General features: G+C 37.1%; 1 protein-coding gene across 3 annotated transcripts; it reads left to right on the top strand.

Moving 5' to 3' along the window:
* The first annotated feature begins 23,737 nt into the window (after positions 1-23,737).
* LOC120082485 (nodulin homeobox) lies at positions 23,738-45,626 on the top strand. Of its 3 annotated transcripts, XM_039037670.1 has the most exons (17): positions 23,738-24,243; positions 24,826-24,883; positions 25,068-25,193; positions 25,284-25,442; positions 30,116-30,199; positions 30,271-30,399; positions 30,763-30,975; positions 33,607-33,738; positions 33,879-33,974; positions 34,329-34,490; positions 34,768-35,059; positions 35,150-35,263; positions 35,366-35,435; positions 36,538-36,601; positions 43,897-44,445; positions 44,545-44,579; positions 44,671-45,626. In XM_039037670.1, exons 2-17 carry the CDS (start codon positions 24,842-24,844, stop codon positions 45,200-45,202), a joined length of 2,799 nt encoding a protein of 932 aa, XP_038893598.1. In that variant the 5' UTR covers positions 23,738-24,243; positions 24,826-24,841; the 3' UTR covers positions 45,203-45,626. The 3 variants fall into 3 exon arrangements, with proteins under 3 accessions (XP_038893598.1, XP_038893599.1, XP_038893601.1); XM_039037671.1 differs by lacking the exon at positions 30,116-30,199; XM_039037673.1 differs by lacking the exons at positions 23,738-24,243; positions 24,826-24,883; positions 25,068-25,193; positions 25,284-25,442; positions 30,116-30,199 and having other exon boundaries at positions 30,272-30,399; positions 30,752-30,975.
* Positions 45,627-63,598: the final 17,972 nt, after the last annotated feature.

The raw sequence follows: 63,598 nt of genomic DNA, 5'->3' as shown, positions 1-63,598 counted from the left end.
AATTAAGTTGTTTCCATCTATGATCAATCAGGAGAGAGAAGTCGCCTTTCACCATGGATGCTCTATAAATACCAAGTGCATTCTTCAGAAAAAGAGGGTTTTCCGTTTTTACAACCAGTTGCTTCTGTTCAATTAATTTCCTTTGCCATTGAAGATGGAGCAAAAGAAGAGTAGTGGCGGCCGGGATCGCTCAGGGCAACTTGAGAGAGAACCTTGGGGCGTAAGAGCAGAGAGCGGCCAACTCTCGCAGAGGCGAGAATAGCTCACCTCCAAAGTTTTATTGAAATCTGCAACACTTTTATGTTCCCAAACATCTCTGTTGAAGAAGTTTGACTAACGTTGTTCCCATTTTCTCTCTATGATCAGGCTAGGAAATGGGCATATTCGCTCGAACCAGGAGAGATTACTTCTTGGGAGCAAGTAGTGGAGAAATTTATGAAGAAGTATTTTCCACCTACCGAGAATGCAAGACGAAGGAAGCTTATTACAAATTTTGAACAAGATATGGACAAATCGCTCAACGATGCTTGGGCAAGGTTTAAAAGGTTGGTCCAGGATTATCCACATAATGGGTTACCAGATTGCCTTCAAATGGAGATTTTCTATCATGGTTTAAATCCCGCTTCGCAGACCGCTGCCAATGCGGTGGCAGCTGATGGTCTACTTGACAAAACTTATGATGAGGCAAAGAATATCCTGGATCGCATCTCCAAGAACCATGAAGACTGGAGGGAGAGTGACCAGAGATTGAGACTTAAAGATTCTGACGCAAACAACGGGGCTATTGTTTCATTGCAAAACCAAATGACCGCAATGATGAATTTCATTCAAGGAATGGCGATAAGTAGCCGACCACCACAAGGTGGGCAAATCAATGCAATTAGTTAGGACACCACAAGGTGTGCGACTTGCGGTGATGGGTATTTGATGGAAGATTACCCGCAAAATCCACAATCTGTCTACTTTGTGAAAAATAATCCCTTTTCAAACACCTACAACCCCAGGTGGAGAAACCACCTCAATTTTGCTTGGAAGAATCAACAACAAAATTTCCAACCTATGGTACAAAAAGAAGGGCCACAAGGATTCTTTCAACGTAACAACGGTCAACCGAGCAGTCAAGCAAGTAGCTCACAACAACTACCGCAATCCTCTTCTTTGAAGAGCCTATTGAAGCAATATATAGAGAAAAACGAGACCTTGCTTCAAAGTCAGGCCATGTCCATCCACAATCTCGAATTGCAAATGGGCCAGATTGCGAGTGGGTTGAAAAGTCGACCGCAAAGGGCATTGCCAAGTTCAACCGAACTTCCATGCAACTCGAGGGNATTGCGAGTGGGTTGAAAAGTCGACCGCAAAGGGCATTGCCAAGTTCAACCGAACTTCCATGCAACTCGAGGGGATTAGGTAAGGAGCAATGCCAGGTTGAGACATTGCGCAGTGGAAAGACTATGGAGAGAGAAAAGAAAGAGCATAGTAGAACAACTTCCATCGCAACTAAGCCTGAGATTGCGGTAACGCAAGAAGAAGAAAGAGAAAATGAAGCAGTAGAACCTGAGGTTGCATCGACCTCAAAGCCTAATGAAACGGGAACCGTGAAAGTCCAGTTACCACCCTTCCCACGGAGATTAAGGAAGAAGAAAAACGAAGAGGTACAGTACCAACGCTTCTTATCTATGTTAAAACAATTACATGTTAACATTCCTTTCAGTGAAGTGATTGAGGAAATGCTTGCCTATGCCAAGTTTTTTAAGGACATGGTTACTAAGAAGAGCTTGGAAATTTGCCATAGTGGCATTAACGCAAGGTTGCAAATCAATCATTCCACCAAAGATGAACGATCCTGGGAGCTTCACTATTCCGTGCTCCATAGGAGGACTCTATATTGGGCAAGCTCTGTGTGACTTGGGGGCCAGCATAAATTTGATGCCACTATCAATTTTTAGACAATTAAATGTGGGGCAACTTGTGCCCACATCAGTGACTCTCTAATTGGCTGTCAGATCTCTGGTTCATCCAGAAGGTAAGGTGAATGATGTGTTGATCATGTTTGATAAATTTATTTTACCAGCTGACTTCATCATTTTAGACTATGAGGCCGACAAAGATGTGCACATCATTTTGGGGCGACCTTTTCTATCAACGGATCGTGCTCAAATTGATGTGCACAAAGGAGAAATCACTTTGAGTATAAACGGATAGAAGCTCAAATTTAATATAATTCGTGCCATGAAATTCCCAAATGAAGAAGACCTGCAAGATTCTGATGATGACCTGAATTTGATTGAAGAAGAAAAGTCTGATGAAGAGTGTAAAGAAGAGAATGTCAACACATCCGTTGTGCCTGCAATGCAATCATAACAAACACAAACAAAGAAGAAGAAATGATCGTAAGGCAAGAAGTAAAGCCGACAGAAGAAAGAAAAACAATGCAAGCTTCCTTAGTGGGGCCACTAACACTTGAATTAAAGACCCTACCAACCCATTTGAAGTACACATTTTTAGAGCAGAATGAGAAGCTGCCAGTGATTATTTCCTTTGTGCTCAACAAAAAACAGGAGAATGCATTGATAAGCATTCTCAAGAAACGTGTGCGAGCAATTGGCTGGACGCTCGCTGACATTAGAGGAATTAGCCCCACGTACTGCATGCACCATATTTGTCTTGAAGACGACCACAAAGCAACAATTGAACATCAATGCGGACTCAACCCTGCAATGAAGAAGGTCATCAAGAAGGAGATTATCAAATGGCTGGATGCGGCCATTATCTATTCCATAACAGATAGCACGTGGGTTAACCCCGTGCAATGTGTGCCGAAGAAGGGCGGAATAACGGTAGCCCCGAATGAGAACAACGAATTAATACCGCAAAGAACCATCACTGGATGGCGCATATTTATGGACTACCGCAAATTGAATGCAGCCACAAAGAAAGACCATTTCTCTCTGCCATTCATCGATCAAATGTTAGACAGACTAGCAGGGAATGATTTTTACTGCTTCTTGGATGGGTATGCTGAATACAATCAAATCATGATAGCTCCTTAAGATCAAGATAAGACCACATTCACCTGCCCATATGGGACATTCGCTTTTCGCCACATGTCGTTTGGCCTCTGCAATGCGCCGAGCACATTCCAAAGGTGTATGATGGTGATCTTTTTAGATTATCTAGAGGATTCGGTGGAAATATTTATGGACGACTTCTCGGTTTATAGGAACACTTACAAAGTCTGTCTAGCCAACTTAGAGAAAATTCTGAAGAGATGTGAGGAGACAAATTTGGTGCTCAACTGGGAAAAATGTCATTTCACGATTAAAGAGGGTATAGTGTTGGGACATAAAGTCTCCCGGGATGGGTTGGAGGTAGACAAAGAAAAGATTGATGCAATTGAAAAGCTTCCACCTCCAACCAGCGTGAAGACTGTGCGAAGCTTCTTAGAGCATGTTGGATTCTATAGACGATTTATCAAGGACTTTTTTAAGATAGCACGACCACTGAGTGGGTTGCTAGATGCTGGCAGAAAATTTGAGTTCGACAATAACTGCCTCAAAGCATTTAGAGTTTTAAAATATGTGCTGATTACCGCACCTATACTGATTGTGTCGAACTGGACATTGCCATTTGAAATTATGGGCGACGCAAGTGGGTATGCAATGGGGGCAGCTTTAGCACAAAAGATAAAATAATTTTGCACGCCATCGCATATGCGAGTAGAACTTTAAACCCTGTTCAAACAAATTATACCACTACAAAGAAAGAACTCCTGGCTGTGATTTTTGCATTGGAAAAATTTCAGGCATATCTGTTGGGAATCAAGGTACTCATCCACACCGATCACTCGGCAATTAAATATCTAATGACAAAGAAGGACGCAAAGCCGAGGCTGATCAGATGGGTTCTTCTCCTTCAAGAATTTGATATCGAAATAATTGACCGGGAGGGGACAGAGAATTAGGTTGCGGATTATTTATCTAGACTGAAAAATCCTGAAGTTGACCACAATGAGACTGAGGTGAGTGTCGTGTTCCCGGATGAGCAGCTATTCCACATAGAAGAATTACCTTGGTATGCGAACATCGTCAATTATTTGGTTTGTGAAAAATTCCTTGAAGATTACACTTATCATCAATAGAAGAAGCTCAAGAATGAATGCAAACGTTATTATTGGGATTAGCCGAATCTGTATAGGAGAGGTGAAGACCAGATTATTCAATTATGCATACCAAATGCTGCTCAACAACACATATTGTCACAATGCCACGACTCACCATATGGTGGGCACTTTGGAGGGCAGCGTACCGCAGTTAAAGTTTGCAAAGTGGATTCTTTTAGCCTACATTATTCAAGGATGCAGCTGACTACGCAAAGAAATGTGATCGGTGCCAACGCACGGGCGACATTTCATGGAAGAACACAATGCCAATGAACACTATCTTGGAGCTGGAATTATTTTACGTATGGGGGATTGATTTCATGGGACCATTCCCCCTTTCGCATGGTAAACACTATATTTTATTGGTCGTCGATTATGTCTCCAAGTAGGTAGAGGCAGTAGAATGCGCCGCAAGTGATGCGGTGGTAGTCTTCCAGTTCCTGAAGAAATATATTTTCACTCGTTTTGGCACTCCTCGTGCCATCATAAATGATGAAGGATCCCACTTTATGAATCACAATATCAAGGAGCTGCTGCACAAGTACAATATCCTCCACAAAGTGGCCACTGCATATCATCCGCAAACGAATGGTCAGGCTACAGTGTCCAATCGAGAAATTAAGTTGATACTTCAGAAGGTAGTAAAGTCTTCACGAAAAGACTGGGCAACAAAGCTTGATGATGCGTTATGGGCATACCAGACCACATTTAGAACATCCATAGAAATGTCCCCCTATGCGCTGGTATTCGGTAAGGCATGTCATTTGCCTTTGAAGCTGGAGTATAAACACTGTGGGCGGTAAAAAAGCTGAATTTTTATTTGAAGAAGGCAGAGGAAGCACGGAAAATGCAACTGGTCGAGCTAGAAGAATGAAGGAACAACGCATATGAAAATGCAAAGATTCATAAAGAGCGCACCAAGCGCTGACATGATCAACGCATATGCAGTAAGAACCTCCAAGTCGGGCAAAAAGTCTTGCTTTTCAATTCACGTCTACGACTCTTCCCGGGAAAGCTAAAGTCACGTTAGTCTGGACTGTTTGTAATTCGACAAGTACTTCCGCATGGCGCGGTGGAATTATCAAATGACGACGGATCCAATATATTCAAAGTCAATGGGCAGCGAGTAAAGGCATACCATGAAGAAGGCTGGCACTGCCAAGTCGACTCCGTGGAACTAAAGAACTTTGAATGAAGAAGGAAGTAGGTGGTCTCTGCATTATTAAATGATCGCAACTTATCAGGGACGCAAGTTTTCGGAAACCTCAATTCTTCAACTCTTTTTTCCACTACTCGGAATTTTTCCTATCTTTTCAAATCCTGATCTATTCTTCTTTTACTGTCACTATCTTTATTTTTAAAAAAAATATATGTGATAACAAATTTTATTTTGTTTAAAATAATTTGACCCTCTCTTTAGTTTTCTTGAAACGATCGAGGCGCTGGATTGCAGAGATATTACACGAAGAAGTACTTATCCTATTCCATCAACGCAATCCAAAGAAGAGAGATCGCCACAAAGATGGATGCGCCAATACAATGCGGGCGACGATGCAAAATTTGGGAGTGTACTCTTCCTTATCTTTATTTCAAATTTTGTGCTATCACATCGCATGTTAATTTTACAAGTTTTATCACTGCATCCTCTTTAATCATTGCAATCATTTGACATAGATAAATTTAGTAGTTTATCGCATTTTGTTTCTTTGCCAAGTATGATTTCAATGATGAAAAATATGCTTCTATTTCTTTCGTATATACTAAAGTCAACTTAATCTTAAGATAATCACCTCATAAAATATTTCTAGAAGTTAGGGGTTTGCTAGCTTTCTTTCAAAATCTCTTTACAATGCATTCTAGAACATTGCATGACTTATTTTAATCTTTTGGCAATGAGGACATTGTCGCATTTTAAATTTGGGGGTGAGGTATTTGTTTCCGATCTTGCTATTTATTTCTACAAAAAAAAATATATTTTTTGAGAATAACAACTCCACGGTCAATGCAATGGGAAACCCATGTTGATAAAAGTTAAGTTGTGAAAGGCACTTACTCGTAGTTGGATATCCGCATGACACACGTGGGGGCAAGCCAAAATGAAAGTAAGTCACCAGGATCAACGCATAAATCAATGACCACAACTCCACTGTCAAATCGGTATGAGTTTAGTCTGAGAAAGAGTGCATTGCTCGTAGTTGGAAGTCCGCATGACACACGTGGGGGCAAGCCAAAACGAAGGCAAGGCACTTGGATCAGCGCAAGGTCAGAAAAAAAATATCATTGAAGAAAATTTTTGTGTAAGGATAAAATCATTTGTCACCCCGGTAGAAAATTTTCTTTTTTAAAATAAATCATGCGATGTTCCAGAATTTAGTAAAGTCCTTTTGAAAGTTAAGCTTGTAATCCCTAGGTCTTAGAAATTTTTTAAGAAGAGACTTGAATAAGACTTAAAGAAATTCTGGTATATAGGATTTGAATGAAGTATCCTTGAGAAATCTAGGAAAAGAACTTTGCGGTGGACTTGTTAAAGAAATCTTTAGCTTATGCTCAAGGACGAGCATTGTTTAAATTTGGGGTGTGATAACGGGCATAAATGCACGTTATCATAGTGCTAAGTTCTTAAATAATGTTGGATTGCGTTGATGAAATATATTACTTTGCATCTATTAAGCATCAATTTTGTAATATTGCAATAGCATGCATTCAGCGCATTAGAACAGTTGATTTTTTTATTTTTGTGCAGAATATGCATTAATGCAATGCAAAGATTGCGAATATTCACCATTGGAATCGAGCGCAACTTCACTGCAAGGCTTTGCATTGATCTGTGTGCTCGTAAACATTCGTCAAGAAGGATCGCCACAACTTGGTCAGAGCAACATGGTGGTGCATCTGGTGAAAGGCCAATTAAAGAGCGATGACAGAAAGCTGATCAGTCGAATCCAAATTAAGTTGACAGCCGATAACGGTCACAAAGTATATTCAGTTTTATCGGTAACAATCATTCAGCGCGTCAATCAGGAATTAAAGTTGTCCCATCTGTACAACCGGGAGAGAGAAGCAGCCTTTCACCATGGATGCTCTATAAATACCAAGTGCATTCTTCAGAAAAGGGGTTCACCATTTTTACAACCAGTTGCTTCTGTTCATAATTTCCTTTCCATTTTAAGGCGGAACAAGAGAAGAGTGGTGGTGCCGGAGATTGCTCAGGAAAACTCAAGAGAGAATCTTGGGGCGTAAGAGCAGAGATCGGGCCGACTCTCGCGAGAGCGAGAATATCTTTAGAGCACGAGTAGAAATAGTGTAAACGCCTGACAACAAAGAAATTGCTACCAGACTCTTTATTATACTTGCATTGTTATTTGTACTTCATCTTCATATCAATTCAATGGAAGTTCTATTTCTACATCTGCCCACTCTCTTAATACGCATGAGTAGCTAAACTAGTTGAATGGGTTGAGAAGAACTAAGCTAACTGACCTAGGAAGTTCATTGCTTGCGATTGTCTTGTTTTATGCTGTGCAAAATACCTTTTAGAGTTACTCGAGAGAGAGTCTAAAGAAAGAACCTAATGTCTCGAGAGAGCTAGGTTAGAATCTGGACTCGAAAGAGCAAGATTAGGCTTGCATAAACAAGAGATAAGGACTTAGAGATAAGCTCTGTTTGTCAACATTACATCGCATGCACCCTAGGAATAGGTGTGATATTATGTGGTCGCATATTTGTGTGGATGTCATTTCGTCATCGCATAAATAGGAATAGAGGTTTATGTGTAAACCCTATAGACTTATCGCATATATATCGCATGTGTTCTAGCTTTAGAAGACGTGGTATTCGCACCGAGAGGTGGTTTACTGTTGTATGCATGTTGCATGATCGTAAGCATTAACGCATTCTAGGGAGTGTTAACCGAAACCTTTCTCAACCCGTTCACCGCATATTCATCGCATTTCCCGTTTACCAACTCTTTTCAAACTTCGCCGCATTTGTTATTTATTTTTAATCAATGCAATCAACAAACCAAACACTTTATTTATTTTCCCAATTACCACAAAGTTTTCATCAAAATTACTGTTGGGATAATTTAGGGGCGCGTTTTGTTTTGTTTTATTTTTAAGAACGAATGAGGTTGTACATTAAATCATGCGTTAGAAATGGTTGATGCGTTTGCTCCCATGCGTCTGAGGTCATGCGTCGAAATGATGATGCATTAATCTTAGCATGCAATAATCGCCCGTTTCTATCACAAGTTTTCTTACGCTTGCACCAAGTATAACACAAACGCAAGTTTCTCGGGTAATCCGAGGTCAAACACGGGGATTTGTTACTCACTAATATTTGTGAGGTGATGTGTTTGAGGCGATGAATAAGAATAAAAATAAAGCGAAAAAGGTTTAAATGTTTTACGCACTACTTCTACTCTAACTAAATAGATTGAGCAATAGAAGACTTGCAATGAGAATAGGTAAAGACACAACAACCATTAACGCTTAGTAACGTTTACTATCTTAAATCGCTCAAGTAATCCCAGCTCGTTGCACTAACGCATCACACCTCTAGGTGGTCAGCCCCATGACTATATCTCTATAGTGTATGGTTGCATCAAGCATAAGATTGTGCCTATCTCTAGGAACAATACGAACCTTGCTTAGTGCATTTCATCCCTTACCTTCTCAAGCAGTTAGACGTGGCTACTTAACTTATAGACAAGCAATGCAACATCCCATAGAAAGGCGTTGCCACAGCCTTTCACCAAGCAAAGAAGATTAACTCACTATACTTTACACAACGCACACCTCTCAGTGGGTTGCTACATGCGTCCTATCTCTAGGCTACACGATTAAGCATGCGATTGACTTTGATAAATAAATGCTGAAGAAAAACTATGATAGAGATAAAGATGATAAAGAAGACGGTAATGAAGGAGTAAGATTTGCATTGATCACAAAATATCTTAATATATCAAGCTAAAATGTAATACAATATAGAGATTAGAAGGGAGATGAAAGACTGTGCATCAAGGCTGCCGGTGGTGCCATTGTTGAATGGTGGAGATATCTCTTTCAAGTTTTATCTCTGGCGAATGCTTCGATCGTCACTCGATCTGGGCTGTGAAGATGAAAAATTTTCACTGGAAATCTCTTTTAAGCTCTCATCTGTGATCACAAACTTCTGCCTTGAGGCAAAAGCTCGAGTGTCTCAAAATGAAGGTCTCAAAGGCTATTTATAGAATTTGGACGCCGACAGCTGTAAATATGAAGGTATGGTTCACTGCTGCTTTTGTCGCAATATGGGCATTGTCACATCGCCTTATCTTGTTAATACTCCCAAGGTATGCGTCCGAGCTTAATTTAGCTGAAGTTATCAACGCGTTCTACCCATCTTGCGATCTTCTATTATGGTTGTCACTCCGTGGCCGTAATCTCTATTTATTTACCGTTTTCTCCATGCGTTGGACGCATGCGTTTACCTCAACTTCCATGCGTTGGAGGTTATCGTCTGCGTTCGTCTTTTGCGGTCGCCTGGCTTCAGTGCATGCGTTTATCTGTGATTGCTTATTACAAACGCATGTGTTTAATTCCTGCAATAGCTACAAAAATAGACACTTTGGCATGGAATAACACATAATATTGGGTCAGTGAGGTTTTAGGTGCTTATCGACGCAAAACTCATTTTTTCACAAATTCCAAGTATTATCACTGCGTTTTCTACCTATTAGCCCTCATAATTCTAAATAAAAGGCTTAAAATAACTGGCATTTCTACCAGTTATCAATTACCAATGCAATCTATTTTTACAAGTCCCTGTGTTCGACCCTGGACTTACCAGGAAACTCAGAGGAATTTACACTTGAATTCCACTGTGGAAACTTGAATGCACAACGCAATTCCATCAACGCATATCATCCATATTTCCACTACATAAAATACTGCATCAATACTATACTAAAAACTTGTAATCTCCCTACAAAGTTGAATGAAGAGATTAAGTTTTGTGAACCCTGCTATCTTGGTAAAGCTCACTCCCTACCCTTCCCAAATTCTTTGTCTCATGCACAACATAAATTTGATTTAATTCACTCAGATGTCTGGGGTCCAGCTTCTACAAACTCCACTGAAGGATATAGATATTATATATCGTTTATTGATGATTACAGTAGATATCTTTGGGTCTATCCCCTTAAACAAAAGTCTGATACTCTACAGGCCTTCAAACATTTTCTTCAAGTCATTCAAACACAGTTTAACACAAGCATTAAAGCACTACAGTCAGATAATGGTAGTGAATATACTAAATTGCACCAGTTATGTAGCTCACAAGACATTGCATCTCGGTTTTCTTGCCTTTATACATCTCAACAAAATGGACGAGTTAAAAGGAAACACAAGCACTTAGTAGAGATGGGACTCACTCTTTTAGCACAAGCATCAATGCCTCTGCAGTTCTGGTGGAATGCCTTTCTTAATGCTTGTCATTTAATAAATGGTCTTCCCTCACAAATGTTAAAGAATCAATCACCTATACAACTGATGTATGGAAAACTAATGAATGTTACAAAACTAAGAGTGTTTGGTTGTGCCTAGTTTTCATGTCTCTGAGTATACCAGCCAAACAAGTTTCAATTTCACTCTGATAAATGTGTCTAATTAGGTCCAAGCATGGTTCACAAGGGACACTGCTGTTTGAACAAAGATGGTAAAGTGTTCATCTCCAAAAATGTCATTTTCAATGAGTTTGGTTTCTCTTTTTCTTATGGTTTTCAGGTGCTCAGTCCATCTAATCACGAACCAACAGTGAACAATGGCCCTCAAGTCCTTTCTCCCAACATAAGTCCACTATTGTACACTATTCCCATCCAACCACAACAGTCTTCCTCAAATCATTATCTTAGCCCCTTACCATCAAATATCCCTGTGACTAATGTCAATCCAATCTCTCCCCTCCCTTATGTCTCAGCTAAAGCTGCCCTCATACCCTCTCATCCCAGCCTCTCATGTTCATCAATGCTAGATGCAATGTCCAGCTCTTATCTAAACCACATGGTCACTCAATCATCTTTGCCTTGTCTTTCCCCCTCTACTCTGTCACCCAGTACTATGTCTCCCAATAACCCACATACATCATCTGTTCCCGATCCTTCTTATCCTTTGCAGCCTACTCATCCTATGATCACAAAAGGAAAAGTTGTATCTTCAAACCAAAAGCTTGGCTAAGCACTGTCCAATGTGACTGGTTCTTAATCGAACCAACGCAGGTATCTGATGCTCTTGCTACACCTCAGTGGATAAATGCCATGGATACTGAATTTTAAGCTCTCATCAACAATCATATTTGGCACTTGGTTCCTCCCTCACCATCCTTCAATGTGCTGGGCAATAAAGGATCTTCAAGCTTAAAAAGAATCGGGATGGGTCAATACAAGGATACAAGCACGCTTAGTAGCCAAAGGATTCTATCAGCATCCTGGAATTAACTTCTTTGAGACATTTAGCCCAGTGGTCAAAGCCTCGACTATAAGGGTTGTTCTAAGCATTGTTGTCTCCAAAGAATGGGCTATTTATCAACTTGGCTTCAACTATACATTTCTCAATGGGAAACTTACAGAGGGCATCTATATGCATCAACCACCCGGGTATGTAAACTCTGATTTCCCTAATCATGTGTGCAAGTTGAACAAGACTATATATGGACCGAAACAGGCCCCTCGGGCCTGGAATGATCTACTCAGTACTACTCTAACTAGCTGGAGATTCATAAACTCGAAAGCAGATACCTCACTCTTTATACTAAATTCAAAGGGCTTGACTATTCTACTCATTGTCTATGTTGATGATGTAATAGTGACAGTTAACAACAATAACTTGATCTCTCAGTTAATAGCCACTCTAGACAACATGTCTGCACTCAAAGATCTGGGCAAGTTGAATTACTTCTTAGGCATACAAGTTCAGTATCTGAAGCATGGTTTTATATTGAATCAGTCCAAGTATGTTGATGATCTACTATAGAGGATTGGTTTTCTAGATTTGAAACCTGCAGCCTTGCCTAGTTACTTAGGCAAACACTCATCTATTTCTGATGGAGCTCCCCTCGCTGACCCACATCTATACAGAAGTACAATTGGAGCTCTTCAATACCTAGCTCACACTCGTCCAGACATCATATATATGGTGAATCATCTCAGTCAATTTCTCAAAGCTCCCACAGATGCTCATTGGCAAGCGACAAAAAGAGTTCTTCGGTACATCAGTGACATCAAGAGCTATGGATTATTGTTTCAACCAAGCCCATCACTTGAAGTTTCAGCCTACTTAGACGTGGATTATGAAAGAACTCTTAACGAAGAGCATCCATGAGCGCATTTGAATCTTTCCGATTTCACTTTGACCGAAATACAACATATACATTCTGACATACAATTATGCAAATAAACAGTAATTAACGGCATACTTTGAACATAAAATATAAGAGAAAGAGTTCTCATACCAGTTGAAGACCCTCTTCAAGCTTTAGAACTCATATGCAGTGGAAGAACCTCCACCCGTACTCTATCGCCCAGCAAACGCGTTGACTGCAGCAGCACAATCGTCTACACGAAGGGCAGCAACACGAACAATCACGAACAAGTGAACATCAGCGGGGACGACACCACCAAAATGGAGCCCTTGGTATTATCAAAGTGAGAATCCAAAGTATGGTCTTTGGTGGGTTTGGTAGAGGTTAAAGAAAGAACTAATCGTGTAGACGATAAGCAAGTGGGAGAGAAAATGAAGCTATCATATAACTAAATGTTTATCGTTTAGGAGAAGCTACACGATCGTGTAGGTTTTACTAAGCGATCGTTTAGTAAAAGGAGGACGATCGTTTAGAAAACATGGCACACCTTGCGATCATTTAGGAAAGCTAAGTGATCGTTTAGGAATTAGTGTACAATCGTTTAGGCGCGAGGTGTGCGATCGTTTAGGCGTTGAACGACTATTATATAGGCTCTCAACTATACGATCATTTACGTTTCCACACTGATGCCAAATTTTTCGAACCTTTGCAAAATGAAACAAATTTTCATTTTATTCACCGATTACCATAGCCGAATAGACTGCTCCCACTAACACACGACTGAGAAAAGTTTTAAGCCAATTATCATATAATTAACCAATTTAATAATTAATGAATATAATCATATTATATTCTTACCCTATAGTTTGATATCACATATCTACTATAGTAATTTCTCCTCTACTTGATATAAATCATATTCATATCTAATTTCTTCTAAAATAATGTATATTATACATTTAGTCAATTATATCATATATAATCAACCAATTCAATTATAACATATATAATCCAACTCCCCCTTATCAATTTGAATATTTCAAATTAACCCAAACACTGATTCTCGACTTTATCCAAGCTACCTAGGGGACCTAATGGACCTGTGACTCGAAGCTCCAATGGCCGTTGAGTAGCTGACTAAACTCTTTAGCTACGAGATCCACCATCCGTTAACCGTCAAGCATTATACTAAAGACCAATAGCTGAACTCTTCTTACCATGGATATATTTTTGTGTCCATCAGATATAACCAATCATGAGAACGATGACCCTTCATAGATGCTCGTAAGTACAGCTAGGCCAATTTACCGTTTTGCCCCTATAGTTACATCTCACTCCTTAAGTACCACTGATTCCTCTAATGAACAATACAACATAGTCAAACTATGTGTGAACACCTCTCGGGCCAAGAGAAAGTGTGTGGCACCACATCGTTCAAGCCCTAGAATCAGCCCTTGAGGGAGCTATCTATCTACTTACCCTTGCTTCGGGGAAGGAGTGAATTTCATCTCGTGTAGCTGAGTTCCCAGCTCCTAAATAAGACAAATCCCCAAAATGGTAGGTTTGAATCGGCGACCTGGCCATTCGCATCCATACAAATCAAAGGACTGCCCTCAATGACAAGAGTTCCCAACTCACTCAGTATTAAGGTCATGTTACCTATGGTTGTCCTAGTGAAGTGAAGTCTTTATCATGAACGGTGTTATATAACCAGACATTAACACTTCGTGGTCAAGTCTTATACAAACTCTTTGTATAAGACGCCCCCGCTCGCATGTCCCTAACACGAAAAGTCACAACATTTGTGACCATTCCACAAAGCGGACCGCATCCATAACGTTACCAGGATAAGGTTTCCCTCCATATCCATATACTACAGACCATTTTGGTTATCACTCAAGACATGATCCACTTGAATGTTACCACATACATGCTTAAGTTATATACAGATAATCAGGGATTTTATGTTTATTGGTTTGTGGTAAAGCAAATAAAACATAACTAAGTATAAAACAAGATGTGAAGTAAATATCATATATTATACAACACAAGCGTTCGTACAAACTGTTTACAAACTACAGGACACGAGACTTTAGGGCATCAACCCCAACAGATTGGGCATCAAACATTGATGACTGGATGTCAGTAGCTGCTTACTGTGTCTTTGTTGGTGGAAATCTCGTCTCATGTTCTTCAAAGAAACAGACAACAGTTGCTCAATCGAGTACCGAGTCTGAGTATCGAGCCCTTGCACACACTGCCTCAGAAATTGTTTGGCTTCAGTAACTCCTACGCGAGATTTATCAGTCTCACTCATCCAAACCAATAATTTGGTGTGATAATGTTAGTGTAGAGGCAATAACTAGCAACCTTGTCTTCCACACTCGGACCAAACATATTGAAATAGATGTCCATTTTGTCTGAGACCTAGTCTTTCAAGGGAAGCTTGAAATCAGGTATGTGCCATCATCAGATCAGTTAGTCGATTGCCTCACAAAACCGTTGACACACTCTCAATTCTTCAACTTACGATCCAAACTTAGGATAGTTGAACTTCCCACAAGCTTGAGGGGAGATATTAGAGACTCTGCCATGGCAGCTACCAAGGAAAAGTCAAGAAAACACATCAGCTGAAGACTGTTATGTCATAGAAGTGAGTCATGAAGGAGTATTTCCTTAGTGCTCCAGAAATCTATTAGGATTGGGTAATAACAAACAATATTCTTTCTCTATGTATTGGGCCATGTGTCCTCATATCATTAATCATTTATTAAATAATTTTTTTAATTCTTTTGTATCCCTAAAATAGGGAATAGTGTATAAATTAGGGCTTGCAATGCAATCGTGTAATACGAAGAGTTAAACTATTCAATTCCTTCTTCCTCGATTAATTTCCTGACTCTATCGTGTACAACGAAGAGGTAAACAATTCTAATTCCTTCCTCTTCTTTTAATTTCCTGACTGCCTCATTCACTGAACAAGGAGTAATGAGTTTAAAAGTTGGCTCCCTCGATATCCATGGATGACAGGAAATTAAAGTATTTTCACCTGTCATAATATGCTGTTATTGGGTTGTATGTCCTAAAACTCGTGGTTTGTAAACATTAAACATATTCTATTTTTGCAATAAAGATGTTATTGAGGTCATCCAATAAAAATGTTATTAAATAAGTGAAATGCACCTTTTTAACCCTAATTATAATAATCAGAAAAATCTTTGGCTATAGCATCAATATGTGAATTACATGTGGAGATATAAAAGTGAATCAAGTGAAGGATTTCAAAACAAGAGTTCCATGAGTGGATTTAGATCGCTCTGATTTCACAGTGACCAGAATATAAACGATATACATTCTATACTAACAGTTATGCATATTAAATTCGATAACAATATGCTCGGAATATGATAAAACGTAGAGAAAGGGGTTCATACCAGAGGAAGACGATATTCGTTTATGTAAACCCACAACAGCGGAAAACTCTACCGATCTACCAACACCAGGCGAGTCTCTCGACTGTTACTACACGATCCGAACGTACACGAACAAGGATTCAGGGACAACATCACCACCAGGGAAACTCAGGTATCCTCGATGTCAAAAATCCAAAGTGTGGGCTCTGGTGAGTTTGGTGGAGGATGGAGGAAAGGGTATCATGTAGCGACAAGCGCGTATAAGAAGAACTTTGCTATCGTATAGTAAAACTACACGATCATTTAGGAAAAACTGGACGATCATTTAGGAAAGTGGTATATGATCGTTTAGGGAACGCGTACTAGATGATCGTTTAGACGAAAGAGAACCTATCGTATAGGCTTTCGACGATCGATCTTTCACGGTTTCTTTTGGGGCGTGGGATTTCGAATTGCACGAATGAATTCTTCTAAAAAACAAAAAAGATTTTCAAATTTCAACCCGCGGTTACCTTCACCTTCGCGGCCCATGTTCTCACGTTCATACGTGAAAAAATTGGTTAATTATCAAATAATTAATCAATTCATTTATTTAATAAATATAATCATATTATATTTATATCCTATAGTTTGATATCATATATCTACTATAGTATTTTTTCTCTACTTGATATAAATCATATTTATATCTAATTTCCTCCAAAATAATGTATCTTATACATTTAGCCAATTATATCATATATAATTAACCAGTCCAATTTATATCATATATAATTGAACTTCCTCTTGTCAATTTGAACATTTCAAATTAACCCAAACACTGGTTCTCGACTTTATCCAAGCTACCCAGGTGACCTAATGGACCTGTAGCTCGAAGCTCCAACGGTACATGAATGGCTGACTAAACTCTTTAGCCACGAGATTCACCATCCGTTAACTATCAGTGATTCTAGTAAAGACCAAAAGCTAAACTCTTCTTACTACAAATATATTTCTATGTCCATTGGATATAACCAATCATGAGTACGATAACCCTTCATAGATGCTCGTAAGTACAATTGGGCCAATTTACCGTTTTGCACCTGTAGTTACATTTCACTCCTCAAATACCATTGATTCCTCTAATGAACAATACAACATAGTCCAACTATGTGTGAACACCTCTCGGGCCAAGAGAAGGTGTGTGACGCCACATCGTTCAAGCCCCGGAATCAAACCTTAAGGGAACCATCTATCTACTTACCCTGCCTCGGGGAAAGAGTAAATTGCATATTGTGTAGTTGAGTTCCCAGCTCCTAAATAAGACGAATCCCCAAAATGGTAGGTTTGAATCGGCGACTTGGCTACTCGCACCCATACAAATCAAATGACTACCCTCAATGGCAGGAGTTCCCAACTCACTCAGGATTGAGGTCAAGTTACCTATGGTCATCCTAGTAAAATGATGTCTCTGTCATGAACGGTGTTATATAACGAGACATTAGCACTTCGTGGTCAGGTCTTATACAAACTCTTTGTATAGGACGCCCCCGCTCGCATGTCTCCAACACGAATGATCAGGATCAGATCATTTGTGGCAAGTCACAACACTTGTGACCATTCCACAAAGCGGGTTGCATCCGTAGCATTACCAGGATAAGGTTTCCCTCCTGTATCCATATACTACAGACCATTTTGGTTATCACTCAAGTCATGATCCACTTGTATGTCACCACATACATGCTTGAGTCACATACAAATAACCAAGGATTTTATGTTTATTGGTTTATGGTAAAGCAAATAAAACAAGTAAATGAGCAAAACAACAAGAGTTGAAGTAAATATCATATATTAACAAACACAGGTGTTCGTATGTACTGTTTACAAACTACAGGACACGAGACTTTAGGGCATCAACCCCAACATCAAGTTCGAGTATATAGCCAGGATGGTCTATTGTATAGGGATAAAGCTAGTTCCTTAACCTAGGGACACTATGGATGTGACCCACTTTTTATTTGATACAAACGACGAGATCTTAAATCGTTCATATGGAGACATGTGGGTGGGGACATGCTATGCAATGAGTTTGCATAAGACTGGATCATGAAATAGTCACTTTTACTTTATAATGCCGTTTACCAATAAGACTGACTATTTCAATTTGATAACCTAGATAACTCGATCTTAATCTTGAGCTAATTATGAACTCCTGTTTATTCAGGATTATCCTTTAATCTGCATGGATAAGAGTGACTTAACATCGCTGACTCAAGAAGCCTTCCATTTTAGGGGTAAGGTAAGGTAGATAGTTGGGGACATGGTTTTGCAAGAATGGAATTCGCTCTTGGATAGTATATAGGTTGTTATCTTAAATGTTGACTTTGGGTCTTAAATAAGGGGACCCACCCTTTTATTTTTCGAGACACGATTTGGTGGTTGGACCATAAATCAATTGTTCATTAGAGGATTAGTGGGACTTGGGAGCAAAATGTAATTCTAGGGATAAAACGGTAATGTTGACCCAACTATAATTATGAATAACCTGTGAATGATCGACTTACTAATCATGGGTAAATCAAGTGAACAAAAATATATCTATAGTGAGAAGAGTGCAACTACTGAGCTTTGGTGGAGTGTCTCGGCAGTTAACAAATGTTGGTTAATTAGGTTAAAGAGTTTAGCCAGTTAATCTCGAATCGTTGGAGCTCATGATCTGTAGGTCCATTAGGTCCTCCTGCTAGTACATATCGGACTAAACCTCATAACAGTGCAATGAGAATTTGAAAACGTTCAGATTCAGTTAAAGGAATAAGCATTGAATTATATGTGATATAATTAACGCATTTAATTATCGAGTTAAACAAATTTGAGAGTTGAAAATATTTAAATATGATTTAAATATTGCACATAAATAGAAATTCATGTTTGGAATTGGTGTTTGTTATTAATTTAGTATTTGATATTAAATTAATTTGTTTAATTAATTATTTAAAAGTAATTTGATTTAAAATTCATTATTAAGAATTACTTTTATTTAAAATTAGTTTTTAAAAGAAATGAAATTTTATCTATAATTATTTGAATTAATTGAAATTAAAATCCATTTTAATTGTTTTTAAAAATCAAATTTAAGTGGAAAAATCCCAATTTTTTTTTTTCACTTTCTAAAACATCTATTAATTCCACATAATTAAAATTGTTTTTATGTCAATTTTTTATGCAATTAGTGAAGGAACTCTTATCAAAGAGATCCTATGAGTGGAAACAAGATCGTTCCAAATTCATGGTGACAGAATTACAAGCATTCATAAACATACAAACTAGTTATGCATTTCAGAACAAATTACGACATGCTTTCATAAATTAAATGCAAAGGAACGAGAGACATACCTTTGAAGAACTCTTCTTCTAACTTTCTCTCGCTCTCGTGAAGATCTGGGACCAGCAATCAGTGCCATATGTATATTTCTTTGTCTTCATATACCATATAAGGTACGAGCAATATAGAAAAAATGTAGCATTATCGAATTTTCAATTGCGGATACATATGGATCCTTAGCATACTAAAACGACTGCTATTATTGGTATTAAACCAATAACGATTCATACAAGCTAAATCTTCTAATCGATAATTGGGCCAAAGAAAGAACTTAAATTTATTTAGTTTATTTTGATATTTATCAAGATGTTTGCTTTTGTCGCTGCAATCGTCTACCCAAGTCTCTCGCTGTCGCTTAGCACATGAACAGTCTTCTCCACAAACAAGCAGCCTCTCGAACACCACCACTTAGTGACCTTGGTATTCTCGAAGTAAGAATCTTGGAGGTGTGAGCTCTATTAGATTTGGTAGAGGGAAGGAGAAAACAACGATCGCACTCAACGATCAAGCAAGTGGGAGAGTAATGTGTTTATCGTATAGACTTGTGCTTGATCGTTTAGAAAAGGTGCACGATCGTTTAGTAAAACAGNACTCAACGATCAAGCAAGTGGGAGAGTAATGTGTTTATCGTATAGACTTGTGCTTGATCGTTTAGAAAAGGTGCACGATCGTTTAGTAAAACAGGTCTAATAGTTTACTAGATCATTTAGAGAAACTTATTGGGCATGCGATCGTTTAGTGAAATGCTACACGATCGTTTAGATAATGGCGCGTGTATACGATCGTTTAGACAAATACTTAAAGTTGTCGTGTAGGCTATCGTGAGCTAAACGATAGGTAGTGTACTTGATATCAGACGATACTTACAAAATGAAAACAATTTTCATTTTATCCTTCAGTTATGAAAACTGAATACAACCTTCCACAATCACGCACGGTTAAGGAGAAATCACCAACAATTATCTCATAATTGTTTTAATTACAAATAAATATAATAACTAATTTATCATATTATATTTATAACCTATAGTTTGAAACCGTAGTTCTTTTCTCCTTTACTTGATATAAATCATATTTATATCACTTTCCTCCCATTAATGTATCTCATACAACATGTCAACTATGTCATATATAATTAAACCAGTTTAATCATATCATATATAATCAAACTCCCTCTTGTCAATTTGAACACTTAAACTAACCAAAAAACTGATTCTCAACTTGAATCCATTGAGCTACCAAGGGGACCTTATGGACCTGTAGCTTGAAGCTCCAATGGTACGTGAATAGCTGACTAAACTCTTTACTCACGAGATCCACCATCCATTAATTGCCGGGCACTCCACTAAAGATCGACGGCTACATTTTTCTCACCACAGATATATTTCTGTGTCCATCAGATATAACCAGTCAACAGTACGATAACCCTTCATAGATGCTCATAAGTACAATTGGGCCAATTTACCATTTTACCCTTGTAGTTACATTTAACTTCTTAAGTACCACTGATCCTTCTAATGAACAATACATCATAGTCTTACTATGAGTGTGAAGAAACTCTTATCAAAGAGTACCTCTGGGCGGAAGCTAGATCGTTCTAAACTCATTGTGACAGAATTACCGCATTCACAATCCGACAGACTAATTATGCATTTAACAACAAATTATGGCATGCTTTGAACTTTAAACAACAAAAAGAACAAGATGCATACTAGTTGAAGAACTCTTCTTCACATAAATCTCGCTCTCGTCCACGGACTGCACTTCTCACTCTCGTTGTGCATGCCAAACCAATTGTCCACCAAAACATTGTTGTTTGCCCACGAACAGACTCCTCACGAACAAGGCAGTAGGGCAAACACCACCACTCAGAACCCTCGATATTTCCGAAGTGAGAATCTAAGAGGTGTGGGCTCTGTTGGATTTGGTAGAGGGAAGGAGGAAGAGACGATCGTTTACCACGACCAAGCAAGTGAGAGATATCGGGTGTCTATCGTATAGAAAGATACTTGATCATTTAGGTAGAGGTAGATAATCGTGTAGTAAAAGGGACGAGATCGCGCGCGATCATGTAGAAAACACTAGACGATCGTTTAGTAAATCCTATGTGATCATTTAGGAAAAGGTGCACGTGTACACAATCGTTTAGTAAACTCTGAGCTGCCGTGTATGCTCTTTGTTTGCTATGCGATATGCAGTGTACTCAACGGTGAACGAATCTCTGATTCTTTGCTAAAGGAAAATAATTTTCATTTTATCCTTCAGTTACGAAAACTGAATGCAACCTCCCACTAACTCATTTAGTTACGGAGAACAAGCCGCCACAATTATCCCATAATCGTTTAATTAAAAAATAAATATAATATTATTATATTTATAACCTATGGTTTAATATCACATCATATGCAATATATTAACCATGGTACTTTTCTCCCCCACTAGATATAAATCATATTTATATCATTTTCCTCCAATTAATGTGTCTCATACATAGTGTTTGGTGCTGCTTATGTAAAGTGGCGTCGTGACGCTGTTCTTGAGCTTTTCCAAAAATGCATGCGCGTGAGAAGCAGTGTTTCATCCAGACCGATTTGGCCCGGTTCAGCCATTTTGGTATGGTTTAGCCTGGTTTGGTGCATTTGAGGTCCGATTCAAGGGTTTTTCAGCTGGTTCAGGTCAGTTTGAAGTATTTAGGAATGGTTCGAAGTTGGTTCTGAGTTATTATTGTAATAATTTACTTGTTTGCTTGCTTAGGATGTCAAAATCGGTCCACTTCGGTGTGTGTTTAATTAATTTTGCATTGTGAAATTATGTTTTAATTAAATTAAATCTTGTTTGTGCATAAAGTATGCCGTATAGACTTAAAATCCTATCATAGGATAAACATGTTGCATACATTGAAAGTACGTTATAAGAGTTATGATATATAGTATGCACATGTAGGATTTAATGAGTTTTAATATAAGTTGTTATATTAAATTATGAAATGTATGATGGATGTTGTGGATAATGTCTAAGTTATGAGTGTTATAAAATAAATTAGAGATTTAAAATCTATAGCAAAATTAAATGCTTACTCACATAGGTTTTACAAATGACAACTTGTTTTAATAGTTAAAATATGTCATTATCTTGTAAAACTTCAGTTACAAACTCACCCAACAAGATCTTGTCTAATGCTGAAGGTACTTAAGTTGACAATTTACGGAACACCTACTACCTAGGGATTTTGAACCGGTTCTTGAGTATCATTAACCCGATTTTATGAGCATGCGTGAGATATGTGAGGTGATAAAAGGTTTATCACTCAGATATTGTAGGTTAAATCCAGTATAAGATTATACTTGGATAAACACCTAGACTTAGGCTGTACATAATTAGCCGGAATACACCTAAATAAAAGTATACAAAAAAAATTGTCTAGAACACTTAAGTGGGGGATTTTTTTTTTTTTTTAGCTCTCACATCCCTAAGAGTTCACACCGTGAGACGTATGCTCGGTTTCATGTTGTTTTTAGGCGACCGCTTCATTTGGAAAGTGTTTGTATGGGTCAATAGCAAGGCGAATAGAAGAAGTTCATAGTAAGTGGGAGAAGAAAGTGTATTAACACATCCTACAGTCTCCTCCATTAGGTTGCACATGAGATTCTTATGTTTCGCCTGCATGTCATTTTTAGGTGATCACCCTTTCGAAGGGTCGTTTCATAGGGATCGGAACAACGCAAACTCCAGAAATAGATAGGGTCTCTTAGTCCATTTTCAACATTGTCAACCCTTCGGTAGCTTTTGATGTCAATCTCTAGGATCTGAAAATGGCAGGTTACACATACAAGAATTACTAAGTGTTAATAAGTTATTGACCAAAAAGTTGAAGTTAATTATACTATGAAATGAAATTAAAAAAAAGTTAAAAAAACAGAAAGAGTAGGCTCAACTTGGTAACCATTTTGTTTTTAAAAATTAAACCTATAGATACTGCTTCCACCTCCAAATTTCTTCATTTATTATCTACTTTTCACCAATGATTTAAAAAATCAAGTCAAATTTTGCAAACTAAAAAAAGTAGCTTTTTATTTTGGAATTTGGCTAAAAATTCAACAATTGTAATTAAGAAAGATGGAAATCATGGTAAAAAATATAGATGATATAGATTTAATTTTAAAAAATAAAAAACAAAAACAAAAAACAAAAAAATAAAATAGTTATTAAACGAGTTGTAGCTTTTAACTATATATATATATATATATATTAAAAAACAATAAAAATTATTTGAGATGAGGTCGTGGTTGTGGTCGGGAATGAGATAGGGATACAGTCTCCCATCTTATCCCTGGTTTGGGGATTTATTTTGTATCTCCAATTCGACTTCATCCCCAATCAAATCAGGAAACGTGGTTGGGTCAAACGAACCAACCAAATCTGACCATCTTTGGATCAAATCAAACTTGAACCAAATTCTTCAACCCAAGATTTCAAAGGAACCGAACCAAAACTTAAAAAACGCTTCATACACCACGAAGGACACCCACGATTCCACGCAAAAATCGAGATACAAGAACTCAAACCCGACCAGTGGCGACGGCGAGCACCACGAACGGCGGCAGGGGATGCTGATAGCGCCGGCGAATAGTGATACAGAAAGCGCCGCTACCGGCGAGTGAGGCAGACAGCTCGGGTGCTTATATGGTCTGGTTCCGGGAACTCCGGTCTGGAAGAGCGAAGCGCTGGTGATAATCGGGTCTGGTCTGAAACCGGGAACTCAGGTCTGGAACGGTGAACCTCCGGCGAGCACGAATACTCTGAATATCCAACTCCGACGAGTGATAATCGAACGGCTGCGAAAACCGACGGCGGTGCTGGGTTATGGTCGACGTGTGGCTAGGGTTAGAATTTGCAAACCCGAAGATTCCAGCCGGAAGTAGATTGCGCCTTTGAAGTCGGCGGCTAGGGTTCCGGCGCAAGTAGCGGCTAAGGTGTTTTTTTTTTTTTTGTTTAAAATTTATGTCTACTACCATCTTAAATTTGACGGAATCAAAACTAATTTTCTTATTTAAACTGAGCAATTTAGGTCTTTTTGAAAAGAATAAAAGGCCATAATGGAAAAAATATTTGAGAGTTAATATTTATACACGAATATTCATAAATTATATGAATTCCAACAGATAGCTTGCCATTTTGTTGGCTAATATTGAATTTTGAGGTATTCTTTGAACCCTTGTCTACATCAGTAATAAAGTGATCAACTTGCTTTATTTTAATTTCCTCTATGTATACTGAATTGGGGTGAGGGGTTTAACTCTGGGTAAGAAGTTAGGTTTCCCTGTCATGAAGTATTGTTTTGAAATGTTTTTATATTAGTTCCAACTTGTTTTTGGATTGTGGGGTTTCTGCACCACTATTGTCTACTGTTTGATACATGCATGATAGTTATATAATGACCAGATTTGGACTTCTATTCTATCTCTAAATTTTTAATTTTTCTTGTATATGCTACATTTTCACATCTTATTGATGTATTCTCTATCTGTTTTTGTGTTCACTCTCGTGCTTCCCAGATCTAAAATTTGAAGGATGAGGCAACTTAGGGAGGAATTATTTTACAATGTCACACAAGTAAGCATTCTGAACAGAATTTTAACTTCAGTGATTTTCTTTAAGTTACTTTTTTCCCCTTATTAGAGATGGGGTTGAACTTTAACTAACTTCTGCAAATTGATTTTAAGCTGCACATGACTTGTCATTAATGATCTCTCTTCTCCTTGTCAACGCGAATTCATTTTGTTTTATCCACAAACAGGCCATTGACTTGATGTCAGCCGTAAAGGTATTGAATAAATTTAGTTCTCAAGAACTTAGTAAACTGTTGAGGGACTCCGAGAATTTTGCAATACACTACACTTCTGAGAAAAACATGCAGATGACGGTGAGATTTTCTTTTATTTGTCTTTTAAACTACTAATTAGTTTAACCATTTCTTACTAATGTGCTATATTGTGCATCACGTTGGTTTCAGATTGACGTAGAAAAGCTTGCATGCTTCCTTCCTTTGCACCTCATGGCTGTTCTTATATCATCTAACAGAGATGAGGCATTGTACAAATATCTCCTATGTGGTGTGCGGCTCTTGCATTCCCTATGTGATTTAGCACCCCGACATGCTAGACTTGAGCAGGTTGGTTATGGCTTGAGACTGTTGCAAAATCTTTGGTAGTTTTTTTGCCAAGTTGATGTTTCTGTTTTTCTCTAAAAAGATGTGCATACTAACTCCAATCTTCTTGGAGATTCAAAATTAATTGGATTGCTTAGCCCCACAATAAATGTTCAACACATTCACTTATGCTAATGAGTTATAGTAAATTATAATTATATCAACACTTTAAGAACTATCTGACTTTTCATCCAGAAGACAAGTAGTGAGATCATCTTGAATCTCTTGATTGGATTTTTCATTTAAAATTATTTTTTTAATGAAAAGAACCACTTTCATTGAGAAAAATTGAAAGAATACAAGTGGGTACAAAAAACCAGCCCACAAAAGAGGGACCCCACTAGAAAAAGGAAGCAATCAAGCACAATAGTGCCTTGTCTATAGACTAGTTACAAAAAAAACAACTTTGAAGTCGAAGCCGGAAGTGAAACATGAAACCTTATAAGAGCCCAAACTTCACTAGGCTCTTATTCCAACCCTCAAACACTATATTATTCCTACCCCCCACAGATTCCACATGATAGCACACATCACAACCACACCATTCTCACGAGGATGGAGGAGGAACTTCCCGTTCATATCTCGAACACCCCCTACAATGGACAATAGTCATGCCAACATTGGGAAGAAATTGTTCCAAACAGAATACGCAAAATCACATCTCCAAAGAAGGTGATCAAGATGATTGGAATTTACCACCTATGATGTAGAAAAGATCCACATATCTTGATGTCCTTTCCTATAAAACCTTTGAAGATGATCTGATGGACATGCTCATTGATATCTTTTTGTTTGTTTGTTTGTTTGTCTTTTTGGTGTGTATTTTACCTCCATTTAATGGGTTTATGATGTTCTAGGGATGAATTGAGGCACACACGCATCATTGCTTGATATAATTAATCATTATTTTTTGAATTATCTATAATATATTAATAAATACTCTTTGAAACCCTTATTTCTCTGAACAATCTCTTACAAAAGGATTAGTTTTTAAAAGTTTAATTATCTTACTATTCATAATACTGTATTTCTTTTCATGTATACAAATGACTTATATTTTGCATTTTCCTATTTTTGTGTCTCACAAAAATAGTATGCTAATCTTAGTGAGTTGACTTGGTCAACCCAATTATGAGCGAGGGGAAGGAGTTGTTTCAAGAAATGCATTGCAAACAACTCATGAACGTGCTTGATGCCCTTCAGCTTAGGGTTATGGTGAGGTGAGCAAGTATGGTTCCCATCCTTTCGAGTGTGTTACTAGTGGTGGATCAAAAGGGACATATATAGGGAACCTTGGATAGCTATCTTGTTAGGATTTCTTTCTTCTCTTAGTTTGTCAACTGCACCATTAAGAATGGCCAATTACTTGTTCTAGGAGGATCATTTTTTGGGCTTTTCCCTTGCTTATATCATTCATCCTCAATGAAATTAAGGATAGGGAAAGAGGGAGCGCGTATCTTAGATTTGGAGGCGTTGCTATTTTGGATCCTCCAAACATCTTCAATGGAGTTCTTTCATTAGTCTTTAACGTGAATGGTGAAATTGTACAACCACCGGTCTATTACTAGAGACAAGGGGTGTAGTTTTTGATGCGTAAGGATCTGGATTTTTTAACGGGCTGGCCTTCAAATCTTTCTACGGTTTCTAATTAGGTGCCTTTTGAAGTTTTTTCTTGCGGTCAGCTCTTGCTCCACCCCATCTCTTACTACCAAGATATCTTTTCAGTCCCTCATTAAGGAGGAGTCTTTTTGAACAACCCTTAATAAAGTTTCAATTATCTGCCCCTTTTTAAATGCTTCCCCTTTGGTTGTCGATCATGGCATGCACTAACATGGTGAATCAATTGTATTTAAAAGATCTCCTTATGAGCCGTCTACTCATATCAATGTGCTTTTTAATGATGCTTCATTCCCCCTTTGGCTTTCAATCCTCCCAAGTGGTGCCATTTGAGAATTTTGAGACTTTGTTTTAGGCTTCCGCCATACATTGAGGGTTTTACTTAAAACCTTGAATTCATTGCAAAAGATGTTCACGATTCCTGGTCTCCTTGGAAATGCAAGTGGGAATTTAGAACTTATCAACAAAAACTCCATGTCTCCATCATAGTTTTTAACCTCCAAAAATTGCAACCAAAATGTATTCTATTCGCATGGTCTTGATGCAATCTAAGAGATAAGTGGAGAATTCTCTCCAAGAATCAAATCAAAGTCTTTATTATCAATTAAAAGTTATCAATACAAGAATTCTTCTATTTATAGGGAATTGGAAAGCAAACTAATCCTAATCCTAATAAATCAAGGAAACTAATCTTAATCTCATCAATTAAGGATTTGACTAAGATACCCTAATTTACTGCCATCATACTACATCAGGTCCATGGGAAAACATAGCCAAGCATCAAGATCTAATTACAAGCAGAATTCACCATTGTGTTGGAGATGAAACATCCGCATTACTTTGGATCAGTCCTTGGATGCCTGGGCCTCCTTTAGCCACCCGATACCCCAGACTATCTCATTTCAAAGAGGCTATGGCCAAAGAAGTATAGAATGACTATGCAGTTTCTAGGAACTCAGGTTCGATAGGAAATAAAAGGATTTTGAAGCTTTAGAATGGGTGGATCTTAGCATGGAGCTTGCCCTGTTTGCTCTTTCGCAATTTGATAACTCATGGAGATGGCCTTTTAGTCCAAATGGACTCTTTTCTACCAACTCAAATGGACTCTTTTCTACCAACTCACTATTAGCCAAGATGGGCGACCCACCAATCTAGAGACATCTTTGGTTAAAGGTATTTGCAGAGATAAATATCCAAAATAGACAAAAATTTTCCTATGGGAAATTGCACATAGAGCTATCAGTACAAAAGATGTTCTCCAAAGGAGAATGCCCCATTTGGCCATATCACCTGGATGGTGTTCACTGTGTAAATCCAATGATGAATCTCAGGGTCATATATTCATTCATTGTCCATATGCAAGGAGGTTTTGGAACAAAATTTGTGCTGCGTTTGGGTGGTCTTTGGTTCTCTCAAAAGATGTGAAGGATCTTCATAGCATTGCTTTGTTGGGTCACCCCTTCAAGAATGCCATGGCTTTACTGTGGCTGCATATTACTTGTGCTTTCTTGTGGATTCTTTGGAATGAGAGGAATTAAAGAGTTTTTTATGGACAAAGAAAAGCCAATAAATGTGTTCTTTGATATCGTCGTTTATTACGCCATTTCTTGGTGTAGAAATTCAGATATTTTTGCTTCATATACATACGCTTCCTTATGATCGATTTGGATTGCATTTTGTAATCATCATTGATTTTATATCCTTTTTGTAATTTCATACATCAATGAAATCATTTTTTATTTTAAAAAATAATCTGTTATGATTTGAAATCTCTCAAAATCATGAGGTTCCAAACAAAGCATAAATTTGGTTGGAGTGCTACTCACATATCTTCCAGCATTGTCTTCTAGTTTATTTCTGACTTCTCTTAATTCCACGGAGGATGTTAGAAGTTGGTCTCTTGAATCATCAGGCTTTTTCACGATGAAATCTTTGACTAAATATTTGGACTCTTCTACTCCCTTGGGTAATGCTTTATTCTCAGCTATCTGGAAATCTTTTAGTCCAAAGCTTCCTCAACAATCTTTTATGCCTTTGGTTTGTCCTCTTTGTTGGACATGTGGAGAGCACTTAAATCACATTCTTTTTGAATCTTCTTATTCTCGTTGGTGTTGGTTCAAGTTATTCTCTATCTTTGATCTCCATTGGATGTTTTCGCAGTCATCAAAAGATAATGTTTTGCAGCTTCTCTGTGGGCCGTATTTGAATTCGAAGGCTTATATTTTGTGGATTAATGAAGTTCAAGCAATTCTTTTAGAGCTTTGATTCGAAAGAAATCATTGTATTTTTCAAGGGGAGGCTCGTTTAGAAGTTGATTGCTTCACTTCTGCATGTTTGAAGTCCTCTTTCAAAAAGTTTTAAAGGGTTTTCCATTCAAGATATTAATTGTTGTTGGGAGAGTTCTATTATTCCTTTCTACTTGCTTTCTCATTGTATTTGTTTATTCTACTTTGTATTTACTGTTGCTACTTTTATGGTGGTTGAGTTTCATTCTATCTTTGTATCTTGTATTTCGGAGCATTAGTCTCCTTTCATTTTCTTAATGAAACAGTTGGTATCCTTTTCCAAAAAATAAAAAAAGAAAACAATCTTCATAGATAAGGAACAAGATCTCCCGATGGTTTCTTACTCTATTGCCTACTTATTGCTAAATTGGTGTACACCCTTCCTTCCATAGTTATAGTTTAATTACTCTCATGATCAATTGGGGATGTTTTTTCATCATTATTTTGTCATTTCATTTAATCAATGAAATGTTATTATTTTTTTCTTTTTCTTTTTTCTTTTATTTTTTAAATGATGAAATGTATGTAAAAAGAAGATTTATCACTTAGTATATAGTTGCAAGTCTTTTACCAGGAGTAAACCTTGGTGCATTTATCTTTGACTATGAAGTTCAAGATATACGATTGTGTTATATCTCTTTCATCGTTAAATTTGTTCATCACATCAGACCTTTTGGTTCCTTGAGCAGCACATTCTCATTATAAAATTGATTTTTTTTTTTTTTTTGGGGGTAGATTTTGCTAGATGATGTGAAAATGTCAGAGCAGCTGCTTGACCTGGTGTTTTATATGCTTATTGTTCTTGGAGGTTTCAAGCAGGTTAGCTAGATTTTTGTCGTTTGAAGTTGACATGCCATTATAGTTTATTTTGCTGATTTGTTCTTTAACAGGAAAATCATCAATCTGATAGCATTTCTGTTGCACATTCGTCGCTGGTTGCATGTACTCTCTATCTATTAACAGGATGTATCTCATCACAGTGGCAAGATCTTGTTCATGTATTGATTGCACATCCTAAGGTACAAATATTTTACATTTTCTAGTTTGGGTGTATGCATATGATTTAGTTGCGTCGTGTAGCAGTCTCCCCTCCAGGAAGTAATAATTTCATATTTATGGATTCTTTGAAATGGTTTTTATTTTATAATATATTTAAAGCCATCTATTATCTTTCTTCTCTTCTTTTGGTCAAGGAGAAGGGTTTTTCTTTTTCCTTCTTTTTTTTTCCCACCCCAAGTTGGGGTTGCCTTTCTCCCCCCATTTGTAATTATACATTTCGTCAATGAAATATTTGTTTCCTCTCAAAAAGAAGAGGACAAAGAAAAAAGGAAACTAGAGGCTGACTATTTATGCCTTGGGCTGATCTTGAAGCTTCTTAACAGGTAGACATTTTTATGGAGGCAGCTTTTGCTTCAGTTTTCCAGAGTGTTAAAGTTTTGGACCTCCGGCTGTCAACTAAGAATTCAGATACAACTTGCACAGTTCCCGTTGCAGAACTAATCAACTATCTATGTCTTCAGTGTGAAGCTTCTTTACAATTTCTCCAGACATTGTGCCAACAAAAAGCGTTCCGTGAGCGTCTATTGAGGAATAAGGTTCCTTATTCTTCCACTAGTTTCAAAAAGTGTGTTGCACGTTACATGCTCAGTTTAAGAATTTGCATATATGCTAATTGCCATTAATGTTGATAAGTAAATTACTGACGACAATTTCCCATTTCTAACTGAAAAATTGATGATTTCATATTGATATAATGAAAATGAGTAAATGTTTTAAGGGATACAAACTCGCAGAAGGAGTTAAAATAAAGAAAAAAATAAAAATAAAAACAAGAAATGAGAGATCATTACAATCAAATAGAGGTCAACCATGAAAATGTTTAAAAAACCATAGACTGTTCCAAATCATCTCCTTCTGAGAACCAAAAGAACCCAATGACAGCTTGCAAATAATGTTGAAACTAAGAAGAAGATTCTACAACCACGGATAATTAAAGACATTGACAAAGTGCTCACTTCTCGCAAAACCAATGTCTTCTTGTTGGTTTGTGAATTTTGTGCTGATGATAGTTCTAGAACCCCAACATAAGATAGCCAATTTATCACAAATTTACATGTTGTCTGCACTGAAACAAGTTCATGTTTCCAAGGTATTCATCACTTTTTGTGTCATTTGTCTCTCACATTTCTAACTAATAAAATATAAAATTTAAGTTCATGTCACGAGTATGATATATCCATTTTTAGAACAAGGGAGAACTGTTGCGACCTTCTCGTCTTTGGTTGAGGTTTTTTTTTTTTGTTAGTTTGGGGAGAGGAGATGTTCGTTTATGGGGCCGCCTGGTCCTTCTGAAGGGCTTTCATGTAGTCACTTCTTTAGGTGTTTGGTTAACCCCTTCCCTTCCTGTTGTTAGGTGCTTACCTGGTTGTGGAGGGTTGGAAAAGAATGTCAGATTCATCATATGGTAGGTCCTTCACGGATGAGTTAATACTTTGGTCGGTGCTTCGAGGATTTCTCCTTGCTGGATAAAGTTGCAGTGTTACATCCTTTGCAGGGACGCGACGAAGAATCTGGAGTCTTGACCACCCTTTTTCAAGAGCTCTTTACAATTCGTGCAAGTGAACCTCCCATTCAAAAGGGTAGGATAAAAAAGATTTCCCTCAATGAAACTGTTGAACATCGTCATCGATCTAGTGACCCTTCTTCCCAAGGGTTTTTCGTCAGGAGAACAAGCCATTAAAATCGCCGGCCATGCACCAGTTTGAACCAAAGTAACCAGGAAGGAAGGTCTCCTAACTCGTTCACAAAATCCTTTTTTCCTCTAAAACCGAGAGGACCATGAACCCCCAACGACTGCAACTCACTACCACCAGGATCCTCGAAAGAAGCTTGATAGTGCAAGCACCCTTAACTGTTCTTTGTAGTGATAGATTGACCGTTCCAAAGAATCAAGATTCCTTCAGATTTCCTAAGAGACTCCAAGCTTTCCCACCCCACTCGTCTAATCCCCCAAATATTACGGATAAACCGACAACTAAAACTACTACACTTTGTCTTCAACAAAATCACAATATCTGGGTTCTCTTGTGAAAGAACTTCCTTTACCAAACTTCTCAACTCCTTCCCCCAACCCCTTCACATTCCAAGAAACGATTTTTAACATTGAGCCTTTAATGTATATTTATTGATTATAAACTATAACTGAAATTGTATTAGTTTTTGTGTCATTGTCGTCTCTCACATGCATAAGCATAACAAATTAAATATAAAAATAAATTGAGGTCATCTATAATGTTTATTAATTTTTATTTCTCTTATTTAATCAAGATAAATTTTTAAAACTAGGTATGAAGTTTTTCTTTTTTTGTTCTATTATTTTATTGTTACCTTGTATTGAAGAGTAGACGATAACTACTTGAATGACAAAATATTTTGTGAATGTCATGTAAATTTTTGTTTGCTTACATTTTTTAAATTATATATTTTGTTAGAAATATAGATAACAAATTCAGACTTGCAAGGAATGAACATGAGTAATATATTCCTAACAATTTCCATAAGTTCATAGTAATTTACAATCTATAATAAAACTTTGGGGTTCTGGAAACATCAATGGCAGTATACAAATTCTATTTTATTAATTTAAAACTCAACTTTATATGTAGCAAGGGAACTTTTATACTTAAATGAACAGATAATATAATGTTAACATGGATTTTTATCCATCACCATTCAATTTTAATATTTTCATTTAAAGTTGAGTTATTTATGTTAATTTAGAATTTTACTCTAAAGTTGTGTTATATTATATGCCCAAAAAGAAGTTTTCATTGACACTTGATAGATTTATTTTATATGGTGCAGAGATGTAGATTGAGATGATAACTCCTTAACTATCTATGGTTCAAATTAGATGCAGTTGTTAAGAAGTTTGATGATGAAAAATAATATAATAACAATAAATTAGCTGCTTCATTATCATGCCAATTAACTGTCACATTTGAGTAGTTTGATATGTTTCGGTGCTAGTGCTAGTGTAGGGCATTTTAGTGGTTAAGCATAGTAATTAATGTTCAAAATATTTCATAGACAGAAGAATTGTTGTAAACAGCTCCATGTTGTTAAATATGGCTTAATTGCGAATATTATGCTAATTGTTTGGTACTGTCGAACAGTGTAGGTTTAGTTAGTTACATCCTGCTTAGCATGTGGATTTTTTATTTCAGGAACTTTGTTGCAAAGGTGGTGTACTATTTCTTGCTAGAGCCATCTTGAATTTGAACGTTTTACATCCTCATCTCCAGTCTTCCAGAGTTGGTGCTACCTTATCTAGACTGAAAGCAAAAGTTCTTTCTATTGTAAGTTCATAAAATAAAGCATTTACATTTTAACTTCTCAAAATCACTATTGCTTTAGTATCAATTAGAGCTTTCTTTTCATTCATAATGATGGATCTTTGGATTAGTATGGATTAATCCTGTTTTGTTATCTCTTGCAGCTTCTGAGTCTATGCGAAGCAGAAAGCATTTCGTATCTTGATGAAGTTGCCAGCACTCCGAGTAGCTTGGATTTTGCAAAGTCTGTTGCATTACAGGTTGATTTCTTTTGTATTCTTTGAGGCGATGATTATTTACGGATGGAGAGATGACTCTCTCTCTTTGAGCTTTACACTTTGGTTGTGACCAATGCCTTCTGTAATACCAGCCTAGACTGTAGTAAACGAGTTGCAATAGAATAATGTTTCTGTTACCATTATCTGACGAAGAAATCCTGCTTGTTGTCAGTTTATACAAAAATTCATTCATATCTGATTTTTTGCAAATTTCATTTTCTAAAGGATGCATTATCCTGTAGATGACTGTCATCCATATAAATTTACATGGTTGATGCCTTCAAGGCATCTCTCTCAATGATACAGCTATACTATAATACTATTCTCATCATGCAGGTTCTTGAGCTATTGAAGAATGCACTTAGTAGGGATTCCAAAAGTTTGGTTTCTTGTTCAGAAAAGAGGTACCCGACAGGTTTTTTGCAACTCAATGCCATGCGCCTGGCTGATATCTTCTCAGATGATTCCAATTTTCGATCTTACATCACAGTTAACTTTGTAAGCCCTGATCATAAACTGGATATTCCATCTTCAGTTCTATAACCCTGTTGGATGATCATCTAGGCTCACTGTTTCAAATTCATGCTCGAATTAACTATATGATCTGCTAAAATCATATAAACTTCAAAGTCATCTCTTTTTCCTTTTATGCATTCACGTTTTAGAGCTTTTCTACGAATTACTGCATGTAGTGTGCATAGGTCCAGTCCGTATGTATGCCTGGAAGCATATCTTTTGAACAGTTGGTAACCGTGGGTCTGGCATGTGGCTCCAGACTAAGGTTTTGGCAGCAGTGTTTTCACTCTCCCATGGAGATTTTTTATCCTGCTGGTGTTCTTCTGATCTCCCTGTTAAGGAAGAAGATGCTACTCTCGAGTACGACTCTTTTGCGGCAGCTGGCTGGGTTTTGGATAATTTCTTTTCGTTGGGCATTTTACATCCAAAAAATTTGGACTTTACCTTGATTCCAAGCATTATGGCGCCAGCTTCCTATGCACATCAGAGAACATCGTTATTTGTCAAAGTAATTGCAAATCTCCACTGTTTTGTTCCAACCATATGTGAAGGTTAATCCTTTATCATTTCTTCATTGCTGATGATGTGTTCTTTGGAGTGCCGTATATAGTTATATTCTTATATTCTTATTTTATTCACAGAACAGGAAAGAAATCTATTCCTTCATGGATTTGTCGACTGTTTAAAAGTGGATAATGTTAAAGCATTGCCTGGATCTGATGGTTCAAAAGCTACCAATGTTTGCAGGAATCTGCGTAAGTAATACTCTAGTGATTTTTGTTCTATTTATATGTCTACTGAAAAGCAACCCAATCCGCAACTACATTCATGCTTATGAGTGTCTTATATGTGTTTAGGTTCGCTGTTGAGCCAGGCAGAATCTTTAATTCCTAATTTTTTAAATGAAGAGGATGTTCAGCTCTTAAGGTGATTTAATCTCGTCCACATTCTATTTATACATGAAATGTTGGCCAAACTTCTGATAAATAACATTACTTTTGAAGGGTTCCAGGAAATGTTTGTCAAATTAACTTTTGAATGTTCTCCCTCCTCTCTTATCAATGGTAGCAAATTTGCATCTCTTATTGACCTTGTGGTTTCAAATGTTGTGAACCCACCCTCTACTGACATCATAAGGATCACTGGATCAGTTTTTACAGAGTTTCCTGGTGTCTTGGGGTGGTTGATTATTTTTCCAGCCTTCCGTGCGGTCTCCAGAGGAATGGTGTAAGGTATCTCCCAAGATGGTATTATTGAATGGAAAAACTTGCCCCAAGGCAATACAACCTCCTTTCTCACTATGAGAAGACTCGACAAGCAAAAAGATGAAAATAACAGATTACATTCCTTCCCTACAAACACAATTCTCTCTCTCTCATTGGCCCCCGCTGACCAATTCCACTCCCATGCACGAACTACCTCCAACAATTACATTCCTACCCTCCTCCTATATTGATGGATAATTGGCCTAACAGATGGCTTCTTTGGTTCTTCATACAAGTATATATTTTTTTCTTTTGCCTTCTGTGCAGTCACAAGAGCAATGGTTTCTTTGGAGTTCCTTTGAAAGTTTTCTTTGTTTTTGGCAATTTCCTGCAGGAAGGCAGTGTTCGTATCCTATCACACTGGCCATTCTTGGAAATAATGAGTTCTCATCAGCTTCACAAACTTAGCACTTTGGTCCGCTTTTAATAATCTTGGTTCATGTTTTCTGCTCCTGTGGTTGCTTTTAGGGTTTTTTTTTTTTTTTTTTTTTTTGGAGTTGTAGCTTGCGTTTCTTTGTTTTGTTGTTTTTATTGTTTTTTTGAACGTTTTCCGTTCTCATCTCTTTTGATTGTATGATTGTTTTAAGATCCTTCATTGTAATTTTTTTTTCACTTTCTTTGGAGTTTGTATCCTTTAAACATTTTTTTTTTCATTATATCCACGAGAAATTGTTAATTATTTTTTAAACCGATGTTTTATTCGCTTGCTTCTCACATTGCACTTTTACTTAAATGTCTAAGTGATGTGCTAATTTCTATTGCAGAGTATTCTATGACCAATTACAAAAGGCTATTACTTTTTCTGAATTTGAAGGAAATAGAGTTCAGGTAAAGCTGTTTAACTTGATCTTTGGGCTAATATGTTATTCTGTTCATCCTACTCGTGCAATCGAGTGGACGTTAATAATTCATCTTTTTTTGGACTCATTTTTTAATCCATTAGTTTTATATTTCCACTATTTAACCGTTTTGATCTGTTTGACTTGTGCTTGTGGTACAAATATCAAAGATAATACATTATTAGAGTCAATGTCATGGGATATGTTTTCCAAACTTCACATCAGAAAAATTCATAAGGCAAATCAAAATGCAAGGAACTAGTTTTTTCCTTCCCCTACGAGATCAAATTAATTTTATATTTGAAGTATCAATGTCGTGGAATAAGTTTTCAATATATATGTACATACATACATACATAAATATATACGTATATACATACATACATATATACATACATACTATTGAAATAGAAAAGAAAGAAACGACACAAGGAGTTTACGTGGAAAACCCTAATTCAGGGAAGAAAAACCACGATAGAAAAGGCCTTATTATTTTAATGTCATACCTACAAGAGACCCTAACCTCAGATATAAATAGGATGAGGTGAAACCCTAATTTAACAAATATAGTGTAAACTACAAAAATGCCCTTAGGGCTAATTCAACATATTTCAATACTCCCCCTTAAGTTGGGGCGTAGATATTGGCAAGACCCAACTTGCTAATACAAGCTTCAAACGTCTGTCTCGATAACCCTTTTGTAAGAACATCTGTAACCTGTTGGACTGAAGGTACATAGGGAATATAGATAGCTCCGCAGTCAAACTTCTCTTTAATAAAGTGCCTGTCAATTTCCACATGTTTGGTTCTATCATGTTGCACGGGATTATTAGCAATACTGATGGCAACCTTATTATCACAATACAGCTTCATGGGACCTGGACTACTCTGGTGAAGATCAGATAAAACTTTCTGCAACCAGATTTCTTCACACTCCCAGACTTGTAGCTCTATACTCTGCCTCAGCACTACTTCTGGCCACTATACCCTGTTTTTTACTTCGCCAAGTTACCAAATTTCCCCACACAAAGGTACAGTACCCTGAGGTTGACTTTCTATCAGTCACAAATCCGGCCCAATCTGAGTCAGTATACGCCTCGACGCTCCGTGTGTCATATTTTCTGAACACTAAGCCCTTCCCAGGGGTGGACTTCAGGTATCTCAAAATCCGAGTCACAGCTTCCATGTGCTCCTCATATGGACTTTGCATGAACTGACTTACCACACTCACAACATAGGAGATGTCGGGCCTAATATGAGATAAGTAAATCAGTTTTCCTACCAAGTGTTGATACCTCTCCTTATTCACAGGAACTCCTTCCGAAATGCTTTTCAGTTTGCTATTGACTTCAATAGGAGTGTCAATGGGTTTGCATCCAGTCATTCCTGTTTCCTTCAACAAGTCCAAAGTGTATTTCTGTTGAGATACAGATATTCCTGCTTTTGATCTTGCCACTTCCATCTCGAGAAAATACCTCAAACTACCAAGATCCTTGATTTCAAATTCACCTGCCATCCTCTTTTTCAGCTTAGCAATTTCTGCCGTGGCATCTCTTGATAAAATGATGTCATCAATATACACCACCAACACAACAGTCTTCCCAAAGGATGATTTTTTGATAAACAAGGTATGATCAGAATACCCCTGAACAAACCCTTGGGACTTAACAAACACGGTGAACCTGTCAAACCATGCCCTAGGGAATTGCTTCAACCCATATAAGGACTTCCTGAGTTTGCAAACATGATTCCTAAACTTAGCTTCAAAACCTGGAGGACTCATGTAAACTTCCTCTTCTAACTCACCATTCAGGAAGACATTTTTTACATCTAGTTGATGTAGGGGCCAATCTTTATTTACAGCGACAGACAGAAGAACATGAATCGTGTTTAACTTAGCCACTGGGGAAAAAGTTTCTGAATAATCAATTCCATACGTCTGAGTGAACCCTTTAGCAACTAACTTGGTCTTAGATCTCTCGAGCGTTCCGTCAGATTGATACTTCACTGTGAACACCCATTTGCAACCAATTTTTTTGTGACCTTTAGGGAGAGCTACTAACTCCCAAGTCTTATTTGTCTCGAGAGCTCTCATTTCCTCCACTACTGCCGCTTTCCACTCGGGAACTTCCATGGCCGCATGTACACTGGTAGGTATTGCTAGAGCATCCAGTTGGGTAGTGAAAGCCTTAAAACTAGGAGATAAGTTACTATAGGTCAGAAAACTATGCAGAGGGTACTTTGTACATGACCTGGTTCCCTTTCTCAGAACAATTGGCATATCCAGAGTGGTATCATAATTGTCAGTTTTCGTCGGTCTCTCTTCAGTATCAGACTTCTGAGACAATTCTGCATCTTCTTGAGGATCTTTCAGCACCTCATTACCTCCTGAAATTTCAACCTTCTTTGAGCTCGTCTCATCATTTTCTATGTTCCCAGACTTCTTTTCAAGAATCTCCTCTGAAACAACAGGATCTTGAACCTGAGCTGGTTCCGATGCTTGGACACTTTCCGATGGAACACCAGGGGTTTCCTGAGTTTCCTTTATGAGATTCTTCCTATAGTATGTTATCCAGGGCACTTGTCTAATAGGAAAGACAGACACGGGAATAGCAGGAGCAAAATTAGGTTCAAGACTAGGTAGACTGGATCCAGGAATATTAGGACTAGGCTCAAGTTCAGGAATATTAGGACTAGGCTCAAGATTGAAGCTAATGAGTACGGAGTATGTGGAACTGTTAGTCTCTTCATTCGTGGTCTCCCCCTGAAGATGACTAACGGGAAAGAACGGTTTATCTTGACATCCATAGTGACAAAATATTTTCTGGAAGATGGGTGAAAGCATTTATAGCCTCACTGATGAAGGGGATACCTGACAAACACACAATTTTGAGCTCTGGCAAGCAAAACTTAGTCCGGTGTGGACCATGAGTATGAACAAAAGCTGTACACCCAAACACACGAAGAGGAACCTTAGGAATAAGACGGGTAGACTGATAGGACTCTTTGAAGCACTCAAAGGGGTTTGAAACTTAGAACTCGTGAAGGCATTCTATTAATGAGATTGAGCTGCGGTAAGAACCGCATCTCCCCACAGGTACGAAGGGAGGACGTTGGAATCATCAAAGGAACCGGCAACTTCAATGAGATGGTGATTTTTCTGTTCAGCCACCCCATTTTGTTGTGGAGTTATACGCACACGAATTCTGATGGATGATCCCCTTTGATGCTAGGAATTCCTGGAGAGTGTGATTGATAAACTCACGACCATTGTCACTCCGAAGAATGAACAATCTTTGTGTTTGAACTGTGGTAATATAGTGGTATAGAACTGTTTGAAGGTAGGTAGAACCTTGGATTTATCAGCAAGGAGATATACCCATGTAAGTCGGGTATGGTCATCGATGAAATTACAAACCATCGTTTACTAGAGAGGGAGAGATGTTAAAGGGACCCCAAACATCACTGTGGACCAGGTGGAAAGGCTGGGTAGGTTTATAGAGCTGAGAAACAAAAGACACGAGGTTATTTAGCACTGGATACAGATATCACAAGATAATGAAGAAATATTCACATTATGGAATAAATGGGGAAACAAATATCGCATATATTGAAAAAACTCGGATGTCCAAGACGAAAATGCCACAAATTTTTTTTCAGACATAGTAAAAGAAGATAAAAGACTAGTCCTAAACAAGCTCCTGGAGGAAGCATCTTCAGAAAGGAAATAGAGGCCTCTGTCATATCGGGCAGTGTCAACGTCTTCAATCTGTAGCCGATCGCCGAGCCCTCTGTCCGTTACCCACCGTCGCAGCCGTCTGGGAGCAACGCCAATCACGGGCCGCCGTATTTTGCTGCCGGTGGGATTCCGGTAATAGCCTCTTCACAGTACCATGGTGGACAGCCTCTTCCTCATGTGTACCCAGTTCAACCTCAGTTTCGAATGGGCGATTCCGTTGAAGAAAATCCCATGACCTATGGATAGAAACACTCCAGATCTGAATCTCATGGGGAACTCCAACAACAATTGGTTAGTCTGCCAGTTCTGAATCTCATGGGGTCGGGTTGCACTGGGTTTGAGATGGTTTGGAGATATCGATCAACTTCTGTTTGAATCACAGCCACATTAGTCGTCTGCCAGTGTACCTTCACCTATCAAGTTTGATGACTGAGTTTCTTCTATCGGGGCTAGGGTTTCATCACCTTGCTCTGATACCATATTGAAATAGAAAAGAAAGAAACGACACAAGGAGTTTACGTGGAAAACCCTAATTCAGGGAAGAAAAACCACGATAGGAAAGGCCTTATTATTTTAATACCATACCTACAAGAGACCCCAACTCAGATATAAATAGGATGAGGTGAAACCCTAATTTAGCAAATATAGTGTAAACTACAAAAATGTCCTTAGGGCTAATTCAACATATTTCAACCCCCACACATATATATATATTCACATAAAACCAGCCCAAAAAAGGAGGGCACCCTCTATAAAAGGAAACTCCAACCATACAAAATCACACCTATAGAATAGTTCTAGAACTAATTAGTTTTTTCTAGATGAAAGTGGTTATTTCATGTCTTTGTGGGCTTCAAATGGAATAAGTTTTCTAATCCTAAAATCAGAATGAAAATGTTAGGAATGGATTAGTTTTGCATCCCTAATGAGATTAAAGGATTTGGATTATTGGTTTCGTATGTATGCTTGTACACTTTCTTCATTCTCTTCATTTCTCCTCATTTTCCATTCGTTTTATATTCAATTCCACTCTTTTTCTCCATTTCTCCTTACTTCTCTTCAATATTTTTCATTTGTTCACTTTATACTACAAAGAAATGGAGAGAAATATCGTCTCTGTTTTCATTAGGTTTCAGTCAGATATCTCAAAATAACCACAGGTTTACTTGTAATACGCTATGAAACCGTATCATTAAAATACGGGTAAATTGAGAAAGATAATTTTATTAATCCAGAACTCAAAGAATACAAAGATCTCCCTCAGTGTAATTAGATTCAATGAGAGCTTCAAGGGGTAAAACAAAATAACCAAAAAATACAGTTTTACAGATGAACTAATACAAACAAACTTATGCACGCAATCACCATGGGTTGACTTAGTGGTAAAAAGGAGACATAGTCTCAATAAATAACTAATTGACCTAGTGGTGAAAAGGAGACATAGTATCAATAAATATCTAAGAGGTCAAGGGTTCAATCCATGATGGCCACCTACCTAGAAATTAATTTCCTATGAGTTTTCTCGAGTTATTCCATGAGATTAGTCAATGTGTGCGTAAACTGGCTCGGACACTCACGGATCTAAAAAAAAGAAACTTGTACATGTGATACTTTTCGGCATAATGGGTGAACCTTTGTCTTGACATTGTCTTGGGTTTGGGTTCAAATTTTTCTAGGTAGATTGAAATTATGTATAGATAGAAAGAAATCCTGTCAAATAGTGAGATTTTTTCCTCTGGCCATCTTTTGATTGTTAATTTGGTTTTCAGCCGCTCTGGGTATTAAAAAAAGGACTAATGACTATCAAAAACATGGTTCAACTCATAAAGAAATATTAACATAGCGGCAGAGTCATATATTGAGCTGCTACATTTATTTATTCACTTTATAAGATGGATATAGAAAAGTACAGGGAAAGATAATAAATGTTGAGAGTTTTGTTTTTGTTTCTGTTTGTTTTTGTTTTTTGTTATTTATTTATTTATTTTTGTTTTGTTTTGTTTTGTTTTGTTTTTTTGATAAGAGACATAGGTATTCTGTATAAGTGCACAAGCATTATCAACTTTTTGTTAAGATGTTGATTTATTTAGAAAATTGATAACAACTTTTTCTTTGTTTTTTTGTTATTTATTTATTTTTGTTTTGTTTTGTTTTTTTGATGAGACGTAGGTATTCTGTATAAGTGCACAAGCATCATCAACTTTTTGTTAAGATGTTGATTTATTTAGAAAATTGATAGGTGTATCTCGAATATGTTGACATAAGACATTGTACTATTAATGCTTAAAGATCACAAACTAATAAAATTTTAGCATGAGAATCATCAGAATCTGTGAAATAATATATTATTATATAATGTGTAGTATAGGAATTGTGTTCTTATATTTCCTAACGTGTCACTATATCCTGTTGTGTCATGTCACAACTGTGCTTCTTGAGGGGAGTAGAGTAGGAAAGGGGGACAACAAGAGGGAGTGAGCAAGGGAGAGGAAGGGATATAGTAGCTTCTGTGAGGGCCCCAATTATAAATACATATAAACGTGGGGGTAAGAAAGTATAAGGAAGAGGGGGGGATTAATTGGTGAGAATTCTGTTGTTTGTTAGAAGTGGGGATCAGTCGGTTATTTTTCTTTTGGGGGGGGGATGATGATTTACGTAGAGGGGAGAGGGGGAATGTTTTTGGGAAGAATTGGGCAAGTTTAGCTTGTAGGAGAGGAATTTCAGCCCTCTTATATGTGCTGGAGCTTAGGGATCTTTTTCTTGTTTCTTTATTGAGTACTTTCCTTTTCCTTTTCAGACTGTAATTTCCCTTGAAGTTCATAAATAAAATTGTCCAGAGCATTACTCTATTCTTGGGAACTTTGTTAGGCTTTTGGTGCAGGTGAAGGAATCCTAACAGCTTCAAACGCCCCTTGATTGTGAGAGTGCCTCCAAGATTCCAAAACAAAATGTGGCTGAAATGAGGGATGAAGGGGATAGGTGGGAGGGAGAGAGGGCGAGGGAGGAGAGAAATTTCAAACCTCCATATAAAAGAAGTGTGGGTAAAATAAGAAATTATTGATTGTATCAAGGATTTGAGTTTCTGTTTGACTCATATTCTAGATGAAGAATGAAAAGTAAAAATTGATAGTAATTTCAAATTTCCATTTTAGTCGAAGAAAACATGGAAATTAAAAATCAGAAGGAAAGATGGAAAATCAAAAGTTAATCTCAGTTTTTAATCTTGACACAGAATCGCAGATGGTTTCGAGGATCAAGTGCAATGTAGATCTGTTAGTTTCGAGAGTGTTTTCTTATGTAAAAATTTTCTATTCATGAGATATTGATCATTTTTTCTTCTGTATGTTCCAAATGGTGCATTGATCTTAATCACAAGACATTTGCTGATTTCTCCTGATACTTTTGAAATAGAAATGTTCAGATCACAAGATATGCGCTCATTTTAGTTGCTCCAAATCTATATTTGATGATTTTCCACCAATAACTTGAAATAATAATGAACATTTGTCTTACGTAATGAGTTATGAAAATTTGATCTCTGGTAGGATGCCCAAAGTGCAGAAGGCTGCTTGTCACCTTTAGTGAAAGAACTTCCACATCTTGATAATGGAAATAGTAATTTGAAGGAAGAAGGAATGTCAGAGACTTCTGCTTTTCAAGAAACGGAAGATTGTGTTGAGACTGAACGAGGTGATCTCGGTGAGGCTGTGTTGAAGGATCTTAAAAGTAAGGATGAGGATGTATCTGAAAGAAATGCATCCGGAGGTCCAAAAGGGGATGAGGGAGATATACAGAATGTTGAAACTAGTGGATCTGACACAAACTCTGCTAGAGGAAAGAATGGTATTCAGCAAATAGACATTGTTGATTCTTCCAAGTCCAATGAGAATGCCAAAGAAACTGAACAAGCTGGAAGTCTAGAGGAAGAGAAGGTTGAAAATGTTCACAGTGAAGAGAAGCATAGGAGAAAACGAAAACGTACTGTAATGAATGAAAAACAGATCTCAGTAATTGAGAGAGCTCTCTTGGATGAACCTGAAATGCAGAGAAATCCAGCTTTGATCCAATTTTGGGCTGATGAATTAATTCGTTATGTATGTCAAACTAACCAAAAAACTCTGCTTGATTATTTTTCCCTCTTACTGCTTATAACGATTTCCTAGTTTGAGTGATTTATATGTTGTCTTTCCTAGGGTTCCGAGGTTGCATCATCCCAACTTAAAAATTGGTGAGCAGCCTCTCTCTCTCTCTCTCTCTCTCTCTCTTCAGCATCTTGGCTGGCTTGTGTTCTTAGAAGTTTGTGCTTATGGGGTGAACAGGCTGAACAATAGGAAAGCGAGGCTAGCACGCACGGCTAGGGATAGCCGTGCAACCTTAGAAGCTGACAGTGCAATTCCAGATAAGCAAGGGGGCCCGGCAGCTGGATCCTGTGACTCGCCTGATAGCCCATGTGAAGATAAACATGTACCTAATACTGGAAGGGATCGAAGAACGACATCGAGAACAAACATGGCTAACAATTCTAAGAATTCAACAACGGAGTTCAGTAACATTGGCCCGACAGAATTTGTTCACTGCAAGCCAGGGCAGTATGTCATTCTCGTAGACGTGCTCGGAGAGGAGGTGGCGAGAGGAAAAGTGCACCAGGTACATGGTAAATGGTATGGAAGAAACCTGGAGGAACTTGAAACATTTGTTGTTGATGTTGATGAATTGAAGGCTGATAAAAATACAGTGCTTCCATACCCATCTGATGCCACAGGCACCTCATTTCATGAGGCAGAAATTAAAATTGGTGTTATGAGAGTCTTGTGGGATTCCAACAAAATCTTTATGTTGCAGTCACAATGAAGAGTAAACAAATCCTACTGCAGCAGCAATGCAAGTATTTTTGGTGTCATGAAAGCTGTGCTAATTCCCAGTCTTGTTTGTTTTACTAGACAACTCAAACTAGATGCTGGTTTTAGTTTAGGATTTTCAGTTGTGAATAATATTAGTACTGTATAATATTAATCTCTCTTTTGGCACACCCCCCAATGTCCAATCTTGACAAGCCGCTTCAAACATTTGTTTCGGGAGGCAGTTTCTAGTTGGGCCTAAAATATTAGCAGATGTACATGTAAAAGAATTTGCAGAGATAGCAAAATTTAGATTTAGCTCTCAAAGTAGAATATATTTTTAATAGGAGTCTATCAACGATAGAGATAAATTTTGCTATATTTGTAATTCTTTAAAAATGTTATACTTAACCTATAAAGTGCTATTCATTGTTCAATGTTTTTTTTGGTCAGTGATTTTCTTACATATGATAAATCGTGCATATCAACAAAACGTTTGATGTATAAATTTATATAAATTTAAAAGCACGTTTGATATCTAAATTTTATCTCCTTTAGTACTGTTCTAATACAATTAGATGGTTGAATTTGTTTCTGTCTTTCTAAAGTTTCTATCTTGCCATTTTCTCTTAGATTTGAACTTCAGCTCTTGGACAAGGATATAAGGGTTTTTGTTTGTTTGTTTATTTAACCAGGGTGAATTATGCATGGGCCTCTTGCTTTGCTATAAATAGCAGGGACACAAATAATGAAATTTAGCTAGCTTTAGTATGGTTGCTCTGATGTTGGAATTTTTAATCATTGTTTAATACAAACATCTATTGTTAATATTGTTGAATGAGAAATTTTGGAGAATTAAAATTCGACGTGTCATTAGAAAGAAAGCCCAGACCCATTGCAGAAATTATGTATTAGGTTGGGCCAAGTAGTTAAAGTCACTTGGGTCCGATTCAATTCAAACCCACAGTAAAAAAAAAATTTGGGCTAAAGAAAAGTGATTGAGCTCAAACTCAACTTTGGCTTAGACCCAGAAATTAGTTGGGTTCAAACCTAAAATCCCAAAGGTAAATGGGGCTTAAACCCACTTAAAACTCGTAGAAATCCTCTATAAATAGAAGCCTTGTCCTTTCATTGAAAAGAAAAAAGAGGAGGTCTCGAAGATTGAAAGTCCTAAAGATTGAAAGCTCTGAAGATTGAAGTTGTGCAAAATTGAAGTCTGAAGCTCTAAAGGATTAAAGCTCCAAAATTCTCAAGTTTGAAAGACCAAAGCTCTCAAACTCACAAGCTTTGAAGACTAAAGCTCCCACATCCCAATGATCTGAAGATTAAAGACTCGGAAGACTAAGACTCCAAGCTCTTGAAGACTTCAGAACTAAACTTGCAAAAAGATTTGGAAGATTTATATATATATATATATATATGTATCACATATTGTACCTTTATATACCACAAATCAATACAAATACAAAGTTCGAATTCAGAGTGTTGAATTTCTCTGGAAAATTTGTCGAACAGTTTGGCATGCCCAGTGGGACCATCTCTACCTTTCATCTCTTTCTCTACAACACAATCTACCTAAAGAAGTCACGATCTCCAAAAACAACGCTCCCAAAACTTCAAGCGATGTCCACAACAGACCAATTACTTGCAGTTGCTTTAAGGAGATTGAACAATCTGAAGAGTTGCCTCCCTTCGAGATTGTGCAGAATATATAGGAACAAATTTCAAAACAATCTCATGGTGGAGTTGTCATTAAAGAAAGTCTTATAGTTAACAAACATACTTCACCTTCTGAACAACTAGGTGAAGAAGCATCACACCCAAATATAATGTCAGTCATGATGGGTGATGTGGGAACAAGTGACGAAAGGATGGCCGAACTCGAAAAGAAAGTTAACACGTTGATGAAGGTTGTCGAAAAAAGGGATTAAGAAATTACATCCCTCAAGAATCACATCGAGAGTCGTGACACTGCTGAATCAAGTCATACACTCGTAGCCAGGAATGATGATAAGGGGAAGACTATTTTTCAAGAAGGTCTACCACAAAATTCGACGTCAATTGCTTCATTGTCTGTTCAGCAATTGCAAGAGATGATTGCCAACTCCATCAAGGCTCAATATGGTGGACCTACTCAGACTTTCCTCTTATATTCTAAGTCATATACGAAGAGGATCGACAATTTAAGAATGCTAAGTGGGTACCAGCCACCCAAATTACAATAGTTTGACGAGAAGGGCAACCCAAAATAACACGTTGCTCATTTCATCGAAACCTATGAGAATGCTGGCATGCAAGAAGATTTGATGGTCAAACAGTTCGTTCGAACTCTGAAGGGAAATGCCTTCGATTGGTACACCAACCTTGAACTTGAAACTATAGATAGCTGGGAGTAGCTTGAAAGAGAATTTCTCAACCGCTTTTACAGCACGAGGTGTATCGTCAGCATGATAGAGCTCACGACCACCAAACAATGAAAAGGCAAGTAGGTCATTGACTACATCAACCTTTGGAGAACATTAAGCCTCGATTGCAAAGATAGATTAACCGAACTGTCAACAATGGAAATGTGCACTGGAGACTTCTGTATATTCTACAAGGGATAAAACCCCGCACCTTTGAAGAGTTGACGACCAGAGCTCATGATATGGAGCTAAGCATTGCTAATAGAGGAAGCAACAATTTATTTATCCCAAAGGTAAAAAAAAAAAAAAAAAGAAAACAAAGAAGTGAAAAGCATCCAAAAGTATCGAAGGGTGTCACTAAAGAAGCCATGGTCGTCAATACGACCCTTTTGAAGTTCATCTCCAAGGAGAAAAAAATCGAAAAACGGCCGATGGGGGCGTGAAAAAACGCTCAACATTGAAAGAGAGACAAGAAAAATTTTACCCTTTTCCAAACCCGATCTACCTGATATGTTAGAGAAACTACTGGAAAATCAACTCATTGAGCTTCCCGAATGTAAATGACCTGCAGAAATGGAGAGAGTAAATGATCCCAATTAATGCAAGTATCATCGAGTTGTCATTCATTTGGTAGAAAAGTGTTTCGTACTGAAGGAGTTAATTTTGAAGTTAGCTCAAAAGAAGAAAATTGAGTTGGACCTTGACGACGTGATACAAAAAAATTCACGCCGTCGATTCATCCTGATACTCGACTACCTACGATAGGGAGTTTGATCTAACTTGGATCTTTTGAGCCTGTCATTATATATTCTTCATCTTATCCCTCCCGAAAGACTGACTTCCAGAAAGTTAACTCTTGAAAAAAAAAAGGAAAAGGTGGAAGATGTAGATGAGGGATGAACATTAGTAACTCGCTGGAAGAGGCACGAACAAAGTTCTGAAAGAATCTCGTGTGTATTGAGACTATAAAAGGAAAGAGTAAGTCTCAAAGAATAAAAGCAAGGAAGGATACGAGAAGACTTCATTAGTTATCAAAGAAAGCAAGGATATTCCTCGACCTTGACAACCAATATCCTTGAAAAACTTCTTTCCAAAGAGTTTTCTAGTTGAAACAGTTTCGTGTTACGTCATCAGTACGACTGAAGATGATGACACCCTTTCAAAATTTGCAGAAGTGGCGACCGAGCTAGAGAAACTACCTTCTTTCAGCATAAACGATCTGCTGTCACTCCCATGAGAGGCCAATGATGTACTTGTCGAAATATTAAAAGGAAATGAAATTGCAACTACTTTGGCAACCCAAAAAAATACATGTGCTTCATGTTGTATATCAATATCATTCAACGACGAAGATTTACTACTTGGGTCAAAGCTCCATAATAGATCCCTATCTGTGTTGGGATATGTCTGAAAGTAGAAACTCAGCCAAATCCTCATCGATAATGGCTCGACTATCAATATATTGGCAAAATCAACCATGAATGAATTGAGCATTTCAGTGGAAGAGTTGTCGGGTAGTAAACTAGTAATTCAAGGCTTCAATCAAGGAGCGCAGAGAGCGATAGACAAAATTCGTCTAGAAATCACCATAGGGGATTTGCAAACAAGCACCATATTTCATGTGATCGATGCAAGAACCACCTATCGATTATTGCTAAGGTGTCCCTGGATTCATGAAAACGGAGTAGTAACCTCCACACTCCATCAATATTTTATATTCTATCAACACGACATAAAAAAAGTTGACGCTGTCTCGAAGCTATTCTTGTAGGCTGAATCTCACTTTGCTGATGCAAAATTTTATCTAAAAAGCGATAATATCAGTGAAGTTATAACGAAAGAGGTTCCTGTGGCTAAAGGCACTTATAAGCCCGAGCAACAAGGAATCACAACAATGAAGTCAAATGAAGTAGATGCTTTCAGCAACCGAAGAAATGATGAACCGACTACCGAAATCAAATCTGAGGTGTTAAAGAATTAAATGACGTTTAGCCCACAAAAAAGGGTCGCAAACTCGCTTGTCCTATGCTATGTTCCTCTTTCTCGACGCAAGAAAGGCGAATCACCATTTGTAGAATGCTAAAAAATTCTAACGGCCAGAGGCATCAAAATTTTGAAAGAAAACTTCACCACACCACTTACAAAGATGGATAAGGGAGAAGTGGAAAAGGCCGAGGAAGAAGAGACAATAGCAGTTCTTTCAGAAAAAAGAACAAAAGATGGCTTTGATCCAAAAGCATATAAGCTGCTGGCAAAGGCAGGGTATGACTTTACAACTCACATTGAGCTTAAAAGTGTAAAAATATTTTATGAAAGGCCCGAGCTTTCTCCGACTCAAAAGAAGCTTAAAAAATAGGGATATTCTATACCTATCTCTGTTGGGGTTGATGCCCTAAATCTCGTAGGGTCCTATAGTTTGTAACATTATATGAACAAACTCATTGTGTTAAAATATATGATATTTTATGCAAGTTCATTGTCTATAAAATATATGATATTTTAGTTGCATTAACTACAAACTAATAAACTAACATCCAAGGTTATCTATGTAACTTAAACATGTATGTAGAGACATACGAGTGGATCATGTTTAAGTGATAACCTAAATGGTCTGTAGTAGATGGATAAGGCTGGATACTTTATCCTTGGGATACTACGAGTATGACCTGCTTTGTAGGTGCTACAATTGTTGTAACGAGCTACAAATGATTTGATCCTGATCATTCATGTATAGACATGTGAGTGAGGATATTCTACACAAAGGAGTTTGTATAAGACCAGACCACGAAATGTTTAGTTTCATTATAAAATGCCGTTCATAATAAAGACTTATATTTCACTAGGATAACCATAGGTAACATGATCTCAATCTTGAGTGAGTTGTGAACTCTTGTCTATGAGGGCGGTCCTTTGATTTGTATGGGTGAGAGTGGCCAGATCGTCGACTCAACAAGCCTACCATTTTGGAGATTTGTCTAATTGGGGAGATGAGAATACAACTACACAAGATGGAATTCACTCATTCTCCAAGGTAGGGGTAAGCAGATAAATTACTCCCTTAAGGGATGATTTCAGGTCTTGAACAATGTGGCGCCACACTCTCTCCTGGCTTGAGAGGGGTTTAGTCATAGTTGGACTATGATCTATTATTCATTAGAGGGATCAATGGTACTTAAGAATTTAGATGTAACTACAGAGGCAAATTGGTAATTTGGCCTAGCTGTACTTACGAGAAATTCGTGAAGGGTCATCGTACTGTTGATTGGTTATATCCAATAGACATAGAAATATATCTATAATGCGAAGAGTGCAGCTGTCGGTCTTTAGAGAAGGTTAACAAGCTAATAGAGGCTGGATTTGTACGTGAAGTCAAATACCCAATATGGATAGCCAACATTGTGTCTGTGAGAAAAAAGAATAGCCAACTACATGTAAGCGTGGATTTTCATGACCTAAATAATGTGTGTCGAAAAGATGACTTTCCTTTGCCTGTCACAAAAACTATGGTAGATGCCACTACGGGGCATGAAGCCCTATCTTTCATGGATGGGTCATCGGGATATAACTAAATTTGAATGGCTCTAGAAGACGAGGAGAAAACAGCGTTTGAAACTCCAAAAGGTGTATATTGTTATAAGGTGATGCCTTTCAGATTAAAGAATGCAGATGCCATATACCAATGTGCTATGCAGAAAATCTTCGATGATATGCTACATAAACAAGTCGAGTGTTACGTCCATGACCTTGCAGTGAAGTCCAAGAAGTGTCATGACCACCTAAATGACCTAAAGCTTGTCTTTAATCACTTGAGAAAATATCAATTAAGACTGAACCCTCTTAAATGTGCGTTCGGCATGACTTCAGGAAAATTACTTGGATTTGTTGTAAGGCACTGCGGAATCGAAATCGATCAATCTAAAATCGATGCCATCCAAAAAATACCAAATCCAAGAAACTTGCATGAGTTAAGGAGTCTTTAAAGTTGCTTGGCCTATATCAAAAGGTTTATACTAACCTTGCAGGACGATGTCAACCATTTCAGTGATCGACGAGGAAGGATACGGTCTTTGAATGTGATCAAACCTGCCAAAATGCCTTCGATAGCATAAAGAAGTATTTGCTCAATCCTCCGGTCCTGAGTGCGCCTATAGTTGGAAGACCATTAATATTATATATTACCGCTCAAGAAAGATTCCTTGGAGCACTACTTGCACAATAAAAGGAAAAAGACAAGGAATGTGCGCTTTATTCTAGTAGAACATTGATCGGGGCTAAGCTGAATTATTCTCCAATTGAGAAGATGTCTCTTGCCTTGTTCTTTGCCATAGACAAATTAAGACACTATATGCAAGCCTTCACCGTACACTTGGTAGCAAGGGTCAATCCTATTAAATATATCTTATCCAGGCCAGTCATTGCAGGACGCCTCGCTAAATGGGCAATCATACTTCAACAATATGATATTGTGTATATACTCCAGAAGGAGTGAAAGGTCAAACATTGACAGATTTCTTGGCAGACCATCCAATCCCATCAAATAGGAAATTATAAGATTTGTCCGATGAAGAAGTATTCCTTGTCGAAAGAAGGGAACCTTGTGAAGGAAATCGAACACGAGGATTTCCAAGAGTAGCGGAGAGATCATTCCAAATAACAATCGTATATGAACTTTACAATTACAATAAAAAACAGAAACATACGGTTATACATTAATTACAGAAATTACAGCATGATTTATATAAAAGTTAAAGGAAAAATGCTACACACTTTTGCAGACTTATCGCCAAGCTCCTTGATCACGAACGCTCAATCACAACAACACCTGAACACTCGTCCAACACGGCCGCTACATTGCACGAACATCGTGCACTCGAACTCAGCGATCGCCTCGGTCACGAACACCCTAAAAACACGAACGACCTCTACAGAACCTCGACAATGTGGAGTTGAGTATGACACCACCAAGAAGGCTACCTTGGTATTCTCAGTGTAAGAATCCAGAGGGTGGGCTCTGTGTGGACTTGGTTTGAGGCAGAAGGAAAGAGGAAACACAATCGTGTAAACAATTAAGCAAGTGGAAGATGGCAGAACCTATTGTATAGGTTGATGCCTAATCGTTTAGGAAAAGCTAAGCGATCGTCTAGCAAAAACTATGCGATCGTTTAGCTCATCGCTTAGCTGAGTGTCTGTCGCCTATTAACACTCCACGATCGTTTACTTCATCCAAGCTGTCGCTTAGTAAATCCTATTTACTTGACAACTTCCGTGAGAATTTTTCCGAGATTTCTCAACCTTGTAAAATCTTACTAAAATTAGAAAAACATTTTTCCTTTTATCTCATGGTTACCATGAAACCACCAATAACCTCCCATTCAATTGGTTATTAGAGAAAAAGAGTTAATTATCCAATAATTAATATTACTATAAATATTAATGATAATCAACTTAGCATACTATATTTATAATCTATAGTTTTAATATTTCATCTCATGAAACATAGAAATCATAATTTTTTTCTATTCCATGGTACTTAATGTAAATCTCATTTACATTAATCCTCCACTAGATGTATTTCATACATCATACCGATCATATCATATATAATTTTATTACCTCTTGTCAATTTGAACATTTCAAATCAACATAAAAAATTGAACCTTAATTGAATCCATTGAGCTACCAAGGGGGCCTTATGGACCTGTAACTCGAAGCTCTAATGGTACGTGAATAAATGACTAAAATCTTTAGTCAAAGGATCTACAATTTGTTAATTGCCAGGTACTCTACTAAAGACCGACAGCTGAACTCTCCTTACCATAGATATATTATGTGTCCATCTTAACCAATCAACAACGCGATAACTCTTCACAGATCGCTCATAAGTACAACTCGGTCAATAACCGTTATGTCCCTGTAGTTACATCTAACTTCTTAAGTACCACTAATCTCTCTAATGAACATCTATTATGACTGAGTCCTCTCTTCTAAAGAGAAGTTGTGGCCACTATGTTCAAGCCTTGAAATCAGCATTTAAGGGAGCAGTCTCTCTACTTACCCTTGCTTCGAGGAAAGAGTGAATTCCATCTTGTGTATTGAGTTCCCAGCTCCCAGATCAGACAAGTCCCCAAAAAGGTAGGCATGTTGAGTTGGCAATCTGACCATTCTCACCCATACTAATAAAAAAACCGCCCTCAAAGGTAAGAGTTCCCAAAACACTCAGGATTAAAGTCGTGTCACCTATGATCATTTAGGTGAGATGTAAGTCTCTAGTATCACAGAGTCTAGTCATCTCGTGGTCCGGTCTTATACAAACTCTTTGTATAAGACACTCCTGCTCACACGTCTCCACATGAATGGTCAGGATCTACTATCTGTAGTAGTTTATAACACTTGAATCCTCTATAAAGCGGGTCGTATCCGTAGTGTCACCAGGATCAGGTATCCCACCTTAATTCTTATACTACAGACCTATTTAGGTTATCACTTAAGACATGATTCACTTATATATCACATATACATGCTTAAGTTTATATAAGATAACCATGAAGCTTTGTTTATTAGATATGAGTAAATGCTAGAATTAAATAATACTTATTTTATTCATAAAAGAATGTGTATCATTACAAACAATGAGACTCCGGGAGAATTAGGTCACAAATCTCAACACCTTGGACCATGTAGTTCGATGGCGCGACACGAAGAAGTGGATCATACGTTAGTGTTGTCTTTATTTCTCCTGAGAAGCACATGTTGCCGTACAGCTTCATACTTAATGAGTTGTGTTTGAATAACGTTGCTAAGTACCAATTGCTCATCATTGACTTACAAATGGCTATTGAGATTGGGATAGCATACATAGAACTATATGGGGATTCAACGTTAGTTATAAATCAGCTCTCACGCCAGTATAACGTAAGACATGAGGATTTAAAGCCTTAATTCATTTATGCCAGGAGATTAATGGATAAATTCGAAGGCATAATAGTGGGACATATATCGAGATCTGAAAATAAGAGAGCAGATTCACTAAAAAATTTAGCCACTGTTTTGACGACCTCAGATGATGTACCTATAGACATCTCTCTTTGTCAAAAGTGCATTGTTCCACCAACTGAAGATCAATATGAAAAAACCGATACAATATCTGTTTATGTGATTGAAGAAGAAGACTGACATTGGCCCATTATAAATTATCTTGAGCACGAAAAGCTTCCCACTGATCTTCGTTATAGAGCTGAGATACGAAGAAGAGCTGCATGATTTATCTATTATAATGATACACTTTATCGACGCTCATATGAATGCGTCTTTCTTCGATGCTTAGGAAAAGAGGAATTGGTAAAAGCCCTAGAAGAGGCACATTCAGGTATATGTGGTGCTCATCAGTTTGGACCAAAGCTCCAGCATCAACTAAAAGGAATGGGTTACTATTGGCCTACCTTGATCCATGACTCATTACAATATGCGAAATGTTGTGAAGCTTGTTAGTTCCATGCAAATTTTATACATCAACCACCAGAACCTCTTCATCCAACAGTAGCTTCATGGCCTTTTGAAACTTGGGGACTCGATCTGATTGGATCCATAACGCCTAAGTCATCGGCAGGACACTCTTATATCCTTGTAGGAACTGATGATTTCTCAAGATGGGCTGAAACGGTGCCACTAAGAGCGGTAAAAAAGGAAAAGATCGTAAACTTTTTTAGAACACACATCATTTACCGATACGACATTCCTCAGTGTATCGTAACAGATAATGGAAGACAATTTGCTAACACCCTGATGGATAAATTGTATGAGAAGTTTAACTTCAAGTAGTATAAGTCTTTTATGTACAATGCGACAGCAAATGGATTGGCAGAGGCATTCAACAAAACCCTGTGTAATCTACTGAAGAAGTTGGTTTCCAAGATAAAAAGAGATTGGCAAGAAAAGATTGGAGAATTGTTATGTGTAGGATTGTATCAACAGCAACGGAAGCACAAGGATCATCTAAGCACTCAAATTCACTAATTTTGACATAATATAAAGCATGCTTCTGCAGAAAAATGGGTTTCAAGACATACCGCTTGTAGAACTTCTTCAAAGCTCCATCTCTAGCTACTATCTTCTCCATATTTTATTGTAGAGCACCTCAAAATTTTTCCCACTATTCTTTTAGTACTCTAGATTGAGTTGTGGGACTCAAAACAAACTTGAATCAAGGGATGAAGGAGAAAAGCTCACTGTAGCAACCTTGTTGAAGAACCATTCTTCAAACCGAATTTTCTCTCAAACATCTGTAGATTGCATACCCGATTTTCACTCAAATCTCTTCATTATATTGCAAATCAACATGCAAAGAGAAGAGTTGCATGAGTTGCAGCTCATGCTTGGAGAAGACAAAGGCAAGAACTTGCGTCATGTGTGAGCTACTTCAAAGATGGATAATGGAAAAATTACATTTTCCATTTAAGTGTGTTTTGTTTTCCAATTTTATCTAAAATCAAAATTTGATTTATTAAAATCTATTTTTATTTTAAAAATGAAAAATTAATTAATTTTATAAATTAATTATTAAATAAAACTTAATTAATTTAATATCAAATATTAAATTAATTGTAACACATATCCATCTTTATATATTTAAATCATATTTAAATATATAAATTCTCCTATTCCGTTTAATTCTAAAATTAAACATGTAATTATATCTCATATAATTACTAATTTTCTTAATTCTAATTTGAACGTTTTAAATTAACTTATCACGCAATTCTAGAGCTAGTCCATTACAAGCTAGTAGAGGGGCCTCGCGGACCTATAGATCATGGGCTCCAACGATCCGAGATTAATTGGCTAAACTCATTAGACCAGATTAATCTCCATTCGTTAACTAATGAGTCATTCTATTAAAGCCCATAATTGCACTCCCCCTACTGTAGATATATTATGTCCACGTAATTTAACCATAATCAGCAAGTCGACCCTTCACAGGTTGTTCGTAATAATGGCTTGGTCAAATATCTATTTTACTCCCGAGATTACGTCTTATTCCTCAAGTCTCAACTGATCCTCTAATGAACAATTGGTTTGTGATCCAATCACCAAACCAAACTCTCTCAACCCAGTGAGAGAGTGAGGCCCCTTGTTCAAGACCTGGATTCAGTACTTGAGAGAACAACCTTTCTTCTATCCTTAAATCGTGTAGGCGTGAACTCCGTCTTGCACCCTATGTCCCCAGCTATCTATCCGGTCTTACCCCTGAAATGGGAGTCTTATTGAACCGACGCTGTTGAGCCAACCCTAAATTATGAAAATCTAAGGGCAATCCTAAATAAACAGGAATTCATAGTTAGTTCAAGATTAAGATCGAGTTACCTAGGTCATCTAGGTGAAATAGTCAATCTTAAACAGTAAACAATATTATAAAGTAAGAGTGACTTATTTCTTGGTCCTGATCTTATGCAAACTCATTGCATATGACACCCCCACTCCTCACGTCATAACATGTACGAATTAGGATCACATCGTATGTAGCACTTGACAACTCTTTATAACAACTACAGAGTAGGCTGCATCCAATGGTGTTACCAGAATAAGGTACCCAACCTCATTCATGTACCATAGATCATTTTGACTATTTACTCGAACCTGATCCACTCTTATGTCTCCACATAAAGTTAAAGTACTCATACAATAGTCATGGGTCTTAGTTTATTGGATTTAGACTTTCAAACAATTTATGAGATCAATAACAAGTATATTGATAATAGAAAATGTTTATCATTTTACAAACTGTGAGTTTTTAGGACATAAAACCCAACAATACTCCCACTTGGATTAAAACTCCAGTGGATTAATATATAAAAATATATACAATGTTGAGTTTACATGGAGATAATAAAATGTACAAACACAATAAACTAGGACATTACAATACCCATCAATTCTCCCACTTGCCCTAGTGATACAAAACTCGTAGACCTAGTCCGACTAGGTGACCCTTGAACACTTTAGTCGAGAGAGCCTTTGTAAATGGATCAGCTATGTTTCTTTTGCTGATTCACTCACACCAACATACTCAGCTTCCATTGTGGGTTCCGCAGTACAACTCTACTTGATGCTTCTCTACACAACTGCTCCTCTATTAAGAGTGAATACTGACCCCGAAGTTGATTTCCTCGAATCAATATCGGTCTGAAAGTCAGAATCAGTGTATCCAGTAACGATAAGATCCTTAGGACCATACACGAGCATATAATCTCTCGTTCTTTGAAGATACTTGAGAATGTTTTTAACAGCAGTCCAATGGTCATAACCAGGATTGGACTGATATCTGCTGACAATTCCTACGGCATAGCATATGTCGGGATGAGTACACAACATTGCATACATCAAACTCCCAACTGCAGATTCATATGGAATTCGATTCATCTCCTCAACCTCTTGAGGTGTCTTAGGACTCTTCTCCTTAGACAAGTGAATTTTATGCCTGAAAGGTAAAGATCCTTTCTTGGAATTTTGCATTTTATACCTAGACAACAATTTGTCTATATATGATGCTTGAGATAATGTCAATTCTTGCGATTCTGAACTATTTGGATTCCAAGAACATAATGTGCTTCTCCCAAATCTTTCATTTAGAATTGTGAAGTCAACCATCTCTTAACGTTAGCTAAATATTCTACTTCATTCCCAACGAGTAGAATATTATCAACATACAACACCACAACAATTTTGTTGACGATTTTCTTGTAGACACAGGGTTCATCAATATTTTGTTCAAAGCCATAAGATTTGATTGCAGCGTCAAATCTCATATTCTAGGATCTAGAAGCTTGTTTTAATCCATAAATGGATCGATTAAGCTTGCAAACCTTTTACTCTTGATTTTGTTGTATAAACCCTTCTGGTTGAGACATATAGATACTCTTTTTAAGATAGCCATTCAGAAAAGCTGTCTTGACATCCATTTGCTATATTTCATAAAATGTGGCTATGGACAAGAGTATTCTAATAGACTTTATCATGGCAACTGGAGGGAAGGTTTCTTCAAAATCTAACCTCTCTCTTTGGTTGCCACAAGTCTAGCTTTGTATGTCTGTACCTTACCAGCTTGGTCTCGTTTTCTCTTGTAGATCCATTTGTAACCGATGGGCTTTAATACGTCTTTGTCCACATCATTCATTGCTTGATTAAAAAATAATGGATCCTCTAAACTATCATCTGGTATGATGACTAGAGTTTCAGTTAAACCCATGTACCGGTCAGGCTGTTGTACAACCCTTCCACTACGACAACGAGGCATTCTCAACTCTTGAGAAGGATATGAAATATCAATTTCATCAACAACTCTTGTTGATGAACCTGGTCTATCAACAAGACTCTTGTTGAAGGACTTGCTTGATCAACAACTCTTGTTGATACATTTGTCATTTCTCTGAACATTTCTTTTATTACTATCTTACTGCTTACACCATTTGTTTCTTTTGAGTAGCCTATAAATAGGCGCACTTTTGAACGGTGTTCCAACTTTTTAGATTTTGCACCAACACATCTCAACTGCGTGTTCCCAAAAAGAATTTGATAACTTAACTCATCATCATAGAACGAACCATGTCCAACAAGGTTATGTTTCTCCTCTATGACATAACATTCTGCTGAGATGTGCAGGAACTGTGAGTTGAGACAGAATTACATGTTCCATCAAATAGTTCTGGAATTCTATGTCCATATACTCACTACCTCTGTTTTAATCTTTTTAACTAATTGGTTGAACAAAAAGTTTGTGTATTAGGTGAACATGCCCATACTTTGAATAAATCTATAATGAAATATTCATACCATTCTTTTGCAGAAAAAGATCTTTTTGTCATTTTATCCTCAAGACAGGAATCACATGGTGGTAACGAATTGTCTTCCAACTTGTTTAAAAGACCGTTCTTAACCAATCTTAAGTGCAAGGTTGCCCTGATGTGATCAATCTTGTTTATGTGAGTGATTGTGTAGCCTGCAAGGATGCCAATGTGTGAAAAAAAAAAAAAAATTGGTGGGTTCTGGCCGTGGCAATGGTGCAGCGTCGGGGGTGTTCGTGCTCATGGTGTAGCTGAAATGGTGGCTGTATTGGAAGGCATGTGTACAAGAACTTAGAGTGAAAAGGTCTTGTTTTAATTTGTCTAAAGAGCCTCAAATCAGAAATAGGATGAAGAGTTCTAGTTTGGAGATTAAATGGGACCTTTCACTTGGTTTGTAGGAATTTTATCGCCATTTCTCTTTGCGTTTCTGCCATTGTTTTTACGGCTTCCAAACTCATACTTTGTGGCTTTTGAAGTCCAGGTGATGGGAGAACTAAATGTTGGGGGTGGTTTTAAAGATATTTATTGGAGGATGAAGCAAGATGGCTCCACCATAAAAACCATTTTGCAAAATGTTGAAGTATAGTTTCATTTGGGTCAATCTCAACATAGTTTCATTTAGGTCAATCTCATTCCAATTTATAGGGGAATAACTTGATGAAGTTTCTTGTAAGAGGTTAGGATTTCAAATCAAAATATTGGAAAGAAGGTTGAGATTCAATTTTGAATATATTTTTTTTAACAGATTATCCCTTCTCCAGCTAAATATATATTTTGGTTTTAAAATTTAACCAAAATATTTTATTTAACCATTTAGTGAGATAGGCATACTCCAATTTGTACATAAGAGAGAGTTTAATTCGAATACAAACCGTATACATTTTTTTTTTCTCTTCATTCCATTCCAAATCAAAATAAGCCAAGCTTCGAATTTCATGAAAAGTCCAACTTGGAATAAAATAAAAGAAATGATGCCGTTCCAAGTTCAAACCAAGATTTAGGTATCAATCGAATTGAAAATTTAATTGATGCCTCAAATCAAAATATGGGCACACTTCAAGCATCCACCTACACACCAAGTCAAACTTGAAAGATGAAGTTAAAGTTCTACTTCAACTCCACGTGAAAAATTGAGTATGTTCCAAATCTAAAAAAAAGAAAAAAGAAAAAAATGGTAGAATTTAGGATATTACTCAAAATCCAATTTACAATTAAAGTAGAACATATATTTCTTACTTTAGCTCAAATAAAATTTATTTGGAAATAAGAAGGTTTTGGGAATAAGAAGGTCAATCTTGCCCAAGATTCATCTTCTGTTTAGTGAGCGAAAAATGTGTCGAGTGAACATAAAATCAAATAAAAAAGTTGAGCTTAATTCTCATATTTTGATCACGATAATGCATTAAGGAGTCAGAATTATACTTTGATTTCAAATTATTATTATTATTTTTTTTCTTCCGAGATTCATTCCCGTATAAACGTGCATAAATCTCGAAAGGGGCATTTGTTGAATGAGAAATTTTGGCCTATTAATGTCATCACAACGAAAGCCTGGACCCATTGTGAAAATTATAAATTAGGTTGGGTCAAGTAGTTAAAATCGCTTGGACCCGACTCAATTCAAGCCGACAATAAAAAAAAAATTTGGGCCAAAGAAAAGTGATTGGGTCCAAACCCAATTTTGGCTCAGACCAAAAAATAGTTGGGTCCAAACCCAAAAATCCAAAGGCAAATGGGCCTAAGCCCACCTAAAACCCATAGAAATACTCTATAAATAGTGACCTTGCCCTTTCATTTGAAAAGAAAAAAAAGAGGAGGTCGTGAAGATTGAAAGTCAGCTCCGAAGATTGAAGTTCTGCAGAATTGAGGTTTGAAACTCCCAAGTTCTCAAGCTCCAAAGGACTAAAGCGCCAAAGTTCTCAAGCTTGAAAGACCAAAGTTCTCAAGCTCTTAGGCTTTGAAGACTAAAGCTCCCACGCCCTAAAGATCTGAAGACTGAAGACTTGGAAGACTAAGGCTCCAAGCTCCTGAAGACTTCAGAATTAAATTTGCAAGAGAATTTGGAAGATTTAAACTTATTGTAACGTTTGAGAGAAAGAATCAAAAGAATATATATATATATATATATATATATATATGAGCGAATTGAATTTTTTTGGAAAACTTGTCGAACAAATATCTTTGTAATAAAATTACTTTTTGGTTTCTATGGTTTCAGAAATAGAAGTATTTGGTCCATGAATTTTTAAAAGATAAATAATGCATCCATATCTCCACTTAGAAGTCCAATTAAAAATTTTTTAAAAGTAATTTTTAAAAATATTTTTCTCTGTTTATGATTGAAAGTGATGCATAGAAATAGGTGTAGCCTTGGTTGTAGGTTGTATTGTTATTCTTAGAAAGTTTTGAAAGATAGTTTAACAAGTCTTTAGGATTAGTTTTATCATCTTTTATAATAACCATATATATATATATCTATTATTTTTAATATTGACATGGAAAATTTAAAGTGTAACAAAATATAAAGTTGTGAACTTGAGGAATTACAACGGGAACCCGAATATCAATAAAATAAAATATAATAATAAAATAAATAAAACATAATATAAAATAAAATAAAATACCATAACAAAGTACAAAAATTATGTAAATAGAAAATATGGAAGTTTAAAATTCTCTAAAATTCTCTGGTCCTTTCTTTATTTTTCTCACCAATATATAAATTACCAAGATCCACCAAATGCCGCTACTTATAGGAAATTTGACAATTAGCAGATGGAATGAAGTGGACACTAAGGATGAGTATCCATAAAACACGTGGACTTCATGTAGAATGACACATGTTAGTGATGGAAAAATTACACATGCTCTTTTAGATACTAATCATGTACTAATGGACATCTATTTTATTATAATATTTATAATACTCTCTTTTAGATGCCCATTATATATGAAATATGGTCGAATGAGTTTTTGATAAATGAGTGCATTGTCAATGAAGAAATATAACAGATTTTATTCAGTTTTTCTGCATTTTTCTTCCTCTGCTTCAGGTTCCACTAATATGTAATTTCTCTTTCATAGTTGTTATTGTAAACCATTAACACTCTGCCATGTGGCGTTGTTATGCTAATAAATATCCCTACACGACGAATGATATTAGTTGTGAAGGCCGATCGTCTTACTCAAAATTCTTCAGTCGTTTATGCTCTCTACCAATCGTGTAGTAACTTTCCTCTATCGTCTAAGTCCTATCGTTTACTCTCCTTCATGTACACTTCAACCCAATCGTCTAATTTCAATCGCGTATTTTTTGTCGCCTACACGATCAACCTAATCGTGCAGTCTCCTACCCATCGTCTACATGCTTTCCCTTATCGTGTAGACGCTTTCCTATCGTTTACCCTCTTCTCAATGATTGTCTAGATATTTGACCACGATCGTCTAGCCTTTTTCTCCACGATCGTCTAGCCTTTCTCTCCACGATTGTCTAGCCCTTTTCCCAACGATCGTTTAACCTTCACCTCTCAACGATTGTTTAGTCTTTGACTACGATCGTTTACCTACCCTTTCTTCTTCATCCTTACAATTTTCTCTTATAGAGTCTTTAATTCTACGTCATTTGTGACTACCTTCTTTGACTTATTAATCAGTGGTGCTTACAATTGTTGCTACTTTAGCAAGGATCAAATCTTGATCTGCCATAGATTAATGAATTATTGATATTCTTGTTTACGACAAACATCTTTATTTGTAGAATAGACAAAATTTCAAGCCCTAATGATTAGGCTCTCATACCATTTTTTTTTTTAATGAAATTGACAAATAAAGAAAACATAAAAAGTAAAGTATTGGAGAATCGACATACATATTTACATGGTTCGTTAATAGTGCGCTAGCTACGTTTATGTACAGATAGAGAGAACAATTTTATCAAAGAGAAAATTCAAAATACAGATAAGATGCACCTCTAAGATTAGAGAGTTTATATAGCACATTGCTTTAAACCCTAGGGTCAAAATCATAAATGACATAAATATAACAAATACGAATTTAACTTAGATTTTATCCTCATACTTGGTCGTTGAAAGCGCTAGATATCAAATACAAAGTATTCCAACAATTGCAAAACATGGAGAACAAATGACAGCTCTTTATATATATATA

Source organism: Benincasa hispida, chromosome 8 (genome assembly GCF_009727055.1).
Source record: "Benincasa hispida cultivar B227 chromosome 8, ASM972705v1, whole genome shotgun sequence".
Classification (NCBI taxonomy): Eukaryota; Viridiplantae; Streptophyta; class Magnoliopsida; order Cucurbitales; family Cucurbitaceae; genus Benincasa; species Benincasa hispida.
Note: the sequence above shows the minus strand (reverse complement) of the source record. Positions and strands in the feature narration are given on the sequence as shown.

What these genes read in the sequence shown, in the direction of transcription:
- LOC120082485 (XM_039037670.1), top strand. Translation starts at nt 24,842, where the DNA reads ATGAGGCAACTTAGGGAGGAATTATTTTACAATGTCACACAA. An exon ending in AGCGTCTATTGAGGAATAAG is followed by an intron (nt 30,976 to 33,606) that starts GTTCCTTATTCT and finishes TTTTTATTTCAG; the next exon opens with GAACTTTGTTGCAAAGGTGG. An exon ending in TCATCCCAACTTAAAAATTG is followed by an intron (nt 44,580 to 44,670) that starts GTGAGCAGCCTC and finishes TGGGGTGAACAG; the next exon opens with GCTGAACAATAGGAAAGCGA.